Genomic DNA, 72089 nt, shown 5'->3' on the forward strand with positions numbered 1-72089 from the left:
GGTTGAAGCAATAAACTTCACTGAAGTATCTCTGAAGAGAAGCACAAGACTCTTGCTCTTGCACTTCTTGAAGAAAGTAATCTTAAACTGATGCCTTTTTCTCTGGAGAGAATAGCACATGCAGGCTAAAAGAGCAAATGCCTCAGTGTTATTATACTTTAGGAAATACCTTTAGCCAATCCAGCTGAGTCTGTTTGGCTAAATGCTGCTGCAAGGGGGGAAGCACACTCAGGAATGGATTTTAAGCACACCCCCTTATCCAACACCTTTGCTGGATGTAACCCAGTTACTGCTTTGGCCAAAGCATTCACACTGTGATTAGAAAGATCTCTGCTTTGGATGTTTCACCTCCGTGCCTGATACATCCAGCCTAGAAAAGGGTAGAAAAGAGGCTGAAGCCACTGCTAAAGTACAGGAGATCCAACCTCCCAGAGAGCTCAGGCTGACACAAGCCCATCACTACACTACATAAGGACAGGCCAGATGCTGTACTAACAACTTTTGAGAGGATTTTCACCTGCACTTAAATAGCCACAAAAGCAAAATTTAACACTTAGGTAACAAAACACAGCAGGCTCCACAATCATCAGAACTCTTGACTTTGAAATTTCTGGCCTTTGGAGCTATCACAGAATCACAGAGCATGCTGAGTTGGAAGGATCAGCAAGACCAGCTCCAGACCCTGATCAGCAGCATCCCCGAGAGTCACACCATGTGCCCGAGAGCATTGTCCAAACACTTCCTGAACTCTGTCAGGCTTGGTGCTCTGGCCACCTCCTAGGGACCCTGTTCCAGTGCCCAGCCACACTCTGGGTGAAGAACCTTTCTCTGATATCCAACCTAAACCTCCCCTGGCACAACTTCAGGCCATTCCCTTGGGTTCTGTCACGGGTCACTACAGAGTGATGAGTGCTGCCCCTCCTCTTCCCCTCACTAGAAGTTGTAACTGCAGTGAGGTCTCCCTGCAGTCTCCTCTTCTCCAGGCTGAACAGACCAAGTGATCTTGGCCACTCCTCACTAGGCTTCCCCTCAAGGCCCTTCATCTTGGCTGCCCTCCTTTGAATGCTCCCTAATATGCAGCAACTAAAAAACTCAACTCTTTGAAATTATGCTACAGTAACAGTCCCATCTATGCAAGGAATAGTAAAGATTTTCAAACTGAAGATTCACTACACCAGATCCTCCAGGAATGATGACTTTCACTGTTTAAATCTTCTCTGTGCGAGCAAGTCTTCCCTTTTGTTTTAAACTGCAGAATGATTCACTTTATTCATCATTCTGTTCTTTTGTTATGATAAATCCATGTGCCAAAGCCTGCTCTGATTTCTTAACTCAGCAAGAGCTGATAGTATGATTCACCCTCTCCACATCTACCCAGATGACATTCCCACTGTTCCAAATATGCACTATCAAACTGCACGTCAACATCCTGTTGACTGGTCTAGAGTGTGAGCAGATGTGCTTTCCAGTGGGGTTGGAAATTAGACTGGAGAGGAGACAGTGGCTCTAAGACATTCTGCGTGACCTTTGGACATGATGACACTACAGAGTTACAGAGACTCTGCACCACTGTCTACTGAACTCCTGACCTTACACATCTTCCCTCTATGGTGACATTAAATGAACCACAGTCCATGGAAAGCCAAGCACCAGGCTACAGGGAAGATGTAGAGCCTCCTTATATTTCCATTTCACAGAGAGATGGCACATTTTGAGAAGTATTTGCTTTGTAGTGACACTGGAGGTTCCCCTGAGTACAGACACAAATGGAAAAGAGTTTGGCCCAAATAAATTAACAGATTAAGGGGGAACCTTAAACACAAACAGGCAAACTACATCCTTTATCTGTAAATTGTGCAATAAGGTAAAGCAGGGGATATATGTGTTCCAGGGATAACAATATATTCCAAAGGTTCAAGCAGAAGTCAGGGGAGTGGTAAAAATAAAGACAAATGCTTGGGATGCAAAGTAGGAAGGAGAGTTGATCTCCTGTCTCCAGGGTAAACTCTTGTCTTCTGCCTTGCATGAGGGTCAAGAACTAGTTCAGTGTTATGAATGCAGGCAGAAAATTCTTCCTCTGTGTTCCAAGGATTTCACAATCTTGTTGCACTTAAAGTCACAGGTTGCATAGGCACCACATAAAACATGAGTTATACCAGCATCACAGCCCATCCTGGGTAATAAGTCTATATTGATCCCTTTTGCATCACAAAGGTTTCATTCTCCATGACTTTACACTAGATCTGAGATGGTCCACACAGTCTATGGCAAATATTCCTTGCCCTTTCAGCACAAAAATAAATGGGAAACAGAAAGAAAACAAGGTGGGGGGAGAACCCCACACACAAGGTAAGAAATAAATAAACTATTACTCCTTACAGAGATGGACAGGAAGATAACCAGTATAAAACAGTATTTCATGGGATGTCCAGGGCCAAATGTGTTCCTATGAAGAATCCCTCCTTCAGGATTCAGCCTAGTAGTTAAATCTCTCTTTGTGCTTGGCCTGCACAAAGTCTTCAAAATTTGGGATTCCTCCCAACCTCACCCAGCTCAGCAGCTTGGCATGTTTAAGACAGCCTGAAGCCAGCAAAGGAGAGGAGGAAGCCACACCACCTCTCCTGCCAGCTGGCCAGGCGACCATGGCATGCAGCCCTGTGTACGCTGAGCCCCTGGTTCATCTGAATGTGCCCATCAGTGCTGCCACAAGGCCCATCTTGAACTCACAGCCAGGCACAACTGCTGCCACATCCTCTCCTCAAATGGCCAGGTGATGGATGAAAGCACCTTCTCTGGAGCTTGCAGGCTGTGCAGGGTGGGCAGTGAAGGACATTATTGATAGCTTTCCACTCAGCCCCTTTCAATCTTGCCATTGCCTTTACAGGATGAGATCACAGATTTTGCATTATGTTTTGCCATGAAAAACCATCAGAGAGAGGGATTTCTAGTGTGCTGTCCTGTTGTTGCAAAGCATAACTTCCTGGAGAGAGCCTCCTTCCTTTGCTTTATTTATTTATTTTTCTCCGAGTGCAGCCTAAACCCTCCCTTCCTGTTGGGAACAACAGCTGCAGCAGGCAGCATCAGCTTGCCAAGCCTGAATGGCTGTGGAATATCATTTATCTTGGAGCAAGATAGCATCAAAGAGAACAACTATGTGGGCCTGACCATGCATTCACTACATAGCTGTGCTTAGGAGGAGTAGGATAAATTGCAGTATCAGAGGCAAAAGAGGTCCCACTTCTGAAAAAAAGGGAATTTTCATTTCCTTACACAGAAAAAGATTCTTTCAAAGGCTGGAGTTGCAAAAGTATTCACCAGGGCAGGAAAGCAATACGTCTTCTGTAGGTTAATGGGAACACCATGGCCTCGAGATCAAGTAATTGGCTGATGAAAACCACAGAGCTGACACAGATTTCCTAACATACCTGTGTTATCCCACAGACCTGGTGAATCCTGTATGAATGCCACAATCCTTAGATAAAAATTACTTTCAGATACCTTTCTGTTATCTTCTCCTTTTAACCCTTTTGGGGAGCTTTTGGTTTTTTGCCAGAAGCAACTGTTATTTAAAGATTAGGAGAGAGTTCAGTCAAATTGAAAATTAGTGATTATTCACACATTTTCCCCACCAGCACTCTACTCCTATCTTTTGCTCTGGGTTCCTTTGTTGCCTCCTGCCCCACGTGATCAGTTGGCTGAGAGCACTGAGATGCTTTTTGTTCAGTGCCCAGTCTCAAGGCTCCCCTGGAAGCATGCTGGGCTGAATGGTGCTTCCCTTGACAACACCACATATTTCCCATAAATGATGAGTGGAAAAGGTCAGGCAGGTCTCTTTAATGGTCTGTTTGAGAGCAAACAGCCTTGGGAAATGGCTCTCTGATTTCTGGGAACACCAGTCTATTCAATAAAGAAAGACAGAAGTCCCAAGAAAAGTGAAGGTAACACGTTAAAGGGGACTTTCCCATGTGAGTTTGCATCTGCCAGAATCCTCCTACATAACTTGGGTATAACTCTTCCAGTGATTTTGGTGGGGGGAGAGCAGCTGTAATAAGAACACAGACAGATGCAGGAAGCATTGCACAAATGCAGAGGGGTTGGGCACCAGGATCTAACAGTGCATGCTGTCTTGAGTATTTGGCCACAAAAGTCCTCAGACAGTCCAGACCACTGGCTGTAACATAAGGCCATCAGTACCACCGTCCTTCACATCACCTGCAGCAGCTAGGGAATCTCTTCTCAATAGAAGATCTGACATTCCTTAGAGATCACAGAATCACAGAACCATACAATGGTTTGGATTAGATCATCTAGCTACAACCCTCCTGACTAGACTACGTTGCTGCAAGGCCACCCAACTTGTCCTTGAGCATGATGATGAAAGATTTAAATGTAAAAACTTCACATGACAACAATTCTCATGCTTCAGATCAGAAAGACCCTATTTTACCTGTGCACATTGTGTTTCTTACACAGAAGAAGCAGTAATCAAAAACATACCCATCAGTATTTTCATAGAGAATCTATCAAGTGTAAATGAATGTCACGCTGTGGAGCTGAAGCCAGTGCAGCAACGTCAGGAGTTTTTCCTATTATTTCCCTGTCTTTGTTTTGTGCCTTGCTTTGCTCTATCACTAAATGTTCCAGAGATCTCTACCACGAGCCCAGAGTGTGGAAATGCTGACTGAAGTCATTTACTGCATCCATGTTCACAAACAAGCTGTTAGTTGCTGTTGGCATGTAAATAAGTCACTGTTCTTTCCATCCTATAGCTGTTAAATAAACATTGTGAGCTAAGTTCATGGCACTGATTTCTTGCAGGAGGTCACTGAGATGATTTCACAGAAATATCCTGTGACAATTTTGCAAAACAGGATGGTCCCAGCCTGAATTTCATTACTTTGTTTTTTTCCACTACCATCCCAATGGTGACTGTGTTTCTGCTGTCACAGGCAGGCTGTTAATTCATCCTGACTCCATAACAGACACCAGGAAAGTGGAAAATTTGTCCACTCTCCTTAGTGTTTAAGGCATATGCATTAAAAATTTGCTTGTATTCTGGTATAACCTAGAAGTCCTAGTCCATGTCAGCTTCAGACAGGCTGTGTGTGCATACATACAGTGACTACATGCCACTGACTGCAGCACAGCACGAAGACAGCCAAACAGATAGCTTTAAATGGCAGCTATATAAACAAGGCAGCTGGCACCCTAGTCCAGGCTGAAAAACTCACAGTGGAGTATGCAAATTACCCTCTGCAGCCCAATAAATACATCTTATTTACAAATAACACCTGCCTGTACATTAAAATTAAAATACCAAGACTAGGGAGAAAGCAGGCATCTCATCTTTATTCTCCCAATGGCAAACTGGAGCAGAGATTAAGTATTTTGCCAAAGGTGCCATAGGAAGCCTGTGTCAGAGCCATGACTGGAGTTACTTGTGCTTCAGCCTGTGCTGCAGCCACAGGCTCCTCCTTGTTTTGAGCACAGTATAGATTCATGGTACATGCTGACATAACTACTTTGACCCAGTAAATGCCATCCTCAATTTTCACCTGTTAAAAGGACAGAATCAGTCAGACTGTCAGGGTGAAGGGGGACGATGAGCAACAAAATTTGAAAGCCCTACTTTCAATCTTACCAACTAATAGTAGACATTTTAGGAAAAGGAGTCAGCAGCAAGTTTTGCACTTAAAAGAAATAACATCGACAGCAGTGGATAGGGGTTTGGGAAGTGGATTTAATAGGTGTGTCTAGATTTGGCTAAGAATGAAAAGAGCGTTTTCTTTCCACTGGTTGCTGGCTAATAAAAGCAGAGGGGTGGAATGCATCCAACTTGCAAAACTTGAATACAGTTACTGCTATCTGCAAATGGGTGCCCCTCCCCGCTCATGTGAGCTACACAGGCAAAAGAGAATGACACATGTGCTGTTTCCTTTTCCAGTTGTAGAGGGGTCAGGAGCCAGGCAAGGAGAGCCCGAACAAGAGGAGCATTTTCCTGGGTTCTTCCAGCTGTTCTGTTCAATCCCGCCGTCAGTTCTGAGCAGGGAAGAGAGACTGTCAACACAAATAAGGCATTTTTCAGAGGCGTAAATTATGAGTTCCCCAAACAATGCGACATCTCAACCACGTGAGTACCCTTACCCCCCCCCCCCCCCCCTTACAATAAGAGTGGATTTATCAGCTCCTCGCTTAAGGAACAGATTGTCTAATGCATTTCGTATGGGGGGAAAGAAAAATAAGGAGTGCCTGAGACTAATCCTGAAGGAAAAAAGTTGTGAAGAAGCTGTTTTCTTTCTTAATTCTTTGTGTTCGTGTGTGCGCGTGTGTGAGGGAAGAACTGAAAGAGGCTCTGCAAACTCTGGCTCCAGGATAGGACCAAGCAAAGTTAGCAACGTTTCCGCCTAAACCCCAGCTTAGAAAAGTTTCATTTGAACGTTTTTCCGTCCCCCCGCCATCAGGAGTGAAGCTATAGAGCATTTTGAAAGCGTGCTGACGCTTTTCTAAGACAGTAATAGTGCTGCCCAGCCTGCGTTTAGAGACTCGAGCTGTCCGTGTGTAACATGAGACTCCAGCCACAAACTGACAGTCTATATTTAAAGCCACAGTGTGTTTCTGGTCCTGGAAATTTAGAAACACAGGCTTAAGGACGAGCAAATTGGTTTTTCAGCGAGAGAAGGTACAGGAGGGCAAGTCTTCTGTTTGCGTAACTCTGCATGTTTCAGTAAATTTTAAAAGAGAGAGTTTGGCCCGAGCAGTCAAGTGAGCGCAGAGGCTCAGCTGCACTATGGTAGTGTTCACTCTGGGACAGTCTGAAAAAGAAAGGTGAAGGAAGGGGTGGATTATGATTTCATAAGCTGTGAAAAACTCTTGAGTTTTTGGTGCTGCAATATATATTTTTTTTTCTTATGGCTTTAGTATGATCTTTCTTGTTTTAATTCAAGAAAGTACGTTTGTTTTATTTTTAATAAATAAACTGCCTGTAGCAGTATTGTTTATCATACCATGGCATCAATAATGAAGGCAGAAAGTACAGACAGCACTGCTGGGAGCAGCCTGCAATTCAGGGTTTGATCCAGATACTGCTTTAAGGATATTTGTTCTGTATGGCTGTAGATACTGACAATGTTTCCCAAGCTTTGAATGAGGCAGGCTGATCCAGCAGAAAAGACACAGCAAGCGGAATCTCCGGAATCCAAACCAGCAATTTCTAGTTACCCTTTAGTCCTTTTTGCAGATTCTACCCAACAAGAAAGATTAGATGTTACCTTCATATTTTTTTTTACATCATTCTGCAGTTTAGAACATTACAGCTTGTTTTCTATTGCAGCTTGTTTTCTGTTATAGCCAGGAAAGATACAGGCAGGCTAATTCAACATCCTGAGAGCTTGGGTTTGGCACAGCTTGTGAAAATTACTGCTATTGGTGCTCTCCAAGCATGTCCAGGAGGGTGGTCATGACTCACTGAGGTTCTTCTTGTGTATTGTGAAATATCAACAAGGGTCCAGACTCAATCTTGTATGTTTAGTGACAGGCTTGGCCAAGTGACACATCCAGGATGAGCTCTATGGTTCTGAGTACAATACAAACAGCCTCTCTGGCAGACCCAGGTTGTCAGACCCCACAGAAAGCCCTAGGGGGAAACTGGATGAAGAGTTAGTGCCCCATGGGGCCTTTTGTCTGCTCATAATGGAAATAGACAGATGCATCAGGTTCTCCTGGGTTTTCTTCCAAAATGTGGACAGGAATTCTGAGCTTGAACTATTTTAAGATCATATGATTCTCTCCATGAAAATAAATTGCTTACAACCCAACTAGGAGTATTCTGGCTGGAAAATAGTAATAATATATTGTCTTTGGTTGGGTGTTCTGGTTTTGTTTTGTTGTATTGGTTTGGTTTTTTTAATTAGATGAATAAAATTTATAGATTAGGAACAAAAGTTAAAGGGAAGTCTGATAATACCATATTTCTGTATAATGCACATTTGGTGCATTGATAATGGTTGAAGCTTTGAGGGAAGGTCTTTGGGAAAAGGGTCTAATTTCCTAGTAAAATTTCTACTAATTTTGCAAGAAACAAGACAAGAGACAATTGAAAGTTGAGTGTATTGACAGGCACTGCGCAGCATGGACAGCAGATGTTTGCCAGAGAAGCAGAATAATTGGGAAAACAAATTTGCTTCATAGCCACAGTGAAAATCTTTGAGATGGGTGTGAAAATGCATAAAACAACCATCAAAAACTTTTTGATATATATTCTGAACATATGAATTCTTTGCTGAATACCTGCAAGTGAGACCACAGAGCAGCTGCCAACTGATGTAAACTGAACAGTGTTAAGTTACCTAATTGCTCATGTTCTTTGCTTATCTCCTTGTGTTTACCCATGGCTGATAAGGAATTTTATTCATTCTATAAATGCAGTATGACCCTGTCAATCCAGGGGGGAGCACGCACTGTTTCAGATTTTAAATATTCAGCTCTGTGGAGTCTGTAAATGTATTCTACTCCTAAATGGGGGTGCCCCACCATCTCACCTTGGGCACTTCCCATGCCCTGCTCAGATATCCCCCAGATATCTGAGTGGGCTCTCTGTGCACATAACAGAGGTGAGGGAGTCAGTAACTCTGTGATGCATTTGCTTCCTGCTCACATGTACAAGCAGTAGCTGCCTGACTTAACTATGAAACCTGAGGAACTCCACAGGTTTTGCCGTCTCAATTCAGCTGGCAGCTTTTGCCCTCTTCCTGTTAGACTGCTGTGACCCTATTTTGAGGCAGTGGGACAGCTCAAATGACGTGAAGGATTAGGACAATAAACGTCACCAAGTCAAAGGTTCAGCCTGGGGAGGCAGTGATCTGTGCAAAGCCATCTTCATGGGTCAGAGGTGTTCCCCCCTTTGGAGAAGGTGTTCTGCAATTTACAGGGTTTCATCTGTCCCCAGCAGGCTGGGAACATTTATCTCAGCTCTCTTATACTCCAAATGCCAGCTGTCAAAGGAGTTAGTGGTTAAGGAGAACAGTTTGTGGAGGCTTTTCTTCCTCATCACCATCAACAGATAAGGTCCTCTTCCTAGGGGGGATAGGGAAGCAGTGTGTTGTGTGCAACATAGAAGAATTGGCCTGAAAGGAAACCAAGAACTGGTTGGAACCAAGGACCAAGGCTGGTCCTCAGGCCATGCTCCACCTGCAGAGGGAGGAACAGGTTGAGGAAGAGGGTGATGCAGAGCCTCCTTGAGCTGTATGCACTCCCTCTGCATTGCCAGCTGTCCTCCAGCAGTAACCCAGGCACTGCCCTGCTCAGGGGAGCAGAGTCTGGTGCTGCCTCTGTTTTACAAGCAGGAGGTCTTGGCTCCATCAGCCCAAACTTCTCCACCTGCCCCAATGACAACCAGAGATTCTGGCAAAATGGGTCACGTATGTATCTGTCCCCTCAGAGAGGCTGAGACCTTGCAGAGGTGGCTTCAGATAAAGGCAGAGTGACTCCTGGCTGTGAACGGGGAATGTGGTTCTGAGAACAGCCTTGCCACATCTTCAGCTCATAATGAGATATATTTTGGTGCTGCAAACTGATTATTTTGTATGTTCCTGGAGCAATACCAATTGCCTTTCACACAGGGTTTGTGAAAAGCCTTGAATGAACCCTTCAGGTTTTTAATTGTGTTATTCACACCTTGGCAATATATGTGATTTCATTGCCCTTAATCAACAGAAGTGCTTGCCTGTGACAGTAAGTGATAAACAAAAACAGGGGCTATTGATTATGAAAATCTGGTCTTCACTGGTAAACCTGTGAGCATTTATACAGAAGGAAACCTACAGATTATAATAACCTCTCATTTTTAGCACAGAAATCTCAAAACATATCCTACAAGCATTGATGTAAATTGAATGTCTCTGCTTGTATGTTTGTTTCCCACCACTGTGCATATGAATTGGAAAATTTGGCTTTATACCCCAGGGCTCTCCTGACACCCTCATTGTCTGACATATTTATGTGAAAGTCTGGGAATTGAAAGGCTCAGAATGCACCTAAAATTTCAGTAATTAACAGCAGAAATGTTGGCAAACCACTGAGCTGGAGAGAATAGGGAGGATGTCGACCCAAATAGGAGTCTGCTGGTTTAAAATACAAAATGTCATCATTGCTGGGCATCATTAAAAAAAAAAATACACAGTAGATGTTAAAGTAGATGTTAAAGATTCAGGTTGTGGCTAGTGGTGTGCTTAAGCCTGTTAATATTATAGAATTATGCAGTGTCTGCATCTCATTGCTGATACTGCTGCACCTTTCTTTCTAGGCTCTTGTGTAATATACCCTGTATGCATAGCTGTTCAAATGACTGAGTGCAATCAGCAAAGTCTTTTGTAAAACAGGCTTTCAGAACTGCATTGTCTAATGAAAGTCTGTTTGTGTGAGTGCTCTGTGCAGTGCCTGCCTCTATTGTTGGGGAGGGATCAGTATTCCTATAGCGCAGAGAAATTCAAGCCAACAGAGGGATCTGATTGTGCTAGGTGCTGTACAGTCACCTCTCCTTCAAAAGGTTGGTAAAGAGGAGAGATTACAGGTGGGAGAGAAATGACTGCTCTCCATGGACACTGCTGGTGAGGCAGCTTTTAGCTGGGAAAAGCTGGGGAGGTAGGAGTTGGTTTGATTCCAGCAGAATCACTGGTGCAACAGCTCTTTGCTTCCCACTAATTCGGTAATGCATGCTCAGGAAAAAAAAATTTAGCTCAGAAGTTATTTAGCAACTGGCCTCCTTGTTTCCCACAGAAGATCAGAAAACTTTTGAAAACAGCATTTGACATGAGTAGGAAGTTTGTTTACAATTTTTTGTTTCACATACAAGTTGTGATAGAAAATGCATGAAAAACCCAGATGCCACAGTGACAAGAATATGGAAACACCTTAGGAGGGCAAGTACTCGGGACACAGACAATTGTGTTTTACTTCCTTAATTTTCTAACTCAGATGAATTTGACACCATTACCCCAGTAATGAGTAGATGAAAAATTCACCAGCTGCTAAGCATTCTGAAAAACTACTTGGAGAATGGAGAAAAGTGTCACTTGGAGAAATCAGGCTTTGTTTGCCAACAATTTATGAACACAAACGGAGGAAAGGCCTCTCTTCTCTGGATAATTTGCTTGTAACTGATAACTGCATCTAGTACCAACACTGCAATGCTATAACAACAGACATGCAGCTCATAATTTCATGCTGAAATAAGATCTGGACTCCTCTGTTTCTTGAAGAGTCAGCACAATCTAATTCACACCAGATTCCTATCTCTGCTATGTTAGCATGGAAATCAAATGCACTGCCTGTGCTGAACTGATCCCTTACTGCAGATGTACCTTGCACGTGTAGTTTCACCAATGAGACAGCTGGCTAAGTGATTTTCCTCTTAATTAATCATCTCATATGCAAAGGACACCAGTTTCTCATATCTTCTTCTCTTCTGACATATGTTTCACCACAGGGTTCTTCTTGATGAAGCAGAAAACTCCACTAAAAATCTCAATGGGTTAAACTTGTTCTGCTGCATTAGAGTTTTAAAGTGATTTTTCTTTCCTTTCCTCTGCCTCTCTTTTTCATCTTAAGAGGGAAAAAAGAATTCAGTTATTTCATGAGGGTCTCTACCTCTTTTTTCTCCAGATAAGCCCTGAAACTGAGTTAAGCTTTTTATCAGTAAGTTGCAGGGGGGCGTTTGAACACACCCTGAGACAGTTCTTTGTTACTGTGAGTGATAAATATTACTATTTTACTGGGGACTACATGTTTAAAATACCTAGTTTTATGAGCCAATCCACATCATACAGGACATGTGTGACTAGTTCACAGCCATACAGAATCAGACATCAAATCATTACATATGTGTAGGTGTTTACACTTTTGAGCGGAGACTCTTTCAGTAACACCAAACCTAGAAAATGAGTTTGAATTCTGTCTGTTCACACATATATACACACCCAGAGAGTGTGTTTATACAATAGACCTTGTATCTGTATGCATCCATATACAAAGAATGTATATATACCCACCATCCTTTCCACTACTTATATGGCTCTATTTGTTCAGGTTTATATTCCTCTTCTAGCTCATCTGTGCTGAGAGAATTTGGTAGTTGCATCTTAAGGACAGTTTTCTAGAAATGCTGATCATATTAGTATATTCATACCAAAATTAAAGTTATTTTTTAAAAAACTTACCCTCCTTCGGAAACAAAATACTTTTTCAAGAATCAATTCAATCGTATTACATAATTCTGTGACACCCCCCACCTCAAATGGTTGAGAAGAGTTTAATTTATCCTGGAAGAGATTTTACAGAATTGTTATTCCAGATAACTCTTTTTTTGTAGGCAAACTTCTCTGTGGTTCATCTCATTTTCTTTGAAAAGTGTTCTTACTAAAACAAAAGTAAGAGGCTTCTTGTCTGCTAATTGGATGTTTCAAAAATTTCAGTCACTTAAGGGATGAAAAAGCAGGTCTTCATGGCTGACTTTAGATAAACCAAATCATCCTTAGGTGAGACAAATAGACCACAAATCACTTAACCACAAGTGATTAAAGAGTTACCTGTCTGAATGAGTAGAGGGAAAAAATATTTCTAGTGGATGGTGAAGAGTTACCATAAAATGTAGTCATCCAAGAGTTCAGGAAGCTTGTGTATATTTTCAAAAATTCTGATGTTTAAAATGACATGCTGGATTTTTATATTTTATTTCTGTCTTCTAGAGTATATTGTTGAATTCTGCTTTCAAGATTTTAATAGCATGTATTAGGGCAAGAAGTTTACCAATTTATTATGAAACAGTCTAGTCTTTTATTTCCTGAACTAAAACCAGCACCCATGAGCTAGCTGAGGTTGCTTTTCTAGCTGTCAATGGTTTGTGCAAGTGTAATGAGCACACTCCCAGTCCCATCCAACAAAGCAAACAGGAAATTAAATCCTTGATGTACCTGTGGCCTCTCTCACACCTGCTCTCTCATGTTGTCTAGTTCAGATATCCTCTGCACCTCCTAATCCTACCTGTCTGTCCCTTTCTTAGCCCACAAGTAAATGGTCATCTCTGAACATAGGAGAGACACAGAGGTCCCAGCTGTTAAATGCCATTTCCTCCCTTCTCTCAAGGACCTTCCACAGTCCTGCCAGTGAAAAGGAAGAAAGCATAGATCAGGAAAACATAGGTCTTTCCCTGTCACCATCTGGGCTGAGGCTTTGTTTCCTTTGGGAGTTGCCCTCTCTTCCACTCTCCCTCTTCTCTATTGATTTCTCTTTTCTCTCCCATCTTCACAGCTTGCTATGAAACAACACCTCCCCTCTCCAGATCTTTCCTGTCATCACATAGCAATTTTTTATTTACAACTGGGACGCGCTTTTTACATTCTGAACCGCATGATTGGGAGAGATTATTATTGTCTGTTTCTCCTGAATTTCCATAATTACATCAAAGGCCTTTGATTTTTGGACTCTATTACATAAAAATCCAGTTTTCTCCACACTGAACTCATAGGGACCTTTTTTGGTTTAAAGAAGCTGTGCTTCCAGTTACTGATGGCAATTAAGCCCTCAGTGGAAAGAGGGGCTCTACACAAAATTAGGCTGTATCTCTCTCTACAGAAAACCCTGCATAATGTGTTGAGTACCCCAGGAAACAAATCTGCAGTTGGGAACCAAGTTCCAGCTTCCCCTTTGCTTTGGGAAAAAGGGGTTTTCACTCTTTTGCAAAAACAGTGTGCTCTGAACACTGTCACTTTTCCTGTTACTCAACCTATCCCTGCTCCAGTTATGTTAAGAAGAGTGGAGAGAACAACTACTGCAAACATCACCAAAGCCAGGAAGAACACCACCAGGTCAGGGAGAAGAGGGCCAGGCTGGCTGGGACTTTGAGCAACATGGTCTAGTGGAAGATGAAGCTGACCATGGGGGTGTGGTTAGAAACAGATGCTCTTTAAAGCCCCTTCCAATTCAACCCATTCCATGATATTATGATTCAAAGGCTGCTTGCTAGGTCCTTCTCATGAAGACTGTGTCCACCTAGTGTGAAGAAATTAATTTTTTTGAAACCTTGCTGATTGTCTTTGGCACTTTACCATCTCCTGCTAAGAGCTGTCTACTCATCATACTTACAGCTCAAGCAATAGGCAGTGAGTGGACCCACAAACATCCTTTAAAAAGTGAAAATACCCTTCTATCTTACCATAACTGGATGGATCTGGTTCTTCACAACACCTCATCCCACACCCTGACCCAAGCACCCAGATCTGATTTGTACTTGCTGTGCAGGGGACAATTTGAAATTACTACAAATCCAAGCCATTACCACATGGTGGCTTGGCATGGTGAGAGATGGAAAAGCTGGTGTTGTACAGCCTCCAAAAGAAGCTGGTTTTTTTCTTACCATTGGTTATCTCTCTTTCCTCTGTCTCCAGCTCTCCCATTAATGACTTCTTCCTACTCATGATTAATAGCAAGCTTTCCACTCACATCCTTTCCATTTCCTCCTGACAAAATAGTCTTCTTCATTGCAACAGCGTATTCTTTTTTCTTTGTTTAGTATGCAAATTTCTCAGGGCAGAATGATCTCTCCCTCCATCTCCTTTCTAAACAAGAATCACCAAATAATTATTTGACACTTTGGTGCTCATGTGGCGCTGACCACAGCTGTCTTCCCAAGTTACCTCATCAAGCTGCTGATTCTGGATAGAGATTTCAGCCTCCTGAAGCATGAAGATAAAATGCAAAATACAACCTTAGGTATGACATCAACTGGTAATGCATATCAAGCTGGAAGGACTTTAGGGGTTTCTCCTTGAAAATATTTTTCCCCTAAACACATTTATTTGTATTCTCTGAGATAGTCTCTAGACTGTGGAGATCAAAGAGAGCTGGAAATCCAGCAGGGTTTTAAAGTGTATTAAAGGTACTGTGTTTCAAAGCCACATGGCTGAACATTTAAGCACCATGGAAGAAATGAAGTAGCAGGTGGTAATACCTGTAAACATGATTGTTCTAATCTTAGTACTTTTCAATTTGTCAAAGCCTAACTGTGTGACAAAGAGCCAAAATAAAGAATGCTGTGTGCACATGCAGACACACACGAGAGCATAAAACCCAAGGACACCAGCCAGCTTTGGGTTTTCCCTTTCAGCCACCTTTCTGATCTTGTAAGTCATTTACAGTAACAAGAATGTGTATTTACCAGGCTTATGTGGAACCTGGCAATTCTAAGTATGGAGTGCTTCTTGAGAGATTTGAATTCAGAAATGTAATTCCCTGCTGCACTTCTTTTTTGCTGAGGTAAAAAATATAAAACGCCATCCACCATAGAATAGTAGCATATTGTAAATGTCTGCATATTGTGAATATATATAGAGAGACACAGTCTATAATGTTCCTCACTTAGCATCTTATACATTATATAAATATTTTCAGGTGCATTCACAGAATCAAAGTGAAACAAAATGAGACTGTTTTTATTACTCCTAAAGAAATGAGAAAATATTAACAAGTGGTGTCCACAAGATCTAACCCCTTTCCTACCGTAAGTTTTTGTGCATGTTTTCTGTTCGGCTCTAGCTGTAAGTTGAAAACTTCATCACTTAAGATCACCTGAGATCCTGGCCTGTAAACAAATAACTATTTCTGTGTCCTTCCCATTTCTGCAGAGTTTCTGAGGAAATGCCTTACTTACTGCAAGCTGCCATTGTAGTGCTGAAATCTGTTGTTGAGACACTTGTATCCCGGAACCTGAGATTGCTCATATTGATTTTATTGGACTTTGTATCCGGATTTGCTGATTTCAGATCCTAATTTTTTAATACTACTCTGCTTCAAATGTCTTGGTTTAGCTCACAGCAGCCTCGTCTACTATCACCACAGATTTTATTGAAGGCAAAGTGATTTATGAATGGTAACTAGAGCTCTTGTAGGAAACACTATTGAAGACTGGGGATAGTGGGGAGCAAATAAAGATAAACTGATCCTGTATGCTCCCAAAGAAAACTTCCCGCAGATTCAAGGTTCTTGCACATTAAGAAAAGATGTCTGTGGCTCCTGAGCTCATTTCCCCTGTGGATTAATGATCCATAAGGGATTCTTCGTACCAAGGAGGAGTAAAACCCCCTCCTGCTTTTGGCAGGCAGGAACATAACTGGGGAGATAAATGCTTTTAAATTTCTCTGAACTTTGCTGTTGCTCCTGGGTAAAGGATTTCCCTTCTGGAATCCATTAAAATCTGTCACTCTCAGACAAAGACTCTTCTTCCTCCTCCCACGATCTGTGTGAGATGCTTAATCTCAGCATCCCAGGGACGTAACCATTTGTGAGCTGGAAACAGAGCATGAGCTGAGCCCTTCTGCTCTTGAGGTACCTCCTCTGGCTTCCTTTGCTTGCAGTGAATGAAACCTTTCATTGCAACAGCCTCTGACTTGTGCCAGAAGGTTCAGGACTGACTGGAGCAACAATGGGTTGGCAGAGAGGTATGAAACTCTTTAAAATGTGGCATTGATTAATAAATAAAGATCAGCTTTAAACACAGGGGAGAAACTGGGATGAGGTACAGCTCCATGACACTGTTTTTAAGAAAAATTGCAGCCTGGACTTTTCCTCCCTAGTCCTCTCCACAAATTGCATTTCCTTTAAGGAAAAGGTCATGCCTTCTTTCCCAGGCTGGAAGCCTTCCCCAGACAGGAAGCGTATCCTGTGTCCTGTTTTCTCCAGAGTCCAGCAGCAGAACAGACAGCAGTGTAACTTCCATGCTGCTGCTCCCACTGTGCTGTTTTTAAGTGATCTGAGTACCAAATCTCTGGCTGAATCTTCCCCCCACCTCAATTGTGGTGCAGCCCCAGGGCTTGGCAGAGCTGGCAGCTGCTGAAGATGCCCAGAGGGAGAAATACAGGCCCCTCCCTTTGGAAGTCTGGATGGCTATTTTTGTCTGATATGAAACTGCAGCAGTCACTGGGGGGAGATGTGGGAGGGGGAAAAGCACATGTTCTGTAATTGAAGATTGTCTCTGTGATTTATTCCCGCAGAGAAGGGTAGATTTTCCTCATTGAACGAGAAAAAGAGACTTGGAAACAGTAACAGGTAGCACATGCCCTTTTCCACCCAAGTGATCTCCTTCACAGGTCACACGTGAGAAGGAGCTGGGAACCAACCCTCCCTAGTCATGCCCTGCTGCCTGCAGCAAAGAGCAAGGTCCAGGACTTGTGGGTGGCCGAGGGACGTTCACCAGGGAAATGCGGATAAATGTGGGTGCTCAGCTTTGCAATTGATTTTGTTTTCCACTACTTGGCACTTCAGGGCACCAGCTTGCTGTCTGTGGACATGAACATCCATATCCCTTAGAGGATAATTTCCTCCCACTCCCCCCTCCACTGAAAATATCCTTGGTGAGAGGAGATGTAGCAAGAAATGCAAACTCTCTCCCTTAACAGGCACAAAGCCATGGCATGTCAGCTGTGGCCGAGGGTTATGTGTCTCCCCAGACTCCCAGGGCCCCACACATCTGTCTTTTCCATTCCCCATCCTTGCTGGGATATTTCCAATCCATCTTCTGGCTAATGGGATTTGGTACCAATTTTCCCTGTCCTTTGTTTCACTGCCATTGCACAATGAAGTGATGCTGTAGCATTACCAGAGCTGTGTCTCCCTTAGCCCTCTCCAGCTGTTGGGCTACACCAGCATTAAGGAAAAGAGACTTCTTTCCCAGGGACAATGCCACCTCTGCCCATCTGCTACAGAATCCATGACAAGTGGTGACCAGTGTGGGTTTGGTCCTGATGGTTCTGGGTTTTCTTGACTAACCAGAACTCAAAACCTTTTTAATCTCTGCCCATGGAAGTACTGGATGGTGCTGATGGGCTGTCTTACCCACTAGAGCCAGTAGCAGATGCTTAATGGAGAGTTAAAGCACAGGCCGACCATCAAGGGATCTGAGGAATGGGAAAGTTTTGAGCCAGAATTAGTAATTCAGAGTTTAAATGGGTGCCTTGGGGTATAAAAGCTTTTGCATTTACCAGAGTTTCTCATATGAAGTACTTTAACCTCCTGCTCACATCCAGACTTGGCGCTTGGCAGGACTAAGCCTTGTCTGCCGCTCTTCTTGAACGAAATCTTTTAACTTGGAGATGAAAGAATTCAACCTTTGAAGCTCAGCATTACTGAATGCACAGCTGGTGGCAGGGAGCAGGGAACTCCTCTGTCCAGTTCTCCCAGGCAACTCCAGTGCCTGCAGGGCTGTGTGACCATGACTTTATCATTTTGTCCCCTCCATCTGTGCAGCAGCTGCCCACCCCAGCAGTGATAAAGGCTTTTGTCTGAAGCCAGCTGTGCAACCCAGCACAGCACAGAGGTGCTGGTAAGCCTAGCCCCTGTCTTGGAATGCAGCTGGGGCAGGGAGCATCTCTGTCACCCCTTCTTCCCTCCTCATTAAGCAGGCCTCCTACTTCTCAGGCAAAAATATCCCATGTAAGGTCTTAAAGAGTTAAAGCCAGACTGCTCTGTATGACCCTTCTTAATAGAGCATGTGCATCTCCTAGGGAGCACTTCTTGCTGCCTGTCTCCTAAAGGGACTCTCAAGAGCAAACAAGCTAGAAGGACAATCCTTAGAGCTCCTGCTTGTGTGTTTAACACTGTGGGTGTAGCAGGGGAAGAGGGAAAGACTACTACATCCTGTGAAAAGAGCCAGGTGGATTTAGAAAGGCAGATATTCAGGTCTTGTGGAAGAAGGAATTAACAGAGAGGCCCTGTAAATCTAGGGCCTGAGGCCTGTTTTGTCCACTCCTTTAAGTTTTCTATTTGATCTATACAGGCAGAACCAAAAAAATGCAAAAAGGAAGTGGGCTTTACTCCTCTCTTGTAACAGATACATACTTGTGTCCAAGACCTGCCATGGCATGAAGTACAGCACAGCTCCCCCTGAAATAAACTGCAGCTCACACATATCTCAGGGTGGAACTTGGCTCTTAAACAAAATTTAATGGGAGTCTGCTCTGGCTGAACTCTACTTATGACTTCATATTTTCCAGGCCTTTGCTGCTGATGTTGGCTTGTTCATTTTTCTTTATTTTTTTCTTTTCATTCTCTGTATAGTAATAGGTGTTTCAGTGGGATAACTTGACCTTATGAGATTGTTCCAAAGCATACTTCTCTGGAGGCAGTGGTAAATAGTTTTGATGTATTATGAAAGTGCTTTGAGAAATTTGCAGGCTGTCTCATGACTGCTTGAGAAGGCAGACATCTGCATCCTGTTAGGCAACATCAAGTGGTGAATTAAACTAGGAAGCTGGAAAGCAGAGAAGGTGTACAGAGGCTATATGTTATGTTCCTGGCTTGATTCTGTCGTGTTTCTCATACTCATAAAATGGAGTTTTCAAAACCTTCACCATCGGCCCAACTGAGCAGGTGGAATGTGTGAGAGAATGGATTTCAAAGGAAGCAGAAGCAGTGAGAGCTCTTGCTAATCCCAGCTTGGGTGTGAAGCACTTGTGTTTCACTTGGTGTGTTGGGAAAGGGCCCTGCTTTGAGCCAGCAGGGCCAGCAGTGGCTGCTGCTGCTGCTTGGCCGCAGAGCCCCGCGGCTGCTGATGCAGCTGTGGAGGAGATCACCTCTGAAGGAAGGATGGCACGGGGTAACAGCTCTGCCCTTGGGTCCCCATCTGACAGCTGAGAGAGGGGCCCGACTGCTTCGTGCATTCCAATATAATCTTACATCGGAAATACCAAGCCCAACTCTTTCCATGGCCTTCTAGAGCTGCTGTAGTTCAAAGGAGTCACTGGACTCTGAATGTCTGGAGTTCTCTGCTCTGCTCAGAGCACTCTAGAAGTCTCCAGCTTTAACCAGCTGATTTTCTCTTTATGCTTTTCTTCTGGGGAACTTGTTTTTCCTGCATATAGACTTTTGATGTCCTACAACCACTCAAAAGAGCATTCCTGCTTTTTGCCCTCTCTGTCTGCACCTAGCAAACCTCTCCCTGTTAATGGCAGTCAGACTACAGATTGGCTTGGATCAATTTGCCAATAAGTAAATAGCCTTCTAAGTAAACAGTAAATATGGATAAATAAAAAAATATTAAATGTGGGAAGGGGCTTTCCTTTTGGTGAGCTGGTTTCCTGCTTGGAAGGAAAATGTTTAGGAGCAAGAATGCCCTTTGCTGCAGGAATGTAGTGGCCAGCTCAAATCACTGTTCGCTGTCAGCTTTCCTCCAGGGATGTTTGATACACTTGGAGCAGCCCAAAGGCTTTACAGTAAGTGAAAAATATGTTGATCAGAGAAGTAGCATAGCAAGCATTTGTTGCTATTGAAAACTACTAGACCATATTTCTTTGCTTAATGACACACATTAATCCTCCATTGAAATTTCCATGGCTCTCCAAACTGAATCTGGCTTTAAAGGTTCAAAATACAGTCCAGACTATAAAAACGTAGCATTCTGACCAAAAAAAGGAGCTGGAAAAAAGTCTCAGCAATGTTCCTTTGTTTTTTCCTTTGCTGTTTTACTGAGGATGTCATCTACAAGCTTTGAAATGGTTTCAAAAACATGGCATTTTTAAAATTGGTGATTACAATATGAATATTATCCAAGTACCCACTGCTACTTCTGTTTTCAGTCCAGGTTTCTAATGAAATGAGTCTTATGTGCTCCTGCTGTCTATCTGTCTGCCTGATCATCTGCTCATCCATCTGCCAGTTCTCATCAGGAACTTTTGGGTCCACTGACCAGTCTCAACCAGATTTGAAAGAGAAACAAGAGTCTTGGAAATTAATTTAATTTTCCATGTTGTATGAAAGTCAACACTGTCTACAGGGAGCCTTTCAACTAAACAGTAAAAAGGACTCCTTATCAGGAGATTAAACTAAATGAAGTTCTTTTCTACTTAAGAGTGTAGCAGCATCAAGTTTTGGCACGATTTGTTTCCTTCCATAAACATGACTCTAACTTAACAGGCAAAATACAGAGGGTAAGACCCCATTTAAGCACCTACAGGAGATATCAGGCCCTTCTGACCAGGGCATGTTGAAAGCTCTGCAAAAAAATGGGTCTCACTATCTCATAGCAAGGTTAGGCCCTCAGCACAAGCTTTGCAAAGGGATAGTTAAGCAGTGCTAAAAATGTTTGGGATTTATTTTCCCTAATTATAGACTCTAGAAATCTAGGCTTCTTTAAGCTATTCTAAGTTTACTTATTGGTTGATGGGAAGGAAATTCCCACACCATACTCCAGGATTCACCACACCTTGTGGAGGCTGAATAGCTCTTCTTGCAAGGAGGCATGTCACAACAGGACAGGACAGAATAGCTCCAGCTGGAAGAGGCACACAGCTATCATCTCGACCAACTGCCTATTAGTCTCCTTCTGTAGCACCTGTAGAGACAGCTGAGATCACACAGACTCCTTTCCAGCAGTCAAGGCTGGTTATTAGCCTCCCACCTACATGGTCCTTGACATTAGCAATGAACTGTTAATGAATTTCACAACAATATAATTCTGTGCTGAAAAACATTCACTAGATGGCTTCAGTGCAGGTCTTTTCATGCTTTGCTCTGTTAATGTGTTCAATATGCTCGTTTCTAAATAATGCCAGACAGTTGTCCAAAAATAATACACAAGTGATCCTTTTTCCTTTTTCCCCCAACAATTATTGCACAATTTGTCTAGAATAGCTCAGATGAATGGTAGATGGTAAAGAAGTTTTGCTAAAATTCCTCAACTCTGTTCAGACAGCTTTAACTGATACAGAAATGCTTTTCAGATAATAATGTGGCCTTTGTCTTTAGAGCAAATACGCAGAAGGAATCTCCATATTCATTGAAGAGACCTTGGGAAATAAGAAATATTGTTGCCCTGAGCTACTAATTGCCTTGCAAGTTTCTAAGGTGTTTTAATATGTTTTATTTTCTTTGTTTAATATGCTCACTATTCAAAGCATTTGGAAGATTGTTTCCACTACAGATATCTCCATTAATAATATTAATCCCATCTGTTCTCCAGGAATGATCTCCATGTCCCTGAAGAACATATGCTAAACAACCTGACATTTCCACATGCAACGCACAGTAGACAGCCTTAGGCAAGCACTGGTGTATGAGCTGGATGGAGCTGAATACAATTCATATCAAATAAGCCAGGGGACAGAGCACAAGAACTCCCATTTCCAAGAATTATCACCTGTTGGGCTGCTTTGCTACAAAATATTGACAGTGGGAATGAGCATAAATGAAGAAACCTGCCCATGTTGGGAAAATTATTATACTTTTTTGAGGATAGGAGCCTGGTACTTCATTCTTTGAACTCTTACAATATTATCAGGCTTTCACCAGTTTCCAGGTGGTTTCTAGGTGACATTATGTGTAGTTTGATCATATCAACTCTAGTTTAAGCACAAGGTCAAGCTTTTTCATCTCAATGAGAAATAGGCATTTATCAGCCTCAATAGAATAATGGCCATGTTTCTATCTCAGCATGTCTGTGTTTATTAAAATCAGTTTTCTGCCAGCAACAGAGTCAGTGGAGCACTCTTGCTTTTGGATCTATGCCCCCTAAATCCCACCCCCAGTATACAGAGGCTCCCTCCCTCAGCAGGTCCCCATGGGGAGGGGGAGCTGCAGAGCTTCTGGATCTCTGTGCCTGATGGCTGGAAAGCTCATGGTTACTGCACTACTGACTGCTGCTAAACAGAGCTTGAAAATGCTGAGTCCTCACTGCCTTTCCTTTAGTGCTGGGCTGCTCTGGTCTTCCTTTTCTCTCCAGTCCACAGAGTTCATGAAAATTGAAGCACTCCTTATCTATGCCTGCTTTTCCTTTAAAAACAGTTGAAGTTGAATAATGGAGTCAAAATTTGTGAAGGATAAAAGGACAGTCAGGCAGATAGCAGGAACAGAGAAAATCAGTGCAAAAATGCTGTTGAATGTATTTGATGAAAATGATTCAAATTCTAGCAAGTAGTTCTGACTGTCTTAGTTAAGGGGACTAATTTTAACTAATGTTTGTCTTCATGCCAAATCCATAAATGCTTAGTGCCATGTCCATCAAAGAGGGTATGTTTCAAATGTAAACCAAAACCTAATCTTTAGAAGTTATTTCAGTCATTAAATCAAGCACAACAACATTCAGAAACAGAGGTCACCTTATCCTCTTAAGAAACAACCAAAAGGCTTAAGAGTCTTTCCTGAGGCTGCTAGACCTGTTAGGTACAAATTAAAAGCTTGCCTTGGTAAATAATTACAAGCAGTTTAGCAGTTAAGTTGTCTTACTGCTTAATTAACCACTTACACAAGGGACTGGGAAGGAATAATCGCCTACTCACAGATCTCTTGGCCTCTGACTGTTCACTAAAAGGTTCTGACTCGAATTTTTATGCTTATGTTTTTAACATTAAAAGTTTAGATCAGTGGGGTATGCTGTTTTCATGAACTGTTTCTTGAGAAGTATAAGATAAATATCAGCTACAGGTGGTGAGATGGGCTTTCACTGTGTCTGTGGTCAACTGCTTGGATTACCTATGGTCATCTGCAGCATTTGCAATGATTAATCAGTTAAGCCAGCAACTCCTGTCTATTCAGCTTTGACCTCAGTGAAGGAGCAAGTGGCTGGCTTGTTCCCATTTTGGTTCAACAAAAAATTAATAGAACTTAAAATTGTTGGCTTTGGAGGAAAGTCAGGCAGAAATTAGGAAGAATCATCAGATCCACTGCATATTTAGTGTTTCTTTCAAAACCCTCTCAATTATAAAGCCTTCAAAAGGAGTACTCTGATCTGATGAAGAGGGAAAAGGTGGGAGGAGAGGCAAAGGCCGGAAAATGTCCTGATCATGGACTGTATATGAGAGATTGATTCATACTCCATTTGTCACTCCTTCCTCAATGAAACAATTCCAGGTCAATTTATCTTCCCCAGGAAGATGTTAGACATGAGTTGGCTGTGACTGCTATAGAGGAAAAATGTAAATGATGGCCTGGTTACATCAACTTATTTCCATGGAAAAGTAAGGAAATTTGGCAGGGATGTAACTATACATATGAAAGAGACAAAACAGGACACAAGTTCCAAATTGCCACGTGCAGCATTTTTTCAATAGATTGGACCTTCCTCCAGGTTCTCACACTTCATGCACCTTTGTATGATAAGAAGGCAACATTTGGTCTTCAGACATTGAGCAACTTTCCCATAGGAGCACAGCAAACACTGGTCACTGCAACATTTATAGTACTTCTAAGGGGGCATTGACCATTTGCCAGATGGACTTAATTGCCATCAGAATTGGTGGCAATTCTCAGGGTTCAACATCCCTGAGCAATGAAGTTAAAGTCTTCAGTAACTTCAAACTGAAAAAAAACCAAAAAACCAGTACATGGTTCAAACTGTTCAAAAGGGGAATTTGAGGGCACTGTCAGTTCTTTTTCAGTTCTTTTGGGGGATAAATGGAAAAGTTAGTTTAAAAAAATCTGTATGTTTTTTAGCTGATATAATCCTTTAAAACATTTTTTTCTCTTTTAAAGTTTGATATGTGTCTTTTTAATTTCAAAATACAGAATATCTGTTCCTTTTAAAATATCCTTTTTATTTTTAACCTAAAATAGTTTCCCAAATTTTATTACTATTTTCTCCTTTTTCCTCTTATCATTAAGGGATATCATACGATTATTTTTGACAAGATGACTTTTAGTGTATCTCTCCATCTCTGCTTTTCCCCAAGACCCAATGGCAATTCAGCTTCACAAAAGGAGAAACTGTGTGAATGAAACCATTACTTCCACAAACATTGTAAAACAGATTTTCTCTTATTTACTTTATAACATTCTAGAATGGTGAAAAACTATTTTGCTAACACTGTATACTAGAATCAAATGAAATTAAAATAATGTGACAATCCTAACCTAATTGAACTAATTTGATAATTGCTTTTTATCCTTTCTGTGTTATAAAGCATCAAAAATCTTGAACAGACCTTTATTTGAATTAAACTGTACTTAGTCTGTTTAGAATTAATGACAAGGTACTTGTTAGCTGGGATAACAAGAGAACTGGGCCCAGAGCATTTTAATTTCGTAGGTATTTTTAATCTGCATGATGTAACTTTCATTTTCAAAACCATCCATTTACTTGTCCAAAAGATCATGTGATTGTTGTTGTTATATGACACCATTATTTTCCTTATAATAATTTAGTATACAAGTGGCAGCCAAATTATTCTGTCTCTTTTCCAGATTGACAGATGAGAAACTGTTCCTTAATTTTGAAAGAGCAGCCTTAATGTTTTTCACAGTCTAATGGGAGATGGTGATGACTTTTTCAGCCGAATATGTCAAATTGATGGGTTCAGGCTAATGACCCTTTGGGACAAGAGATGCCAGCTCTGGCAGGGCACTGCACACTTACTGGCAAATATTAAAATAGGTAATGACTTTTTTTCACTCAGAATGGCCTCAGTGTGATGCATCTGATATTGTAACGGGCCAGAGAGCAGCTTGAGCAATTAACATATTTCTAACATGAAGTTTTCAGAAGTTGGTTCGGCTCATTTTTACAGACACAGCTGCAGTCAACCAGTTCTAACTATAGCTTGTAAATTAAATTGGTGTGCTGAGGTTAATAGATTAATGATTTTCTCATGGATGCAGTGTGTTGGCAAGACACAAATATAAACCAAAGGGCAAGAAGAACATACCACAGTTGCATAAACAATGGAGGTGTTAAGACTTCATTAGTTTTTCTATACTAAGTGTGTGATAAGAAAAGTCCTGCGTCAGTGGAGAAAACAGGGACACATTAGGACCTGCTTTTCCAGTCAAGAGGAACCATGACTGCAGAAGAGCCTACAAAGAACAGAAAGAGCCCCTTGGAAAGGAACAGTTATGATAAGTACATTTTTATATAAAGAATATTAAAAAAATTAAATTGCAGTAGTTGTAGAAAAGGTTTTTAACAACTACAAAAGCTGCCTGGTGGACTCCCTATACTCCTCAGTGCTTTCAGAAGTTTATAATGTTTTATCGAACCCAATCAAATACCTTAGTATCATCTTGAGAGGAGGCAATTAGAACCTCACCTAAATTCTTTACATAAAAAGGCAGTCTTCTTTTTAAGTTACAACTTTTTAAAAACAAGACAATATTATTATGGTCTGTTGCACTAAGTCAATTGATACAAGCCAAAAAAATGGACAAAAATTTATAAGACTCTATATTACTAAGTAAACTGTTTTTCATTTGTCTCATTGCAACCAAAGTTATCTTTCAAATGTATGGAAGAAGCAAAGAACAATCAATACTGAGGTAAAACCCTCCTCTGAATTCCATCTCTATCTGGCCTGAACCGTGAACTGGATTCATGAACTATCATTCAATTTGAACATCTCCCTTGTTTAGTGGACATGCATGGACAGATAGTAGGAATGTTTAAGACAAAACCATTAAACATTTAATAGCCAAATTCTAAAGACACATTTCAGCCTACAGATAGAGACTGCTTACCCACTACTGCCTGCAACAACTCAGTCAGTGTTTGGGGTGGTTCTGCAAAGCACATCCCTGGATACACTGAGGTAAGGGTGGGCTGTTCTTCATCTGAAAAGTCCCATTAACAGCAGATTTTCATAAAGTGATCAGGTGAGCTGATTCAAGGTGAAATCTTCCTGTGTATTTCCTAGTCTGCATGCCTAGGAAAGTCCTGAGAAGGAAATGACTGCCTTAAGGATTTCAGCCCATCATTCGTATGGATTGAATAAATTTCAACCGCTTCTCATGCAATGAACAGGAGTATCAAGAGGGAGAATGGGTTGTGCAAGAAAGCACTTAAAGACCTACTTGAGTGTAATTTAGCAGCCAAGGCTTTGTCTGAGATTGTAACCCAGCAGTCAGCAATGGAGCATCGTGATAAGAGATGCTGGGGTTGTTAAGAATCAAAAGCACAAGCATGTGGCTTGGAAGATCCTGAAAGACAGGAGCAGGAGCAGTGCTGCCTGACTGCTGTCAGTGGCTTTGAAACCTGTGTTGTCAGAGCTGCTTATCACCCACAGATATCTGTGTATTCACTCAGCCTGACAAACTCCCAAATGCAGGATCACCCACAGGTGCATGGGAACCATGACAATGGGAGTTGTAATCTCCAGCTTTTCGTTCTCTACTCAACACTGCCAGCTTCAGTCTGGAACTTTGTCTAAGGAAATTGGAGAGGCCTTGAGAAATTTGGGGTAAGGTTACAGTTACACCATCAAATTGCCCTTGTGGATTGCACAGTAGAGATTTGGCAGTTCACACCAGTAGGTTAGATCTATCCTGTAGGGTCATTCCCATGCATTCCTGTCAAATGTGCCAAATGGGGATCCCCTTGCAGGTATGGTTTTCCTTTCATGCTTTTCCCATCTGTAAATCCATAGCAATCAAACGTGTAGGTGCTTAAATTGTTGACTAAGGTCCTGACTGCAGAACCACCAAGAGTACAAATACTGGATTTTTTTAATGGAAACTAATTTAGCAGGCAAAAATGATGCTTGAAAATTAGAAAGCTTGAAGTTCGCTACAAGTTTATTCCATGTGTCACTGATAGTAGCCACAGAATCACTTCAAAGTATTGTCTCCTGCAAGGAGAAAGATCTAAACTCTGAGCTTTCTATGCTGAATGGGAGAAAGTATTTGGGGGATGAATATGCTCTTTCCCACCACCATATAAGTTGAACAGCTTGTCAGTTGGAATGTCTTAACATGGTTAAGATGTTCTTCTAAAGCAGAAGTCTTGCTCACTGATAAGTCTTGCATCTTTATAAGGACTGCCATTATACTTTATTTTTTCCTTGAAGACTTGTTCTCTGGTGTCACAAAATCATGCCAAAACCTCACTTTCTGTCTACAAAGCACATTAAGTCCTTGGCATTGTAAAGAAGAACTGGAAAGATCTACTTGAATGAAGTTCAGATATAAAGCAAGTGTAAATGTTAAAAAAAAATTGTTTTAAAGCTAGTGTCAGAATTTTGGGGCAGGAAGTGATTTATGGCTTTTAGTGGTTCAGATTTGCGATTTATAGAACAAAAGAAATCACTACAACTGTCAGAAAAGTGTATAATGAGAATAGGAGAGTGTTGAACCTCAAGCAGAGTTTTCACTGCTGAACCTGCCTGCTTCAAACAAGTGTTCCTTAGCCAAAATGGAAGGGGATAGATTAAAACTAGGGGGAGGGGGGGAACTACTAAAATTCATAAAAATCAAGTTTTACTGGAAAGTTGGACCCGAAGGAGGTAGTTTAACAAATTTACCAACAAATTTAGCAGGAGTAAGTCACCACTGGCTATGTTAGCATACAAGTCAGTTGCACTGGTGTGCCATCTGTGAAGCACAAAGCCAGAGATCTGCTTGCAGTATTTAAGTCAGGAATATTTCTGGAACTTTCACAGGCTGCTGCCTTCTCAGCAGGATGTGATTGATGAGAATGAGACAGGTAGCAATTGTCATTCTATTGCAAAAATTCCTTATCTGTAAGTTTATGAGCAAAACTGGAATTTGATGAATGTCAGGTCATGACACAAAAGCATTTCTTTCTCATCATTCTGGCTTTTAGAAACACACTTTCCAGCAACAGACAATTTGATTTGTGTGTTCTGTTCTTGATTTGGTCATCTCATTCTGATGGCCAGAAATTTTATGAAAAACATGTTTCCCCACAATCTTTTGATTTCTGTGTGTCATGGTAACCAGGGGCAGTAAATAACAACAATGTTCAAGCACTTGCAGAACCAGATTGTAGCTGGACAAGGGCCAATATAACAGGGAGAGGAAGTTTTGCAATGACAGTGTAGCAAGAGATAACACAAAAGATGTTCTTGAAACAAAGGGAAACAATCAAAACAGGTGCAACAGCAGCTATTGGAACAGAGACCTCTGAGCACTCTGCATGTGAAGAAGAGCAGAATAAAGACGGTACAAGGCCAAAGCCATTACTGAGCTAAAAGTTCCATCAGGAAGCTGGATGTCTTTTTTGCCTCAGAAAGTGAAGATTCAGTCCTCAGCAGTGCAGTAATGCACTGTATTTCTCACACAGACTGAGTTCAGAGAGGCCATGCTGAGGTTCCTGGCCAAGCATAGATTCCCTTCTGGACAGCAGCCACTGTTTCACTCCTGCTCAGGGAAGATGGTCTCATTCCACCACACATGCCTTGCGTGCTCCTCAGCCATATTTCAGGAAGGATGACACTGCTTGAACCTCAAACAATGCCAATACTTTCACACCTGCCTAGCAATACTGTAATATTGCCGTGAATCACATAGCTATTTTTGGACAAAGTAAAATTTCAGAGACAGTGTAACAGGGATTAAGAGGTGTCTCTGTGCTCTACATCAACATTGCTCCAAAACTGATTTGGGAAGCAGACCTTGACTGTCTGGTCATTGGTGGTAGCTGCAATGTCCTGGCACTCCAACTGATGCAGCCAAAGGCTGGCTGGGAGGACAGCAAGCCTGTTCTGTGGCCAAAAGGAGACACACAAAGGAGCAGTCAAGCCCTGGTTCTTGTAGTAAAATGGGAGCTGTGGTGAGAGGAGCCACATCAGGGTGTCAGCTGAAGGGCACAGCACTGCCAGTTTAGCCCATCAGTGCCACCTGCACCATAGCTCAAGATGAGTCCTGCATTCTGTTGCAAACTTAGAAAGATGGAAATGAAAACTTTTCTGCAAAGTGATGATACTGTAATCCATTCTCAAAAAGCACTGTGATGGCAAGTCCTAGAGACAAGGCACCTGCTTGTTATCTGAATCTGAGAGGCACCTAAGAATGCCAGGTATGAGCAGAGAGTTACTCATAAACCTTTTTATAATTAAGGGGATAATAATTTGATCTGGAATTAATGTTTGGCAGCAGCTGTGTGGCTTGGGAAGCACTTTGGAATTCACACCTTCAAGTGTTTGATTGCTGCAGAGGAGCCTGCTTTTTTGGCATGCAGTATGTATTTGGTGTGTGAAGAAATACAGAGCATTTTGACCTTGAGGCAATTAATCTCTTCTGTGCACATGGATTTTGAATAGACATAGACATAATAAGAGGTTTTAAATTACAGAAGATGTGCTCAATCTTTCCATCAGTATATAGATGGAAGAAAATGTGGGAAGGATCTCTGGGGGAGAGAAAAGCGCACTAACTTTCTAAAAAAAGCCCCTCCCATGTTTGAGAAGAGGTGGATCCTTTGAATCTGAGCTCTTCTCATTTTGTTACAAACTGATGTTAGAGACTGGACATGAGCAAGGAGAAAACTGCTGATAATGTTTTGTCCTTGAATCATATATACAGATATAGCAAAGGGCAACCCAGGTATCAACTATAGTGTCACTCTTGAGTTTACAGAAGGACTTGGAGTTATGTTTTCACCTTTTCCAGAGAACTTTTCTATGTACTTCATTTACCAAAGGGAAATTTTAAATAAAATTTAAAATAAATTATAATGCAGTCATGTTATTTGATTTGTCAGCACTGAATTCAGACTTACTGTGCATGGGAACTGTGTTTTGTACCACACACATGAGAGGCTTGCCGTGATTCCAAATGTAAGTTGAAAAGAAACAAATGCAAAGATTAAAAACAGGACATTGCAGATAAATAAATATTAATTGAAATCAATACACATAGATTAATTAGCACCAAATCAAGATCCAGACCATGCTCTGAACAGCCATAAATGGGAAAATAAATAGACATCAACCTTTTTCCCCCCAAAACTACCTTTCTGAGAGTAATCACAGTACCTAAATGCTCTTAATTTAAGCATTCACTGGAGGATGTTACAGGTAAGTGCTCATAATACACAGTAGGTGTTTCCCTGGGGGCCATGATAGTTTGCATAATGTGCTAGCTATTTCTTTTCCACTGCTGTGGTGGCAGAAAACTGCTACAGTAAGGGTAACTCTAATGGGAATTTTCATAAATGTCTTTTGCTAACAAGTGGTATTGATTAAGTTCCAAGTTTCCCAGGTTAAAATAATACAAAACTGCCAGTACAGTCACTGCTCTTCCATATGATCCAATTTCTTTTTTATAATTAACTTTTTTATGTTCTATTCTATTTATAGATGGAGAAGTGGAGAGCCCCACAGCTGGAGCAGATGTGGCTGTTATTGGAGGTGAGTAGCAGACCGTACTAAGCAGCACCATAAGAATTAAAACAGCAGGTTTGTTGATTTCTTGCATTTTGCAAAACCCCTGCTTTGCTGACAAGACAACAGGAGCGGCACAATTAGAGTTAATTAGGCCAGTGGGAAATCTGCTCCCAGAGGGGCTATTGGCAAGATAACCAGATGAGATAATGAGCACAAACCATGTACTGAGCAGTCCCACTCTCATCCATTCCCCATTTTAGGATGAAATACCAAACAGTCAAAGAGAAAAGTCAGTCTCTGATTTCCCTCAGTATTCACTGGATCAAGCTTGTCCTTTAGCACAGAACTGGTGCAGCACCTTTGATTTGAGCGATGTTAGCTCATACCAGCTGACCCTTTATTGCTGCAGAATTCACCACACTCTATTTCCTGGTGTTCCATTAAAGCTCTCTCATGCATTTAAACTAAATACAGTTGTCAGAATAAATGAGCAAAGCTACGTTCACAGAGTGAACCTGTCTTTTTATTTTTATTGTGTTTGTTCATTTCCATGCTAACACACTAATTTCAGTCATTCACAAGGGGCCATACCAATCATTAGTGCAAATTGGTGAGGTTCTGCTATATTTCCCTCAGGTCCCATCTCCTGTAACTTTAATTTCAGCTTTCTATGAACAAGTAGCAGGTAAATTGATTTGTACTTAGTCCCCTAGGCTTATTAATATTGTGCTACATCTAAAGCCTATTAGAGCCTCTTGTGTCAAGGGATACCACTGAGGTCCTAAAAATTGATGAAGCCCACGCTGCAACCATGATATTATTTTCAACTTGAAGTTCTTTGTATAAGCGATTTCATTTCTGCTAGCAGTAACTTTACCTTCCAGAACCAAGCACCATGAAATCTGGGGGATAATGTTAAGGCATTATATATGCTATATCTTTAAAGACAGAGTTATAATCTTTATTTACCCTGCTAATATTCTGTCTGTTCCTATGATTTTATGCCAGTAGGGTATCCACACTCAGTTTACTGATGCTGATAAACCTAGAGCTTTGGAGATACCCTCTCTTGCCACTTATCTTGACTATAAGATGCAGAAAAGAGGTACTCTCCACCTTCCCCTCATTGTATCTGCAGAGTAGTAGGCATTTCCAGGGAGCAATTCTTCTGACAAAACATAAATTTCACTTCTAGAAGAAATGACCCCACACACACGTTGACAGCAGAGGAAGCCCTAGGAATGTTCTGTTCAAGTTCTTTTTATTGTGTATTTCTTTAATATTTGGCTTATTCCTGGATTCATATGAATATAGAATCAGCTCAGTATCATGTACTCATACAGAATCACAGTAAAAATGTTCGTAAGCACATCCTGGATCCATGCAAAAAATCAGATTAAAAATTTATAAAAGTCACACAAGTTGAATAAACTTCAAAATACTTAATTTTTTCAGAATTTTTAAGTCAATAATTTGATCTGGGAGGAAAGGGATAGAGTTTGTAGGTCTTTTAAGAATGGACTTGTCATGAACTTGTCTCTTTCATGGACTTCTACCTTTCAAAATGGAAAAGGATCATGAATTTACTTTTTTCACTAGATGTGTTTCCATTCACCATTTAGTCCTATGCACATTGAGGTCATCTATAGAAATTTTTGTCCAGTCAACACATAGCTGGAAATTAGTCCAGGAGACAAGAAAGATCTACCCAGAACCCCTTCTTTCTGCCAAGTGCCACTTTCACATTCATTACAATCAAACTTTCTTAATTAGAGCACAGAATGAAATGGCAGCTTGCAAACACAGACCAGTTCCAGAGTCACCCAGCTCCTGCTATTTGTTAAATGTCCCCTATGAAATGCTCAGTGCCCTGAACATTTCCTGAAATTGAGAACACTTGAGAAGGCAGTGTTGGGTTGTCTGCAGCACGCCCACCCCAGGTGTGTTACCAGAAGGATGAAAGAAACCTCTTGAAAGAAACCCCTTCATGTTCTTTTACTTCTCATTTGTAATGAACTTTTAGCTCCAATATGTTCAATCAAATCAAGCCTTAGATTTAAAAGAAAGCTAGTAAGAATTTTTCCAGTATTCCTGCAGTATCTACAGCCCATCTTGTTTGTTGCAGCGTGTTCTGACTGCCCACTGCAACAAGCAAACCCCTTATGGCACATGGGCTTTTCCCTACCCAGCAACTCAGGTCGTGATGTCTGGCTGTGAGACACTACTCGTGTTTGATCACTGGTGATCCATTTAAGTGGTTTCTTCCCCCTAGGTGTGATTGCTGCTGTGGTGTTTGTCCTGATTTGCCTGCTGGTGGTGATGGTGCGCTACATGTACAGGCACAAGGGCACCTACCACACCAACGAGGCCAAGGGAACCGAGTTCGCCGAGAGCGCCGACGCCGCTCTGAAAAACGACCCCGCTCTCCAGGAAGCAGTGGATGAGAGCAAAAAGGAATATTTCATCTGAGAGGCAAGGATTTCCATGGAGACTTCCCCGAGGGAATCAATCAGAAATGTAACATCAACAGAAGTACTAGGAGATGGATAATACGAGGATACAGGCGAGCATCCTAATTGAAAAGTATCTCTCTCCTTTTTTTGTCACTGGGTTGTTTCTTTTCCTCTAGCAGTGAAGAACTAAATGCCAGATACTTGCCTGTTGATTTTATTAGCAACACAGCTGGTCACAGTTGAAATCAATATCAGATAAGAAGAAACAAAATCTCAGTATGAGTGATACACCAAAACCAGATAAAGATAGCAAATGTCAAGCCTTGACATTTGGTGAAAATAGCAGATGCCAAATGAAAACATCCTCTTAGAGTTAATGATGCATCCTATTCTGATATGATGAAGAACTACCTGAAATTGAATTTCAAATGGTAACAGAACAAACATTAAACTAGATAAAGGTGATCTAGCTTGAAAAAAATAAATCTAAAGCCCAGATATCCCCCCATCCCCTTAAATGTGCATTTTTATTTGCACAGGGGGCTTTATGTTGGTTTTTGGGGGGGGATTTACACTGGGATTTCTTTTTTTAATATTTGAATTTTTTACATATATAAAAAACAAAGACACTTCAAAGAAATAAAACTCTTGGAAAACATGGAAAAGGTAAGAGTGAAGGATTTATTACTGACTTTCCCTGCATGGCAGCTTAAGAACTGCGAAATGTTGGAATTTACCATATAGTAGACAATAGTCAGTAGATATACAAATATGATTCCAATTAGTCTGTAGGTTTTCTGCACACATGCATAAATAGATAGATATTAAAAGGTAAAGCATCCTGGTTTGAGCAGGCCCCTTGAAACAATGGAGCTCAGCTACAATTTTTTTTCATGTAAGATATTTTTGCCTGAATATTTATTTATTTATTTTTGCATTAGAATATTCTCTGAGTGCCCCCCGGCAGGATTGTAGGTTTTTGCAGGGAGAGGAATTCAGTTCTGGTGCAAATATGAGCACATCTTTCACAAATGCAACCTTATGACTGTAACTATAAAGAAGTTTGTTCATCTGCATCCCACTGGCTTTATTTCTCACTCTGTATGGCTTCTTTGTATCCTTTGCAGTGTGCTAGACCAGAGAATTACACTGACATCGATGCTTTATTATAAATAAATAAATAACTAGATTATTCATGGTGGGTCACATGAAAACATCTTATTCCTCACCTAAGAATCAACAGTGATGAGTTTCTTTACCCCAGTAAGTTGGCTTCCTAATTGAAGCCCACAATTACCTCCAGAAGTAGGATAATTGTTCTCTGCACCTGCTCATCCACAGCTGTCATGGTGCCCTGGACTACTGAAAGTAGAGGTGGAGAAATGCAAGATAACAAACAAGATACTGATGAGCTCTGCTCAAGTTGAGCTCAGCTCAAATATTTTTTCCTGTGCTTTGATCTATATATGTGTGTACATATATATAAAGTCATCTACAGCTGTGCTTTCAAGACACTGTTGCTGATCACTTGTGCTCACTTCTGGGCACCAAAGCTTGGGAAGCTCCTGGACTCTGGTGTTTGTTATTGGCCTCAAAAATGCTGTAAGAAATCTGATCAAGGTAAGACTGAGGATCCAGCTGAAGAAACAAGATATTTTTGTCTTTCAATCACAGTCTCAGTCTTTGGTCAGTGCTTGAAGAAGATGGACTCTGAATTATTTTTAGAATCCCAATTCCTTTAATTTTCAATCTTAAATCCACATGTGTTAGCATTTTAACCAAAGACTGTGACACTTGTGCCAAATTTATTAAATGCTTAAGATGATTTCTGTAACACACCATTGCAGAACCACATTGTATTCTGTGGCTAGTGCAGTGTAAAATGCACAAAACACAGAGCTGAAATATTTGATATTATGCACCTGCCTCCTTCTTAGACCCATTAATATTTTAATTATTTTTAAAATATTAATCATTTTTAAATCATTTTACTTCTGAAATAGGAACTATTTTATTTCTCTGGGACAAGTGTTAGAAAAAAAATCACTGAGCTTAACTGTAAGACTGAGGTTATAAAACTGAAGACCCCTGATCCTCCAGTTCAATAAAATGTAAATATTTCCTCTGAGAAAACGATAACTGGGGTAACTTGAGCTCTGCTGCATCTCCCACAAAAATGTGGGAACACCAAAGAATTTTCCTCTAGCCCTAGCAGGACCCATAGAGGACTACCAGCCTTTTGTCCCCTTTCATACATTCAGAACATGTAACATTATCATAGCTGTTAAAGAAAATTGACTTTACAGAAAAGTGTGATGGCCATAGGGAATAAATTCCTGCCTCACTCCTCAGTCTCATGACTGGCTTTTGCAAGTTGAGCTTGCAGATTTTAATCAGACACCTGCATCATACCTGTTACACACAGGAACCTGACTTAGTGTTTCTTTTGGTGTGGATGTGAGTTTTTAAATTATGATTTAGACAAAATGCCACGCTGGAATTGCAGAGGCCAGATTTTCTGTTGGTATACCATGAGCTCAGAGGAGCTCAGCCAATTCTTACCAGTTCAGTCAACTTCAGACTTTGTGTCATTGCTTCCCTTAAATCTCAGCTGAATGCAGCTTCTGGTCTCTGACTATATCTCTTCTTTGTAGCTTAATTAACAATCTTTATCCCATTTTCTCTATTTATCTAGACTGACAAACAGTTCAAGCATTCAGGAACAGCTTCCCTGTTGGTAACAAGCCACTTTGAAAAGCTGGGCAGCAGCACTTCTGTCATGAGCTGTGGTTTCAGTGAATTTATTTCTTTACTGTGTCCTTCTGGTTTTCAGGGCCTTGTGTATTTAGAAATTGCTCAAGCTCACTCAACAGAGAGACGAAATGGTTTGTGGAGATTTTCTGTTTCTTTGTTTTCTTCAGGAAAAACTTTGTTTTGTAATGAAGAAATCTCATGATATCAGGTGACTGGCACATTCTAATGGCCTCATCCTGCTGGTTTTTTACTCATACAATAACTCAACTCTCTTGAGTCATTCAATTTAGTTGTAAAAAGAGTGCATTACAAACTTCCTATAACTTTAACAACTAATTAGCAAAACATCCCTCTGCAGGCAGCATGCTGTGCTAAAACAAACGTGTACAGCGCTGAGACATCTCAGTTGGCAGCCGTAGCTTTTCATCACTGATGGCTAAATGATTTTTACAGTTTGCTGCCTGAATAGAATAATTAATGAAACAGATTCTTCTTCCCCCACATGAGAAGTCCCTCTAATGCTGTGGCCTGTTGTCCTGCAGCTCTTTGGTGCCTCATTTTCTCAGCTGTGGCTGCTGTTCTTGCTTTCACTCCCTCAGCTCCCATCTGGATCTCTACTGCCTTCTCTATGGCAAAGGATTAGCCATTTACTTATGCATTTATTTACCTGTTTTTATCTGTGAAGTTGCTCTGCCCCTCTCGGCTAGGTAATAAAAATTCTCAGAAAGGTTTTAGGTTTGGCTTGCCAATCCTACATCAAATTTGAGCAAATGTGACCAAAATGACTTGAGACAGATTTACAGAGTGATCACATATGCCACATTTTTACAGACAACGGGTTTTAAAATAGCACTGTAAGTTCTGTAGTTAAATTTAGTGCTATGAATCTCCAGTGATCATCTCCAATGTTTCTCCCTAAACAAGGCATCATTATGATGATCCCTCAAGCCACTTGATTTTGTCCTCATGCCTTAATGCCCTATGAAAACTTGTTGAATCCCACTTTGCATAGGAAGTCTTAGGTCCACATTTGCAAGTATAAGTCATTTTTAAATGATGTATGGGAAAGCAGTGCACCAAAATGACCAATATTTGCTGAAGCTGGCAGACAGGAAATAAATATGATCCTATTTTTTTAAGATATGTGGAAATAACAAAAATTAAACATAGTATTTCTGGTGACATTAGTGAATGACATGGGTTCATGAAGCTTTCAAACTCTCTCACTGATAAAAATAATCCCTTACAAAGGGAAATTAATCTTCTTTAAACCATTTCTTTTTGTTAGTCTTTGAAAAAAGTTTTCACAGATTCAATATTCTGACATTCTCTCTTAACATCTTGATCTCAATTTCTTCTAACTTTGTGAACATAACTGACAATCCTCCCCTGCATAAAAATGACTGCTTGCCCATCTCAGCCTCTGAAGCATCGTTACAGCTCAGCAGAGTAATTCTGTCTGAAAGAAGTCTGTCCCCATTGTGTTCCTGGCCAGCCAGACCATGGACCTGGTGTGCATTTTTTCTGGGGCTTGGCCTCTGTTGTTCCAGGTTTTCCCCAGGTCCAGTATGCCACTGCACATTAATACACACCTGAGGAGAATTTAGTCAGCCACTTGTCAAGGAAGTGAGACATACAGACATACATATGTGTAAACAAGACATACATGTGGGTAATTTTTTTTTTCTTTTTAGAAAAAAACAAGACCAAATCACTTTGGGATACTATTAAAAATAGGACTATGGGATTTCTCAGAACATCAAGTTTTCTCTTAAATCAAATCTAGGGATCACGGGAGTACATCAGTACATGGAAATAAAAAGGACTATTTTCTTTCAACAAGGAATGCAGACAAAGTGCTGAAACATTTATAGTCCCAGGATAAGCAGAAAAGGACTGCACTTGTTAAAGCCTACAAGAATTCCTCACAGAACAGAGGAAACACTGAGACAAGATGCTGAGAAAATCAGTAAAAAGGTGCAGAGCGAGAGAAGGTAATCTGATGCCAATAGGGATGGAGAGAAGCTTTTCTTCAAAGAAAATAGATATTCCTGCTTGGATAAATCAGTGTATTTGCTCATTGTAACTGCTGACAACAAATTTCTTTGAATTTTATGAGATGTTTTCTTTGAATTAAATTAGATGTTTGGATTCCTTGTGTGTGCAGCTCCAATCAAAAAATTGTGGTACATACACACCAACAGGACACTCCCATTAAATATATTAAAAGCTGTTTATTGCATTTTCTAAAATCTCTCATTCTTCACATAAGAAAGCTTTGTGTGTTTAGAAACTGCAGAAGCCTCCCAGCAGCAGCTCATTCAGGACAGAATACTAAATACTTGAACAAGCAGTGGACCCACATCTGATGTCTGGAAATTTGGGCACATAAAGGAAGATAACAATACCAAAATAAAACATAGATGGTGAGCAAAAATTTCAACCATATTACAAAGAAGTTAGATATTTGCTGTAGTAGAGATCATTCTCTAGTTCAAGACAGTAGTATTGCAAGTGACTGAAAGTAAGGAATCTTTATTCTACATGCCCATTCCCTGTATGGTTGGGACAGAATCCCACTGCATTCAGTGGGACAAGCATTTTATTGATCATATTTAGCCTTCCTGCAAAAAAATTGTATTTCCACATGTGTCAGAAGGAAACACATTAAATTAAAATAAAATCTTTATATGTGCTGATCTTTTAGCACAACTTCTTGCCTTTACACCTTTTCTGTTGTTTCAAACTGTATGTATGATGGAAAGTATCTGATATGTTGTACTAAAGACTATTTGGATTGCAGCTTTGCTATGAAAAAAATGGAAAAAAAGAGCATCCAAAGCTTACTGCTGATTTTATGTTAAAGCTGACTATAATGTCTGTATTTACCAAAGCTATTAATACACTGATGGTGTAAATCTACTATATTTTGAATGGGAAAAAAAAAAAAAGAAGAAATTACTAACTTTATAATTAAAGTTCTAATTTTCAGCATTTGAAAGGCTCTTCTCATATTTTTCTTCTTTTTCAAAACATCATAAACTTTTAGAATTGCCAATTATGTTGCTTTCATGTGAATGTAGATCAAAAAGGAATAGTCAGCTAGAATTTTTCTTCATAGAGCATACAAACCCTAAAAGATATACTGCTGGGGTTTGCATTAAAAAGCCAGAGAAGCTTTTGATAGATCTGAGAAGGAGTCAACCTTCAAATGAGAAATCAAACAATTGTTCTCTCTGCAAAAACATTACCCTGTGGATGTTGGTGTGGACCTTTGCCCTTCTCTGTGATCTAAGGCATGGTATTCTTAAAAATTCTGGGCAGATTATAAACATCTTATGGCTATTTGCTGTTGGCTGACCTCCCTTCCACCCAGCTGGTACCAAATGTGAATGTTTCTGCTTTGTTCTTCATGCTCTCCATATAACTTATCTTTTTTCTTAATACATCCCCAGTTTAAGAGCATTGAGAGGATGTGCCTGGTATAACAAGTATTGCAATGGAATCATTGAATCGTTAAGGCTGAAGAAAACCTGCTGGATCATCAAGTGCAACCATTAACAATCTTGGCACTGCCAAGCCCTTTTTCAAAGATCACTCCTGTCAGTGAGAAAAGCTCTTCAGGTAATTTGTTATTGGGTCAAGATGGTACCTCAAAGTGGTCAAACCTGGAGCGTGCAGAAGGACAGGAGATCACCTCAGTTTTGATATCTGTGGAGAACTGTTCCAGTGGGCCTCTAATGTGCCATAGGATTTGATGTGTAGACTGGAGGCCAGCACCAGCCAAATGGTTCATCAGCAATGCTCTAATGCTGAAGAAAGATAAGCAGAGAGGAAATGCTACTGAAGAAAGACTATAAACCAGGTCCTTCATTATGAGCCAGAACACTGTGGAAACTGGACCTTGACTTGGTACCACATCAAACAGGATCCAGTGTTACTGGAGGTGCTTCCAATTTGGCAGCCCAAATCTGTGATATCTTTTACTGTTACCAGTGGCACTGCATGGCAATTCCATGGAGACTGGCCATGGGATAACTGCCAAGGAATTATCAAAGTGTGTTCACACCAAATGAATTCTTTATGGATGGCCAGTAGTTGACAAGCTTATAGCAGAAACAAAGAGGTGAATAAAAATGAAGATTAGCAAATAAAGGGCAATACATGAAAATAAGAGCTTTCAGAATGAAGTGCCATCACATAGCATGACCTTACACGTACACATGATTTGCTTCATACCTATTCTATCAACCTAAAGCTTCAGCACAAGATATTTTGACTGCACCCAGAAAGACTTTGAAGTAATAAATCTGTTTCCCAGCAAATATTTTGATTAGCATTTCTATTTCAGCTTCAAAAGAAAGGTTTCCCGCCTTAGCAACTAATCTTGCTAGAACTATAGACAGAAATGTTTCTTAATTTCCAACCTTTGCTTAATGACCAGGAACACCTGAATGGTCACTTAGTTTCCAGTACATTGTAAAGAAAGCATTTAATCTCCCTGAGGGATTGCTACCAAATTCACTTGGAAGGACTTCTCAGTGTGACATATGGGTATGTTGATAAAATGCAACTCAGCATCATATTCTTACTTACTGGAAACAATCACCTTTATTCATTCTAACACCTAATGGAGTGATCAATAGCATTTTAATAAAGCCCCCTGTTATTCATATTTAACATAAATAAGATTTTATATTGTATTTCAATTAAATTATACTTCTTGCAATTCCTTACTGTCAGTTTTTTGCTTTCTTCTCCATTCAAAGGTTTTTTTGTTTCACGAATGCATGTGAGACCTTCGGGGCTCTCCATGCCTTTTCTCATGTTCCTGTGATGTTCTGCATAAACGGAGCCTTGTGCTCAGAATTTCTTCCATAGAGCAGGAATATCTCGATTCCCTTCTGTCCTGCAACAGCACAACTTACCTAGCAGAACAGAAGTTGAAGAATCAGAGATTATTACATCTCTCAGTTTTCTGGTAAAGAGATAAAGACCCTTGTTCCGTGAAGGGAGCTCAGGACTCTCTCATTCTTTCTTCATGCATGACATGAGTGATGCTTCTGACACCAGGATGCAAGAAAGCAAAATGAAAAATGGAAGGCACAGCACAGAATCAGGAGCAAGTGCATTCCCCTGAACAGCAAGATGCTGAACACTTGCCAAAAGCCCCCACAGAATTATTTCTCTTTTTCTTCCCATTCAATACCTCTCTCACCTTCTTCCCTGCAAAGAAACATCTGGCAGCTGTGCTTAACTTTAACCAGATCTCTCATCTCTGCAGCTTCACTGGCTGCAATGAAAAATGGATTACAGGCACAAGGATAAGAGCAAATAGTTCAGGATCAGATTACTTCAAACCTCATCAGACCCACCAAGTCAGCTTACTCCTAGCCCTACTCACAGGTGTAAGTCACATGAGCTTTGAAAACCTGTCCTCATTTTTTCATTTTGTTTCAGCCCTCAAGTCCTGTCCTCATCCTCTCCTGCTATAGGATTAGGAATTTTCTTATTAGACTCTGGCTGACCTTTTTATGGGATACAATCTTCAGGGGAGAGAAGAGACTGTTGTTGTATTGATTGTGGTGGGGTTTCTTCCCATACAAAAAAACTTAAAACTTGAAAAAACTTTTGTTAAACTCCTGTTGATCAGGCTTTTTTGGTAAGGAACACAATGGAATAGTTGTGAGTGAAGGTCATATTCCCAAAGATCAGCCTGCCTCCCCAAAGCACAGAGGCATCGAAGATTTAAAAGAAAACAGTACCAGAATATTCTTCTGCCCTGGATCAAACAATATCTTTTCTATAAACCAAATTGTTGACCAAAGTTGAATTGTTTCTGAAAAAAAAAAATCTCAGAACTCCTCATAATTGTCTTTTCTCTGAAATAAATAGTAAATAAATAATCAGTCTCAACAAAAAGCACTTTTAATCAAACATGAGTAAGAGGTCATTATTCACTAAAACAATTTCTTTTCCAGCAGTTCTGTGTTGTACAGTAAAATTTGTGAAGACTGCAAAAGAAACTAATATTTTGCTTCATCTTCCCTCTGCAGGAACATTCATGAAATGTGTTTGTGTCATTTTAGCTAATCAACATTTTTTTTTTTTGTGCAGTGTCTTCGAGGGTCTTGCCCTTTCTCTCTCTATAAATTGTATTTAAGGTGGAGATGGGAAAATATATATAATTATTCACTGTCTAGCTCCAAGTCCAGGCAAAAGTTCCCACCTTCCAAGTGCTCTTTTTCATTTTATTGATATTATTATGGCAAATTAAACTGCTGAGAAAATTCTATACAACTTCCTAAAATGGTATATTTAGCATGTATCTCTCTTGAGTTGGAATTTCCAGCCAAAAAGATGACAGTCTACAATGAATTGGGAAAACAGGAATGAGAGACTCCTTTAGTCCCATGAGGAATGCCTCTGCATGTGCCTTGGTTTGCCCTGGAATATCAATAAAGAGGAGGAGGTTATGGGGGTTTATGATTGTTTCTTTGTTCTTTTTGGAGGTTTTTCCTAACAGCGGTATGAAAAACTGGCTGGCACAAATTCCTGATAGGAGTAAAATAAGATAATCCCTTCAAAGACTCAGAGCCTTCTCCTCCAGCTGCTGGGATGCAGAACATGCACATGTACATTCTTAAGGTCTAATGCTAAAGGCATATAGAGAAAATGAACTTTACTCCACTGTACCCAGTAACACCATTCTGAACATGATCAGGGAGTAATTTTTACCATTATTTTTACCATTTATTTTTATTATCAGGGAATTAATACACACCCCAAGTGTATATGCCCTAATTTGGGATCATTTGAGAGCCAGAAGCTCTGTAACAGAGCAGCTGCATTGTCCCACCTCTGTCACAAGGAGCTCTGATGTGATGTGTGTCTCAGATATCAGTAACCTCCACACCAACATCTGCCACCAACTTGTGAGGGCCAGCAGCTGCTGACAAAATGCTTTCCAGAGGGTCTTAACACCTTTAACTGAAACAGCAAAAATGGACCCTGCATTAACTTTGGCAATAGCTGAAAGAGGCCACAGATGCTGGGCAGAGTCCATAACTTGTAGGAGAAATTGGATCAGATGTGGTAAAACCAGAGGAACCTATGATCTTGAAATGCTGTGTTGGTGGGTGAGCACACAAACACGTGGACCCAGGAATGCAATGAGTTCTGCCCTGGTACCTTGGGAATGGTGAAAAGTGAATTCATACTGCCTAGCCCCTCGCTGTGTAAACACAGCTATATCCCTGTATTCAAGAGCAGCATGGCCACAAAGACAGGCTGAATTAACCCAGCCCCCTTTATCTGTGGCTGTTCAAACTCAGCTACAACAAAATCTAAGAGAAATCTCTTCTGACAGCTGAGTCAGAAAGCAGCAGGAATTGATGGTAGTCACTTGCTGTGAAGATCAAGCTGTGGTTCTCACAAATATTTTATCACCATAGAGCACAGAAAACCTCTCCATGAAATTCTCTGCACCTGCACACTGAGAAGCAAAGTCCAAGCAAAATGTCCCTGAAAAAGCTTTGTTTTCTTATTTGTATCCAGAGGTTTGACTCAGCCCACAACAGCTTGTATAAATTAACACAAGTCCCTTCACTTCAGTATTATTCACTTCAGCTACTTTGACTCAAAAAAAAAAAAAACCAAACACAAACAACAGAACCAAAAACAAGAAAACAAAAAAAAACCTTCATGTAAATTTGTCAAGGACCAATGAACACATTGAAATAGGAAATCTGCATGAAGAGAAGTTATGAAAAGGCTTGAATCCAACACTTAGGACTAAAGTGTACTTTTTGTTAGGCTTCCAGGAAAGATTAATGTTGCAATAGGTAAACTGGAGAATGAAAATGACCTTAAACACAGCAAAAAAACCAGCATCTTTGAAAGCAGAGGGTTCTGATCCTTCCTAAATTATGTTGGCAGAGTCTTAATTTTGCAGAACTGATGGCTTTTGTTTTATCTCCTCACCACAGTTAATCTGACAATGTGCTACTGTAATTATAAGCCAAGACAAACTTGCAGACATTCTAGGGAGACCATCATGAAAAAAAAGGAAGAAATATGCTATTGTGCATTAATGACTTCATGAAACAAAATTTTCATGATTTTGTGATGGAGGACTGAAATGATGGGCAAGAATTATCTTCTTCAAACATCTGGGAGCAAAGCACAGCTGGCTCTCTATTGGAGCTTGGCACTCAGCGTGCTATGAGACATACTTCAGTACATAAGAGAGGCTCTTATAAAGCTGAATCATTTGGGCAATTAACACTCAAAGCAATTTTCACACAAGCTCTTGATACATGAAATTTGAGTTTTCCATAAGTGACAGGCAGGCTGCTGCATGCAGACAGAGACAGCTTTGCTGTAGCACTTCAAGGTTTATGAGGGGGAAAATGCATTCAGAGATGGAAGGTGCTTTAAGCAAGTTTTTCTGCTCATTTGAAAAGGAAGACTTACTGACAATGTTTTACTGTTATGGGCCTGTGCAAAGTTAGTTACCTCACCGGAATATTCAGATCAAGGGAAAAATTTTGAAAGTTTTACATCGCCAGAGTTTAATGTCTTAGGGGACCAAAAAAATAATTTTAATTGATTTTTCACCTCTTGCACAAAATCTTGCATTGGGTGTAAGCTGAAGAGTCTCTCTAAAGAAGGCAATTGTTCGTGTTTTCTATGAAGTGCAACAGTGTAAGTTAGTGGCAAGAAATTGAAACAGATGAAAAAAAAGTCTGGATTTTATAAGTGCAATTACTTTTGATTAAAATTCCTAGCAAGTAATTGATTTAGAAAAAATACATTTCAGAAACCCAACTATATTTAAGTTTCCTATTACTGTTAAAAGACCACATACAATAAATTTTCTGACTCAGAATTCCCAGTGATCTGGAAGCTGACTGATGAATTTATCATGCTTCAAATGGTTAATCCTGTTCATATGGCAGCCAGGAATTGCCACACACAGAAAAGTATGGTAAAATGTGGAGTTAGTCACAGATAAAATTAGAAATGGAAAATAAAATTTGGTCTACCATCAGATATAGCCCAAACACTTTGCAAAGTAAAGATATCACCCTTAAATTTAAAGCATAAAATGAGAGGAAAATCGACATTCTTCTACCACAACAATCTGTGAACCGGAAGTGAAGGTCCAATGTTCACAAAATTAGTTTTGTTTATTTATTAATTATTAGGTTATTCTTTCTTTCTTCTTCTTCTTTTTAATTGCGTGCAGGTCTGAGTAAAACACAATCCAGAAGAATACTCTGAATTTTGCTGCTCCTTTGGTTCTGCAGAGTAGTGATTTCAGGTACTCTTTGAACTGGAATATAGTGATTTAGTAGCACTACAAGGAAGGTTATTTAGAAGACAAAGTTACATAGAGCAGTTGCTGCCCACCATTCTGCTCTTAAACTATCAGCTGGTTTTGATAAAGCTGCTCAATTTCCACAGAGATAACTGAGAACAGAAGCTGTCTGAAGACCCCTAACTTGATTAGAGCTTTTAAGTCAGGGTTGAACCCTATCTTCAGAAGCAGCCTTCCTATCAGTAGCTGCCTCAGAGTAAGCAATAGAGATACACAGCTGGATCCTTTAGACCTGAGAGAAAATTGAACAGAGGTGCATTTGAGAGGTAAACCTCTGCACCTGAGGTATCTCAGGAAGCCTGGATTTACTGACAAGTAGGGTCAATACCAAAGACTTTATTTATGCATTGCTGCTAAGGCTGACAATAGCACTTTGCCATTAAGAGCCTCAAACTCATTTCGCCTAAACTCATATTCCACCAAAGCTATTTTAGGCTTCAATGACCAGAAGCATTTTATCAATGACTCAGAGCTCCCAGCACACCTTTCTTCTTAACACTGACTCAATTGCTGCACACCTGGACTTCATTTCCCAAAATACTGCTATTATCCAAGAGTCACGAATCCTACGAGTCACCTAGGGTTTGCAATCTAGCACAGCAACTGGGTGTAGTTAACTTTCTGTGCTTGCTTCCACTAGGGAGCAAATCCTCTCTCATTTAGCAAATAGTCACAGCTGGGAAAAAGATTTTATAAGGAAGTTTTTCAGTCATCCTTTGATTTGACTAGAGGGGTGCAAAACAGCAGGGTTTTGATTTGGGTTTCAGAATGTGTTTTGTAGCCAAAGATGAAGTATGGAGAAAAGTTTGAAGGAAGAAAAAACAGTAGTGTGGAAATACAGTGATGTTTAGTGAAGAACACCTAAAAACAGCTCTTGGAGAACAGAACACTGAATTAAAAGAGCGAGTCCATATTTCTGTATAATTCTCAATGGCTTTTCTATGGAAGGCTGATTTTCTGGCAGACCAGGATACTTAGAGGAGGAGCAATTTCTTCCACCCTCCTTTTCTCTCTGTGCTCACCTTGTCTGGTGTGGAGTGGACTTTTCAGTCAGACCTCAGCACTGCACCATTTCCCTTGAGGAATGAGCAGCCCACGCACTCGGGTGTGTGCTGGGCAGTGCCTCTCCTGCTCTCTGTGCAACAATATCTTAATTTTGTCCAGCCCTTGTTTCTTTGCTACTAGAGTGGTTGCTTCCCACCAGTGAATACTGAGTCTGCTTCCCTGTGTGGTGAGCTTCTCTTTGAGCTTATTTTGTCTCTAGTGACTCAGGTCAGCAAATCTCTCCCACCTTCCTCCTAGTGACATCTGAGAAAACTTGAGAAGCAGTGAGAGGCTGACTCTGGTAATGTAGGGAATGTGTGTAGCCCTGTAAGGGAGCTGTAATGGGACAGAAGAAAGGTCCTCGTGACCTGGTACCTCATCTCCAAATCTTTACTGATAGCAGGTCTATAAGGGAAGGCTACAAGCACAGAGGAACCTTTCAGTACAATTTCTCTAAAATGTACTCTGAATATTTATGATATAGAGATGTCTCATATCAGAGTAAGGTTGTATTTTCAGATTTTAAGGTTTTTCCCTCCATTATTTTTTAATTCAATAATAATAGGTAATGTTTTGAATTAACAATTCTTTTTTGTGTCTCAGACATGCTGAAGCAATAAGCTACACAATTTTATTTATTTAAAACAGCCGTTTTAAATAAATTTTATTTTCTTTGTTCTGAACCTGTCCCTGAGTTTCTCACCAGATTCCTGATAGTCTTTGCATCAGAACAGATGAGGAAGTTATTTCCATTAACTTCCTTGGTGGTCCTTACATCACTTGAAAGCCCTGTCCACCCTCTGCAAAGCTATTTAAAACAGCAGCAGCAACATGACCTATCTTGTGTGAGGAAAACCACAGCAGCAGTTTCAAAAAATGTTAAATTAGCTGGAAAGTTAAGTTCTTTAGATTTTTTTTGTATTGCTCTCAACTTCTGTTCAATGAGTCTTTTAAAGCTTGACATCCATTCTCTGCATAATACAGTCAGTAAGACACCACCTTTGTGGCAGCAGCTTTATTCAAGAATATAATGCTCTGCAATCCATGGCTTCTGTGCAACAGACAGCATTTTATTCTACATGCTATTATAGACCACTAGAGGGTTTTCAGGACTGTCTTCATGTGTAGTTTTGATAGTAAAAAAAAAAAAAAAAAGGGAATTTGGCTTCCATACTTTGTAGTAAAGCTGTTCTCTTTCCCAGATAATGAACAGAACTCATTGGACTGAACTGAGATAATTTGCAAGGCAAAGCACTGATGGGTACATGAGAAACTTGAGCCCTAAGTTTGTCTTATTTTGGATGGACTTGGTTATGGTATCCAGATAAATTGGTAGCAGGAATCTCTGCTAACACACGACAGTTGCAGGCTGCAGGTGGGGTAAATTCTAGTTATGGAGGCAGCAAATTTCCCACTAGCTGACAGCATGGGAACATTATCAGAATGTTTCACCCATCAGAGTTTCACACATCACTCTCCAGTTTCTTTTCACAATCATAAAGCTGTTCTTTACCAATGTTAAATAGAACTTCTCTTGTGTTTTCATGAAACATGAATCAGCTCTGCATTAGAACCAGGGGATTTCAAGCCTGTAGAAGTCCTAGTCCACCTTCCCATGGGGTATCACATCAGTGAGCTGGGGGTAAATATGGAATTGCTCCTCATCAGTGATTTGATGAATATAGATCAGTAAGGGTAGTTACAGATTTTGCATTTAAAGTTTGGTCCATCTCACAAAGTCCATTTTCATTAAGTGAAATGTAATATTACTGATCTAAAGAAGGGAGGAACAGAACACTAATAACCAGTGTGAACTATATTTATAGTTCATAACAACGAAACAACTCAACATACTTTGCAGGGGTGATATAATGGGTGAACACCTTCCTTGGATGCAACAGCAGACAAGAACTGCAATGATATTTTTCCCTATTTGGCCCTGCTCACCTGATGCTGACACATTTCCTGCATAGTGGAATGACATGTCCAGTTCTGGTGTTGACATTTTAAAGAGGATGTTGAAAAACTACAGGGTGTGTGGGGAGGAGTCACAAACATAGCTCAAGGGATGGAAAGAAATATTTATGGGAAGCGAATTTGATCTTATCTCAAAGAGGTCCTGAGACAACCATGACTGGGGCATTAGCTATCCTCAAGAGAAAATAGAATATATAAAATCACCTTTAATCTTGCAGAGAAAGGCAGAACAGAAAATTTATGGAAATTGAAATTTAACAAATTCATGTTAAGCATGTTTTAATGACCATGATTAACCATTGAACTACACAGAATCAGAGCATAGCAAGTTCTTGATCTCTGTGCCTGTGTCTGTGTTATTCCTTAAAAATAAAAAAACAACAAGGTCTCATCAGCAAAGTTACAGTCTTTCAGCCTAGATGTGGGCTTAAATAGATCACAGTCACACTTTTATGGATTCAGGTCAAGACTAGCTGTCTTACACATTTCTGAAGCAATATGTAAGCCAAACACAGTACAGGCTGTTGGACTCCATCCAGGAATAAAAGTGTGTGATCAACTGGCCAAGCACTTGGTCTTTTCCATCCAAGGGTGATGTTTTGTTACCAGATTTACAAATCTTGACAGCCTTCCCTGTTCACAAAATGTCTCGAATACCCACACTTGCCCAAAGCAAGCCTGATTGCAGAAACCACCTCCACAGAGGGCAAGTACCACAAGAAGTAATACAGCCAGCATCACAGCTGTGCCTCATGAATGAGTGAAGCCAGTAGCTATTGCCTCCTGGAAATAAAAGTGTAGGAGGCCTATCAGCTTCTCAGGTGCAGTTTAACCTGCAGATATTGTTGTTTGTGTTGCTTAACACAAAAACGTGTTACAGTGTTACCGCTCACTCCAGCAGATACAGCTTTGCTAATTATCCCATCATGAGCTACTTTGCAGTGACATAAATTGCCCAGTTAGTGTCATTTTACATTATCTAGCAAAGAGCCTCTGTAGCCTGCACAGGGAGTAGAACTGCTTGAAAAGAAAAGCAGGTCACTTTAAAGACAGATGCTGTAATTTCTCTGCATGTGCTGCAGATGTTATGGTTTGCTTGAATCAGTTCAGTAAAGAAGGAAAAGGGGAATGACAAATAGGGTGATGAAAGAGATGAATTAATGAATAGCCTTATTGTTGAGAATTCACCTAAAGCAGAGGTGTAGAAGCTGATGCAAATACTGTTTGCCTTGGATTCCCCTAGATACAATACTTCACAGATCACCCCTCCAAATTAAATCCATAACCTGGATCCCTTTACCCTACCTGCAAAAGGTCATGTTTCATTGTTGCCAACAGAATGGCTTCTTCTAGAGCCCTGCCTTAGCATCTTCGTTTGTGTAAATCTGAGCTCTACCCCACACCTGAGAAATTCTGCTCTATCTGATCTGGGCTGCTTACTCAGCTTTGGTGCAATGGCAGACTCTATGTAGGAGATTATGCCTGATCAATGGGATTCCCAAATTTCAAGCTGAGATTTCCAGGTTATAAATAGATAAAATCAGGAAGAAACAGTGAAAGATAGGATGGTTTGGGTCATTTGTGCTCATGCATATGTGTGGAATAGCTAGAAATTGTGGACAAATGTCCTACATCCTCACATTCTGTCTAGGTAAGATTTCCAGGCAGTAAACATATCTAAATGGGAAAATATGTTTAAAAGAGTATCATTATTAATCTAAGCATCTGTAAGAAAATATTAGAAGAACTGGAAAGTGTAGACCTATCTCTTGGACAGGGAATCAACTGAGAAAGTTATTAAAACCAAGCTGAGGGAAGGAAAATTTATTCTTAATGCAAATTTGCTGATGGTGAGATATTGTGCTGCATAGTTGAATCACTGAAAGGAGGTGTTGTGGGCCCCATTTCACAGCTGAAGAATGAAGAGCATAATCCCAGTTAGATACTGGGACCTCCTGGTGACGCAGGGGTCTGAAATTTGTTTCATCTTTTTCCAAGTTCCATAGTCATTGTTGCCATCGCAGTTGTTTAGCTGCAGCACATCTTGCTTGTGCTGTGTGTTTGATATGCAAGGAGGAATTATTTACTGGGAGCCACATAGCCAGCTTGCATCCCAGGGACACCATTTGGCTACCTTATGGCAAAAGGCTGGAAGTTCTTCCAGGCAGGTTGTTATACATGAACTTAGGTAGCACAGGTTAGTGAAATGAGGTCTGGGATCTTCCAAGGACACTTCATTCTGAGATTGGCTTCTGCTTGTTCTCAGGTAGATAATTTTCCTTTGACATGTTGAAAGAATAAATGTTTTCCTGGTGTTTCTTTTCCAGTTGAGCAGCCATGTGGGTTGCCACAGGGAGAGTTGACTGACAGCAGGAGAGAGGACAGTCCAGCTCAGAGTGCATCAAAGGGTGGCTCCTCTCCTCCAGGGTGTCATCCACACTCTGGAAACCTGAGACCTTCTGCCCAATGGCAACCACAGGGATTAGTCAGAACATAATAAAGGTGTCTTGACAGGGAGGTGTGGCTTCACTAATTACATGGATTAATGGGAATCTGGATGAACACCTCGTCAAATGTACCCATGGAATGGATGACACTTCCATAGAAGGAAGCACTTCTATGGAACAGGAATAAAATTTCTATAGTGTTGGATGTGAAGATTTTTCCCAAATTTGCACTGAAGTTACAAATACTTTGTGTCATAAATTCTTTAAGCTGAGGAAGCTCCAAAATCACCTTAGCATATTATTTTGTGAGCAGACACCTGTAAAAGGAATGTTGTAAATCTCATCCTTTCCTTGAGATGACACTCAGGCACCTGCATATCTCAAGGCAGAACCAAAGTTTCAAAAAGCTTGTGTGCAGTTGTTCAGGGAATTTTTCATTCATGTCTCAGGCTCTATTTGCTATGCAAATTGAATAGCAGCACGCCCAAAATAACTTACATGTGTGTGCCTATTTGCAAATTGAACTATGTAAGTTAATAGGCAGGAGAAAACTGGGTCCCCACAGCAAAGTACAGAGATCTACAACTTATAAATCAGCAGGACCTCTCTGTGGCTGTCTCATAACTCAGTTGCCCAATAAAATTACCTCCCATCTTAGATACCTCTAGCAAATTTGGTTTTCATCTACCTCTCTTTCTAACACCACCGTTTGCAAGCATGCCACCCCTGCACAGGCTGGCTCCAGAGCCCAAGGTCATCAATAGAAAACCTCTCATTTATTTCAGCAGCTCTTAGAGTAGGCAGGGAATAAATAGGCATATTGCACGCATTGTCCCAAAGAGGCTTTTCTTCCTGCCAAATTAGTCCAGGTACATTTGTGAGGAGTTCAAAAGTGTTTTGATGGAAATTAATATGTGTCCTGAAAAATCAAGAGAGCTGGAGGTGCAGTCCAGGAACTCAGAACGTAGCACGTACTGTGTGGGGTTCTTTCTACAGATTAATTTACAGCACTTCTCAGGGGACTCAGCCTAAGTAGTTGTGACAGAGCAGACAGAATAACCCTTTTATGCACATTACCTTGACTTCTAGCAACACTGCTGTGATGTTCTTCTTAAGTTCTTGGTGTTTTAAGGAGAGATGGAAATTCTATTACCAAAAAGTTTTAGCTTTCAAAAAAAATGCTGCTGTCTTTGAAAGAAAAGCTTTCAGCAAAAATTAGTCTATCTAGAAGAAACTCCTACATTAAAAGCATTCCTTTTTGAAAAAAATAAAAATTTAATTTACCTATTTTGATGTGCCTGACTTAAAGTTTTACTGCCCACTCCATCAAAATTCTATTTGCAGATTGATTTTTAGTAAAATAAGTAAAACTGAACTAACTGATGCTGTTTTGAAATTGCAGTGGTGAATTTTTTTCTCACACCAGTTCACCATCATAGTTGTTTCTATTAATCACGTTTTGCACCTCTCACCTGATTGGTGCACTGAAAACATGACAAGATTATCCTTCCTTCCCACCTCCTGCTGAGCAGCAAGAGCAAGGTTTTGACCACTTGTTAGCAGCTCTTTTGTTCTGCGTCCATGCAGGCTGCTGCATTTTTAAACCCTTTAGCCAAGAACTTCTCTCTCATATATCCTAGATCACTCTTGCCTAGAGCAATGCTTCAATGGATCCCTGCCCTTTTCTTGGATAAAGTGCTCACTGCAGCCCTGGGAGCTCCCATCTAAACATGCACCATGCCTTGGACACAAAGCATTCTAAGCATTTTGCAACCCTAAATTCAGCATTTGCTGGGCTATGAACTCAGCTCAATGGGCAGCACATGCCAAAAGTCCTGGCACACTTCCTGCAAGGTAACACTACAGTAGAAATAAGTGAAGAAGTGGGTATTTCTAGACCTCCTCTGTGTAATTTTTCAGAAGCTTTTGTACAGCATGAGTGCAAACAGGAGGACATGGACTCTGGGGTGGCTTTTGCAGCCACCCCTCCCTACCCAGAATAAATAAATTTCTTTTTATCTCAGTGTGACTTTATGAAAACTGAGACATTAAGAATCAAGTGACTGAAAGGTGATAGAAATAGCATAGGCCATGCATATCAGCATAATCAGATTTTAGACCTGCTGACCTCCCTCCTGCAAGGAAATTAAATACAATTGTCTGATACCTGGTCATTAAGTTTTATTCCAGGATAGCAGGATTGCTTTATTTATTGCACAAAGCACTTATGATCATAGGATCATGGTAAAATACAGATGAACTGCTCTGAAGTAGGCACCTACAGACAACTGGATTTTGGAAAGCCCAGGAGGTCTTACCTCTCTCTCTGAAAACTCTTCCTACTTCTTTTCAATTGGGATTTTGAAAGAAGAATAAAAGGAGTGAGCTTTCAGCCACCCCCAGTCTAAATCAGCATATTCCCTTTTGCTGCTGGGAGCTCATGTTGTGACAGGTCATTGTAAGCTCTGTAAATGCAAAGATTAAAGTAATTGAACCTCTTGAGGGAAAGGCAGAGAGGTTAAAGCTGGAGGGAGCAGCAGGATGCCACAAGGTGGGAGGGGAAGTCTAGAAAGAAACCTTGAGATTTGCTTTTCCCTGCGTGGCAGGGTTTGAGCTGTTCTTGTCTCCGCTAAGAAATCTTGCTCTTTCTCTAAAGGGGTTATTATAATTTGAAGACTAATTGTCCTTCGCTGAAAAAACAGAAAAAACTGGAGGTGTTGAGAGAGGAGGAAGCTCTAACAAAGTGAAACCTGGCAGAGACATATAACAGAGCCCCTCCCCATCCTGTTCAAAACCACAAATCTGAAAAGACTCACCAATTCAATTAGAGAAGAGAGATGCCAGTATCCCATATTACCCAACCTTATCATGTGAATTGCTCTTTTCCAGCTCTTGGTGTTCTCTAAGCATGTAGCTCTCTAAGCTGTTTGTAGCTGAGCATGCACTGAGCTGATCATCACTCCCTGACTTTCAGACTTTTGAGTTTCGCTAACATTCAAAGCAGCGTGGGCTTAGGAAAGGGGAGATTAATTTTGGTTCTTTCATCTGGGATGATTCATAACCAATACAGGAAAAATACTCAATTAAAAGCTCTTTCAGAAGAAAAAAAATGGGTTTGCATAAATATAAAATATAAAACCCACAAAATTTACTTTTGACTGGAACAAAGTTAACCACCCCGTGCTAATTTTGTTCTTTTCCATAAAAAATTGTTTCCATAAAAACTTTGGTGTTTGTGGAGGACAATATCTCTTGTGTGCTTTGCCCCATCTTCTTATGTGGTGTAAGCTGTCATAGCATGGTTTCATCTCCAGTACAGCTCACTCACTGCTAAAAGCAGCAATGTGCTGCATCAGACCTGCAGACCTCGGGCATCATGCTCTGTGTGTGTGCTTGGTCACAGCCTCTGACACTTGGGTGTTAGTTGAGAACACAGCTGCTGTTGTTGTGACACTGCAATTCCTCAGAGTTCTGTCTGACTTCCCTGCAAAATGAAAATAAATTCTCCAGCTGTGGAAGATGTACCAAAATCATTTAGCTGGTAACAAAAAGCAGGTAGATAAAGCAGGAAACTCTGAAGAAAAGATCCTTCTTCATCATTGGCTTTGGCAGAATAAAATCTAGGCAAGGAATTTGCCATAAGGAGCAGATGGAGGATTTCTCAGAAGTAATCCACAAGAGACACCATTAAAAGTGTGTATTTGGTGACTTCATCTGGCCCAGGCCTGACTCCTAACATTATGTGTGACTCACAGCAAGAATAAAAACTGAGAAAATATTCTGAGGCACAGTTAGGGAAGGAAGCTGGGAGTCCTCACACCCTCCTGTTCCAGCTATAGATAAAACACCTGTGTACACTAAAGGAAACAGAGAAGTCCTTTCACTTTAAACACTTTTAGAGCTTTGGTGCAAGCTGTTGATTTTTATGGCCTATCACTTTTGAGGCAATAGAGAAATTATTGTTACCCGTATTGAAAAGTGCATCTGTTTTTGGGATCAAGCACTGTGTGCTGTCCTCATGATAATGTGGGACACAGCTGAAGGTTCAGAGCCTGATGATATCGAGGGGACTTTTCCACTGACTTCCATGGGTACCATATAAGTCCTTTATTCAGCTACTTCATTAAATGTTTCTTTTTTACAGGGTTATTACTGTACAGGTCTGATGTACACAGGATACTGGAAGGCATTTTTACTGCCAACCCTCTGTTTGAACCAATGGGCAGTTTGGAATATTATGGTCCATTATTTTTGACTGAGGCTCTAAACTTCACTGTAAAAATGCTGTCCTTGTAAGTTTGCTATCCTGAGTGTTGCCATAAACACGGGTTCTTGCCAGCTGGGAGACATGTGAGGTAATTTCTGATGATCTGATCAATGTCTGGGTAGTCCCAGGAAGCAGCAGGATGCCTGAGCTGGGATCGCTGCAATTTAGGCAGTGGACTGAACCAGGAATGGGACTGTATAGTCCTTTCAGAGATATATCTTCTCCTTGGCTGTTTATGCTCTGCATGCCAGCAACTCAGGCATGAAAGGATAAACCAGAGCCCAACTCACACATTTTACCTGAGGACTGAGCTTTACATAAATCCTGTTAAAGCTTTTAACGTGCATTATAGGCGAGCAAGCAGGAGATCCCCTCCAGGCTGGTGAACATGGAATTTATTGACCTTGTTTTACCAATGGCATTCTGAGGAAAGCTGTTGGTTTGTGCCAGCAGCAGCACTGGAGAGAGAGATAACAACCTGCACCTCCTGGCAGATTCCCACTAGCTTTGAAGAGCTCAGCTGCATTTCATCTAACAGCTTTATTGATCTAAAGCAAAGAAATAAGGAAAACTTAAGGAAATTATGCTAGGCAGCCCTGCTATAAAGTTTTGGCCCAGGTTTTGACATAGCCATTGATTTAACTGACATGGGTTTTGAAATGGAATTTGAATAAATGATGGAAAAATAATGGGAATGTAAATAGTGATGCTAAATATGAAGATAGCTGCCCAGGAGGTTGGGATCATATTTCTGTGTGTGTCAGCACCCCATCTTGGAATTTCCATTGGCACCATTGTTGACAGGATCCCACCCCTGGCTCCTCTCTTCCAGTCATTTGTGACAGCAAGGTTCAGGGTTTTTGTGACACACTAGAAAAAATATGAAAGCTTTTAGAGACTGAAGCATATCAACATTACAGCTAAGCAGAGCAGTGAAGCTCTATATTGCTTCTGCCTTTTAAATCAAAGAACATTTCACAACTGCCCAGTCTACATGCTTTTGCAGAACTAACTTCTGCAGTGGTACAGTTAATAAACAGCTGTGCTCTTTTATCTACCAATTTGAGAATGACAGGTGTTTAAATGCTGTAAAATATTTCAATAGGCCTTTTTTAATTAAAAAAAATAAAAGGCGCCAAGAGCCTTGTATCTTGCTCTAGCTCCCAGAATAGATTTTTCAAATGTATATTTGTATGTAGATTGTCTCTGTACTTTGATGTGAGAGAGCTGGGGCAGGCAGTGGGATGATCAGGCAACCCAGAGGAGCCATTGTCAGTGATGATTTGCATCCAGCCAGGAGCAGGGAGCTATGGGAGAAGCCCTGCTTCTGCTACGCTGTGGTGAATGGAAAGGCCCCTTCTCTGAAATGTAGGCAGAGCTGAATATTGTCACCCAAGAGATCACCTGGGTCAGACCATTCCTGCTGCAGATAGGGGAAAGAGATGAAGGCATGAAGAATGGCAGTGGGAGGTGCAAGGTGTGCCATTGAGGGGGTGGATTGGTCATACAGGTGTTCCTTCTTCTTCCTCATACGTGGCAACAGCAGCCTGGTGCTCCACAGCTTTGACACAGGGCTTGTCCAAGGGCTGGTGCTGCAGCCCTGCAGACTCAGCAGCCTGCAGCTTTAACCCAGCAGCAGCCCTGCCAAAACGGGCACGGGCCACTAAAGCTTCAGGAGCAGAGCCCTGAGGTGGTGACAGGGAGCAGGCATGATGACTGCAAGTACATGTTCCACTGTGAGACAAATACATGTTTCTCTGTGGGAGGGAGAGAGAGTTTTGTGGTGGTTTGCATTGTGTAAGTGTTCCTGGATTTGCACTGTACTTTTGAAGCAGGGATATTCTGTGCTTGTTATAGAACTTTTTTTTCTCTCCTGCATCTCCAGATAGCTTTCTCCTGCAGCTACCTGTGCCTGTCTCTGTGATCAGGTGAAAAGAGAAGATATATTTAGCAAAATGATTTAAGAGCAGTAGGGAATAAAAATAAATCAATTAAGGTTTAAGTATCTGAAAATCAAAAATCAAAGTCGTATTTGTTCCTAATGATCCCTTCCTTTATCTGTTTTAATTCAGAAAGAGCCTTTTGGGTTGAGAAGGCTATTATCATCAGCAAATGCCAGTCTTTAAAAACAAAAAAACAAACAAAAAAAAAAAAAGGAAAAAAAATGCCTGTTAAGTACTGAATACTAGCAAGTTTAATTGACCAAGATTAAAATGCTTTTAGAGACATATAACTACCCAGAAGGGGGAGGGTGGTGGAGGAGGAATTATAAAAAAAGAAATTTCTGCCTATGAGGTCTGTTTGATGTACTCAAATGTATCATTCAGCTGCTGTGTCTCAATAGTTTAATTCAGACCTCTTTGGGCCCTTTTCCTGGGTCTCTTCCTGTTGGTCCCCAGTCACAGACTTGGGATACATCTTTGGGATTGTTTTACACTCAAACAGAGGGCCTAAAGGAAAAGCTACAAAATATCAGAATGCTTTGGTATTTGGCCCAAAGTTCCCCAGTACAGACATCTGGATGAAATTACAGAGCATTTTCTCCCTCTCAGTGTCATTACAGGCCAGTTGCCTTCTTCCTGTACACAGCAAATGTGATGTACAACCCTCCTGTGGTGGTTCAAGCCAAGGCACTTGTGACATATTTAAAAGGAACTTGAAGTGTATGTGTGGCTGGTTACTGCTGTTCAGTTGAGGGGGGGTAAAATTAATGTGAATTCCTCATTGCTCAGACACATCTCATTGCTCTTCAACAGGAGCTTAAATTTTCACCATAGCTCATGATTTGGATGACTGAGGTAAAACTTTGGACAAGTGTCAGCTTCTGCCCAGCTAGCCTCTCTGGAGCAGATGTATCTGTATCCAAGGAATCCAAAATACTTCTGATTATTCTGATGAAGCAAATAAAAAAAAAAAAAAGAAGAAAATAAGAAAATCCCTGAGGGAAAAAGATCCCTTGACAATTAAGATTTCCTGGTCCCCTATTAAAGGTTCTTTCCCACAGAGTTCTCCTAAACTTCATTTGCAATGCATCTGGCAGACCTGAGATGAGTCTCAATGTCTCATATTATTCAGCTTAAGATTGTGTGAGACTGTGAGTCTTGGTCCAAGTGAAGCCAAATGAGGATAATTCAATGACTTCTTTTAAACATTCTTTTGAAAGTTTGAAACCATACCTTCATGTTCCTTTTCAAATCTTGCCATGAATTATTTGTTCAAGGGAGTTTAGGGAGGAGAAGTAAATTAATTCAAATCTCCATGGCTCCTGCACAGTGCCCTCATTTTTTCACTATCCTTCTTGGCAGGGGATGAAGCACACAGCAGAATTAATAGAGACTGGCAGGAGGGCAGTGCAATGTGTCACTCATCAGTATACACTTCTTTGACTTCAGACCTTTTCCAGCTGGATCTACTCATAAAAACCCTCAGTGCTCCAGCTGGAAATGGCTGGTGACTCCAACTGTGCCGCTGAGACTCTGGAAAACTCCTGCAGACAAATGAACACAGGGGGAGACTGATGGTCCCCTGGTTCTGCACACACTGACCCCAGCACCTGCCTGTAGCCTCCCCCCTCACTGAGCAGCAGCATTAGCTAATGTGTTCTTGATTGCTGCTGCACTTAAACAAATGAACTCATGCAAAGCTGTTAAATGCAGGGCAAACAATTAATTAAACACTTTACTTTTGTGCTGTTTAAAATGGGAAAAATAAACCAAAATATGACTTTCCTGCCCAGCCATTGCCACCCCTCACCCATTTTGTTTTTATCAGCCCAGCACCACTCTTCTAATGACCTGACTTTTCATAGCATGGACTTAATAGCTCAGTAAATGCCACTGTGTGAAAAATAGGTTCAGCCAGTATCTCAATCTCCCTCAACTGCTTAAAAAAAAGTTTTCTTGATTTCAGATGTCTATTTTAGGGAAATATGAATCCTGGACTTAGTGCATGCCAGGAGACAGCTACCCTGTTCAATTCTGTAAGGTTGAAACATTTCTCCAAACAGAGTCCTCCCAGGGAGGGTATTTTCAAGTCTTGAAATTCATTCAGTGTAAGCTTTTATAGTCATTAAACTGTGAGGATCCTTGAGATGATTATTTTCTGGCATTGAAAATTGTTTAACAAGGATGTATTCCACAAGTATATAAACCTACTAGAGAGACTCAAGATACCTCTGTGGAAGAAGCTGGACATAAAGAAAAATCAATCTCACATCTTTGAACAGGTACTAAGTTTAGATCCCTCCCTTCTGCAGATGATAGCATTTTGAGATGGAAGGCATTCAGAAGTAGGAAACTCAGGAGAAAGAAGATGAGGGGACCAAATAATAGAAGTTGACCATGTTGTGAAACCACAATTCCTAATCAAATAAACATCCATTCTCAGGGATTTGCTGGGCAAACACCTCCTCTTCTATACTCTATTTTTAAGAGATACAAAATTCACTTTGAGCACTGTTTCATGGCTAAAACTTTTATCAATTATTTGAGTCAGCTAACAATTTTACTTTGCATATTTTAAGGGGGAAAAAAATCTACGAGTGATCTCAAGCTTATAAAATTTGAAATAAACAAAAAAAAAAAAAAAAGACAAAAACAAATTGAAGTTAATTTTCCTGAAGATGCTCCTTAGTATTTACATAATGGGTTTGTATTTCTAAAAAGAAAATTTTGCAGATCATTGAACCACAGCACAGTGACTAAGTGAGTTTGCTACTAAATCATTCAAAACAAGAGTTATTTAGCTTCTAGAAGAAGCAAACATATTGTTGCATAAGACTCTGAAAGGACTATTACAGTTTTTGTGCATCATTAAAGCAAAACTCCCAAATAATCCCTTAGTACATAGGTTGGAAAACCGTGGCCTGAAATGAAGCTATGAATATTTATTATAGCAGAACTACAGCAAGTGAGAAGCAGCTTTGGCCTAATAGTCTGTAATGCAGCTGGCTGCATAATCTGAATATTACAAAGACAAGAATTTACCAAAGCTAAATAACAGCAATCTGCTGTTCAGCTGAGGCAGCTGGAGCTCTGGGAAGAAACAAACCTCCCCACTGTCCTGGACCAGAGGTGACCATGCTCCATCCAGCCTTTGGCCCCCATATCAAGGCATTCTCAGTCCTCTGCTGTCTCACCCAGGTGTTGGGAGGGGACAGCCCTGCCCCTGCCTCTTTGCTGTCCCTGAGGTCATATTTCAGCTGTGTGCCAGAGAAATTCATGGTTCAGCACAACACTTGAACAGACTGGTCCTGTTCTGGTCCATATACCCAAACTGTGCCATCCCTATGCTCACACTATATTGTTGACAGGAAAAGTGGGCACAGCCCAGACCCAGAGACTGAATTATTGGCATTTTCTGCCCTTTTCTTACCCTTTTCCTCATAATTTCTGAAAGACATTTCTATACTTTGAATTGACTGATATTTTTGACCCCTGCCAAGCACAGGGAGAGCATTTTCATGGAAATCTGCAATGACTAACTTTGATCTAACTTATGTAGATAGCTGGAGTTATTGTTCCTGTTGTGTATTATTTTGCACCTAGCAACACTGAATTTCATTTACCATTTTAATACTCAGCCTCTCCATTTCATCCATCCATAACTATTTATCTGCACCATCAACTGCAGGATGGTAAAATCTAAATAAGTTTTGTGCTAATACAAACTGTCATTTCACTACTCCCTGCTTTTCTCAGATCATTCATTAATACCTTGATTAGCTCCAGCTCCCTGCTATGTTTCACTCTTCCACATTGTGTTGGAATTCCATTTAACTGCAGTCTTTGCAAAGTGATTATTTTAGCAAACAGGTAATAATTTATAAGATTTTTTTTCATCTTATCTCACAATGACTTTATGCTTTACCCAAATATAATTATTTGCATCATTTTTTTTTCACCCCAGTAATTTGGTAATACCATCCCAAAACATCCTAAAAACCTAAGCATATTTAATCCACCTAAGGCACTATTTTCATAAAGGTGAAATACAGTGGGCACACCCCTGGCAGACCTCTCTTTTATTTTTTATTATATATATGTTATATTATTATATATACATTTTTATTTTTACTATTATATATATATATTTTATTTTTACTATTTTTGTTATATATATATATTTTATTATTATATATACTCCTTCTCAGTGAGAACACAATACACTTTCTAAATCCATCTATGACAAATAGACATAAATCCTGTGAAGTCATATTCTGATGAATCCTGGTTCTAAAGGTGGCCCATTTATACCATATTATCACCTGCTTCTCTAAGATTCAAGTCACTAGTTTGTCTTCTGATTAAACCTCTATACACAAGCTGTCCTTCACGGGAAAAAATAGACTGCAGCAACAGTTTTTCAGTCTCATTTTCCCAAGGTGGAGTTTCCTAAACAGTAGGCTTTGAAAGTCACTGGAATATTTTCAAATTCATAAAGCAAAATCTTCTGTCTTCTGTTTTAGGGTGATTATATTTAGGGGTGGATATTTCTGTTTTTTATAAAGATGCACATTTTTGTCCCCTTAAGACACCACAAATTGTCTTGATCTAAATAATATGACCTTCTTGCTAACATTAATTAATCCCTTTACTTAGAAAACATTTTCCCACAGAGTATTTTTCCTTCCCTCTGGCAAAGCAGTCAACCAAAATAAGAGAGAAGAAAAATCTCATCTCTTGCACAAAGGTGTGAGAGTGTCAGACACACACAGGGCCACCCCCCAAGAGAGCCAGGAGCAAATGGACTCTGGAGAAACTGCTTCATTTCTTCTCCAGGTCAGGCTGTCTGTTAGCCATTAAGGATTCTGCAAGCCTGACTGCAACGTGTAACATTGAAGTTAAGATCACTCTAGTCAAGAACACAGATAAAATCAATGGCTTATAGCTGCTCACATTTATCCATTGAAGTGGTCAAATTCTTCATGATATGTGATCCCTTTGAAAGAATTTTCTTGTGATTGATTTCTCTGTATTTTCTACTTTCAAGGCACTGAACAAATCACAGGTTTTTGAAAAGCAATTGCTATTCAAACATAGGGTACTTTCTCCTGGATTTTTGCTGCCTATGTATATACCCACATGCACACAGGCCTGATGATTTGAGCAAAGCACAGGAAGCCTTTATTTAGTTTTCCACTATAATCCATTTAGCCTTTATCACTGAGAAATGTAGGGGGAAAAATGTCAGTTTTGCAGGTAACAAGTCACTGTTGGACATCATCCAAGCTGCACTGTATGACTGTGTAAGCATTACTCCCTGCTGTTCAGTGGGAGTGACAATGTGCCTTCCTCACAGCCCATTGCAGCTCTTCATCAGAGGAAAGCAGTGCACCAGCAGCATGGTGAGCTCAGGCAGAGGGACCCCATGTCCCCCAGCTGGCAAAAGAAATATTCATGGAGCCACAGCCTCGAGCAGCCCTGCCACAGAAGCCTAGAGCAATTTAGCTGGGGAGCAGAAAGCTGTTCTACCTAGTAGGGGCAAAAGCTGGTGAAACACTTGCCTGACTTCATCTTTGTGTGCTGAACTGGCCCTGCAAAAGTCCACAGGAGAGCTCCTACCAGGAGGAGGAATGTGAACCTGAAATATGGGTAAGGGTGTGGTAGTCAGGATAGATTGGTGGAACAGCACACTTTACAGGAGAGGTACCTTATTTTCTAAGATGTGAGCTGCCTTTGGCCTTTGGATGTTGATCACAGATTGGCTGATGTGCAGGAATCTGTCAGACCATGATCTCCCTCTCTTGATACCCTAGGTTCTAAACAGATCATCCAAATTATCTAGAGCACCCAAATTATCTAGCACTGTTCTTATGCTTTGGCTAAATTTATGACACTAGTGAGCAACAAGATGCAGAGATGGAAAGAAAAAAAAAAAAAAGGACAAAAGCAGTGCTTTTAAATTTAGCAAAACCTGTTCTACAATCCAGTTTGTCTCAGCAGTTCTCACACCAGGATCCCTGCTGGCAGACAAATGCCTCAATCTCATAGCAAGTTTTGAATGATTTCCATCCCTCCCAAAAATTATATCAACAGCAAACTAACTTTCCAAATGCTTCTCAAGGACATGTTTCTGACTCCAGGGCTGTCCTCTCAGGGGACAGCTTGTTTCACTCACTATATTCTGCCCCTTTTGCCATTGCATGTGTATCCTTATGTGCCAGGCTGATGTGACAGTCCTTCCTCTGGGGAAGAAAGAAGCTGAACCCTCAGAGCTGGATGGGACTGGCTCAGCTCTGGCTCTATGTGGCAAATAACCTTGCCCAGGATTTATTACTGCTGTGAGCCTCTTTCACCAGAAATCCCTTAAGCAGACCCTGACACCAATCCCAGTTTCCCATTCTGAGGTAGAAGGGAGCCCTTTGATTTTATCCTCACAATCTTCATGTAAGTTGTTTGGATTTAAAATATTACACAGGGTAAGTTTCTTAGCCCAAAGCTGCTGTTTGTTTCAGTGACCTTGACAACTTCTCTACATCTGCCATCTGTTCCAGAAATTGCTTTACCTGGAGCCTTTCCTTGGTGTTCTCTTCACCACTTGCAGGAGCACCACTGCTAAACTCATCTGAGACACCTCAGGTGAATGGGGAGCAGTGCACAGCTGCCCACCATTCAGCAGGATCAGAGTCCTGCTGCATCTCACAGAAACAAAGTAAGGGAAAGTGTCACAAAGATTCTCAGACCTTCACTTACAAGTTTAGTATGGACAGCAGAACCATCACAAAGAGGATGGAAAAGGACCTTGAAAAACCCTGTAGTTCATTATGTAAAACAGGTAGAACAGCACAACTGCCATTCCTTTGCTCTTCATCCATCTTGTCTTTCCCTTGCCCTCTCATTTTCCCTGTTCACATCATCATTGCTCTGGAGCTGGCTTCTTTATCCCCTCAAAGCAGCTGGGAATACTCTGACTGCAAGGTGCTGCTACAGGGAATAAAGATGATCATAACAAATAAGAAAGCAGAAAACTACTGCAGATGAAATAAAATGCAACACATGAGTCATTAAATATTGAACTAAACTCAGGCTGCATAGCCAGACTCAATCTGTTTTTACTGATGGTAAATGATGGGCTTATATAATTTTCAGTATCCTGATGGATGAGATGACATCAGTTGTTTAGGCTGAGGAAGACAGAGTGAAAAGGGTTCATTTTACTTTTCTCACTAAAAGGCCAATTCCTCTGCAGTGCTGAGGACCTGAGGCTTCACTTTCTGGTTGGACTCTCAGTTTCTCCAGTGTTAATAAAAGCTGTGGATTTTGGACCAGTTTGGTTTAGGCAGTTTATAAAAGGTCCTCAAATACAAGCTTAAGGATTGATTACCCTTGTCAGTTTTTAATGAAAATTAACAATGTGGGTGGGAATAGATTTTTATAATTACCAGGCCACTGAAATTAAAAAGAGAGAAGATATTCCCCAAAACTCTGAGACACCATTTCCCTCCAGCCAGGGGCACCACCACAGAGTGACTGCAGGGAGGCTTGCTTTGCTGCAAGGGAGAGAAAATAAGAATTAACTTCTGATCTACAAAAGCACTGGAGCTGTTGGAAATCAAGTTATTATTTAATAAGATGCCATGCTTTGAACCACTAAAATTAAGGGCTGGGGGAATCTCTCTGTCACATTGCTCCTTTTGCCACTCAGACCCATACGTGGCAGCCACCTGAGGTTAGAGAGCTGTAATTAAATTAATAAAGCAAGGCCTGGCTACTAAAGAGGGAAACAAAGAGAAGAGTGATTATAAATAATTACTGGATGTACTGGTGTAATTTAATTTTTTTTTTTTTTTTTGCTCTTGAGGCTGGTAATTTTTTTTGCTGCTGTTGTTCTTGATGGGGTCTCCAGTTAGAAATCACCTGCCAAGCCACAATTTTTCATCAAAGGTTGAAAAGAGGTTGAGGTGACAGAAGAAGTCCAGCATCTCTAGAAAATATCGAGAATGTTTTGCTAGATAACTGACAATGTAAAAAATTTTCCTGGTATTTTTTTTTGTTTGGTTTTGTTTTGAGTAAAAAAAAATTACCTTTCCCAAGAAAATTAAGAAGAAATTAGCAAATTTATTATCAGTTTCCTCTGGAACCCCTTTCCTTAATAAAATTGAATTTTTCTAAAAAAGGTTTGCTTCAAGAATTCCTTCCTAGGTGGCAACACGAGGACACTGTTAAAGAAAATGTTGATTGCGATGCTTCAACAACAGCTGCTGCTCAAACCATATGTGATGTGTCTGGCTTCTTGGCAGCTTCCTTCCTGAAACAGGTATTCATCTTTCCAAACACATGAAGACATTATTGTCTGTTGTTAAGCCCAGATTTCAAATCATTGATTCTTGTGAAACTTGTCTGGCCTGAGGTTCAGTCCTTTGCTCCACATTTGATTAAGTTAGAAATACATCTTTGGTTCTCAGCTTGTGCATTCCATGGCTGGAGCAACACGTTTTTCACAGCTTCTCTCCCCACCACCCTCAAGCCAGTGATGTAAGCTGTAGCTCGTTCAAAGGCTTAACAGGGAATCAGTTTTATAACTCACAGTTCACCATTGAGCTCCAGGCAGTGCTCTGCACCTTTTCATATAAACATATCAGGTGGTTTGTGATGAGCACAGACCCAAGTTGAGTCAGTGCAGGCAAATGTGTTTGTAGATGAGCAGCACATTCACAAATCTTTGGGTGGAGCCCAGCTCCCACTGTGGAACTCAGAACTGCTCCAAGCTGAGAGCATTTGAAAGATGTGAGACCTTTAGATGTAGGGATTTGTCTCAGCTTATCAGAAAAGAAAAAAAAGCCACCTGCAAGATTTAGATCTATATCCCCACAGCAGGCTGTTGAATTTGCCCAAAAGTGTTTTGATCTGCAAGTTTTGATCCTGGCTCACTTGCGTTTGGCTTATCAGGTTTGGTCTCCTTCATATTTAGAGCATACTTATCACAGATTGAACTCCCTGGCTCTGCTTTCTAAAGCTGTAGGGTGAATTACAGCCCCTCCTAAGTAAAAAAACCAACCACTAAGTAAGTGTGTTTCTGATTTTACTAAAACTTTCCAAGAAAATGGGTCTTAAAAGGGCAGTGTTCTCCATCTAACAAGATGGTTGCCTGGATGTGGAGCAAAAGGTTAAGTTAATCTGCTAAAAAATTGGGGTTTACTAAACGATTTGAAAAAGGCAGACATCAGCCGTGAGGTCTGTATGTGTTGAATCAGAACCCCAAACATCCCAGGTGAGAGGGGCAGTCATGAAGATGTGGATGTGTTGATCCTCAAGGCAACTCAAGTATTTTTTCCTAGTAAAATAGTGAAGGAAGCAGGCCCGATGGCCCATTGGAGAGGAATCCAGGTTTCCTGGTTCCCAACCTTGGACACCATGTGACGTCATCTGTCAATGGAAGAGCAGAAAACAAAACCAAGCTCAAACTTTTGACTCAGGGATCACTGCAAATTTCTGTTGGGACTGCCTTTCCCAGAAGCTGGTATTTGAAGGAAGACACTCATATTTCACTCTTCTGGTAAAATAGCAGGCAGCAGGTAATTTCTGTCCCTCAGTGTCTCAGTTCTCACACAGCCAGCCACACTGGGAAAAGCAGGAATTGTGGAAGACTGACCTTGAGACTGCCCCTGACGAGTCTTTTATCCAACTACTCCCCATTGCTAGGGTAGTGTGCCCTCTCCATCCATCCATCTCTCCCTGTGTAGCTGAAGTATCACAGCCCTCTGGAAGGAAACAGGAATGCTCCCATCTCCTCAGCACTTTGAGGTTTTGTTAGTGGTAGGGATATTTCTGCCTTTACAATCCCCATGTAAGCTCAAATTCGGGTTACAAAGAAGGGCTTGACTTCGCCTTAATTTAGCACAGAAAAGCAGCGCTGCTCTCTCCAGCAGCTGCCCCAGGACTGTCCCTGCCCGTGGTTCTGAGAATTAAATTCTTTGAGGGTATTACACAGTCGAGTAAACAAAAGGAACAACTGGAGCAGCTCTGCATGAAGAAGCCCTGAGGCTCAGAGAGAACAAAAGGAAGAGGACCCGTTTAAAGTCCTTACATTTAAGAGAATTGCAAATAACCTGTGACTGCTAGTGTCTTGACTGAAACTCATTTTCTGAGCACACTGAAGGGAGCAATTCTGGACCTTTTGGGAATCCAGACTTAAAGTGTTCAGGGACAGTACAGGAACAGACAAAGTTTAGTACCTCACACTCAGCACAGATTCACTAAACCTCGATAGAACAGCAACATCTGTACAGTTGCCGAAGGTGTCCAGCTCCATTTTTGGATAAATCTGCTCCAGAGGAGCACCACAGTCCACTGTGGTTGTGCCTAGTAACATATCACTGGGAGGGCCAAGAAAGATTCTTAGTACCCATTTAACTACTTCTCCATTCATCCCAAATTAAATCAGCAAAGAACTGATCTGAATCAGAAGCCAAATTTAGAAACATTTTGAGAAATTTCCCCACAGGGCCTAGGGGAACTCCCTCTACAAGGCTCAAGCTCATACACACTTCTGTGGGGATGTTCAGAGGCTGCTTCCTCCCATCCTGGCTCCTGCTGAAAACTTTACACCAGGGCCACAGTCTCAGCCTGTGGCCTCTCACAAGCTCTAAACTGTCCTTCTGCTTTTGAAAGGCAATGAGGCATGTTGTGGCTGGTCAGAGCGCTGATGTGCTTTCAAAACTGTGCATTGCACAGATATAAATCGGTGACTTCAAGTGCTCTATGAGAAGTGAAACCAAAGCACTTGCTTGTGCAGGTGCTTCAGGCACTGAGGAGCTGCAGAGTCAGCCCCTGCTCTGACCAGTGAGAGAAAGAAGGCCAGATGGGTCAGGCTGGCCCAGCAGGATGAGCAGGGCCACGGCTGATTCCCAGATATCCCTGTCCTTCCCTTCCACCCTGGATCGGTGCTGCTCACCCCTGCGAATGCAGGCAGCTGTGCTCGTGCCTGGAAGCTGACAGAAAGGCTACCAGTAAAGCTTTGTCATTCCCACCCAGGGAACTGCAGGTGCTTCCAGGGTCACCCTCATTTCTGGAGTGGAGCAGATATTTTTGTTGGCTTTGGTAATTCCCGTGGTCAGAAGAGAGAGAATTGCCACATAGGGGATTCAGTGCAGGCTGGAAAGGGTTTGACTTTGACATACTAATCCTCTGCATTTTTCTTCTTCTTCTTTTCAGGTTAAAGTCTTGGTGGATTTCCTGAGGAAATTTACTTTAATGGGTCAAAAATGCAGCTTTTGCATTTTAAGTGGCATAGTCTGTAGCTGACACTCTTTTAGAGGAAAGAAATCTTGCAAGCTAGGTGGTATGCAGCTCCATCAGTCCCAACACAGATGCAGAGTCAAGCTGTGACCACTGGTTAGAAAATATGCCTCCAGGTTACCCTAAATGTTTTAATCAATCAGGTACTTGAAGGGAAAGGGACATTAGAAGCAAGAGGAGTAAAAATGCATTTAGTGAAGGAGAAGAGATCACAGAAGGTCAGAGAGAAAGAAGTTAGCACCTGTGAAATACATAAAGGCTATCAAACAACAAGGTGAGAAGGAATGTGTCACTAGACAATCCTTTTTTTGAGTTTCCATTGCATTTCTGGTGCTAAGTATCAGTGCTCTTTGATCCTGCCTAAGCAACACCCTGGCCTGGATGGACCTCTGTGGAGAGGAGGACCTGCCTTGTCCCCACTGGGCTGAGCCCATTCCACAGGCCATGCACAGAGGCACAACGCCAAACTGATCTGCACTTCACTCGAAATTTTGCAGTCCTTCCCCGGCTGTTCTATTTCAGCCTTAGGCCATCACACTGCGGGTGAATGGCAGCTTTTCACTCTGCTTGTTCTTCTCTGAAGAAGGTATTTGTTTCAGTACTCACTACATCTGGCTTTCTTGTTTGTGCCTTTGGTTTGAGTAATTGCCTTAATCTGAATTTCAAGGCTGACACCCTGCCTGACCCTTTTCTACTCACTTCGGTATTGCTTATGGCATCCAACCTTCTTATTTTTTGTTTTAATTAAAAACTACAGCAGCTTAACGAGCCACTTCTACATCAAATTTATTTCCAAAAACAATATGCATGCATGCATGTATGTTCACGTGCCACAGGATTTCACTTTTGGCTTCCAGTACTCCCTCTCATGCATATACATTAGAAATGGATTTCTACAAAATAGAAATCTATTTTCCATAGATTTATGGAAATAAATACATAGATTTATGGCAAATAACTCAATTAAAATATTCATGTTTTAGTTGAAAGTGTGTCCCCTAAAACCATTGCAGCAGCTACTGTTTTTCTCACCAGTTCAGCACTATTTTTACCTCAGCTGCTATAACTGAAGCAAACTGTCCTGGCCCTGGGTAGCAGTGATTTGGTATCCAGGTGCACACACACGTGTGCAGATGCAGCAGGTTTAATTGCTGTTTGCTTTGCAATGTAAGCCTCTTTAATTTTCCATTCGTTAAATAAGGAACATGCAGCATTTACGTAATTAATTTGCTCAAATAGTTCAGCAATTGAGTTCACCATCTTTGCGCCTGTTTCAGAGGACATTTCCCAGCTGCTGCAGCCCCGAGTGCTCCCCTGCAGTGCATCACTGCTTCTCCAACATGAGCCCATTGACCTCCTTGAACTTTCTCTCACACCTACCCACCAAGCTGGTTTGCAGTTGAACTCTCTGATCCTCTAATCTCATTACCCCTTGTTCCACGGCTCCCTCGTCCTGCCCTCTCTGTCTCTTTGCTGATCTCTTGGCTGCCTCCTCCTGCATCCATCCATTCTCCCATTTCAGCCTTCCCCTGACCAACCTACCCACTCCAGCACCATCCCACACTGCTCAGGTCGTTCCTGGGCTGTTTAGCCCCTGCTGTGCACCTGTCCTCTCCCTCAGAGATACCATCTTAGGACCACAATGTCAACTGAATATTCAATGCAAGAATTATGAATGTGCTTTCATGCATATATAAGCAAGAGGACAGATGCAATAACAAAACCTGAGGTCAAAGTCTGAAAATATCACTGGAAAAAAAATGTTGCTAGATTGGAGAAATTGATTAAGACCTGCAAAATGTTTTATCCTGATGCAGATTGGGTTACCTAGAAAATAGCAATAAAAGGCAATCAACCCCCTTCCTGCTTGTGAATATCTTATATTTCAATAGTATATGTATCAACATGTTTAACAAGACTTCCAGAACAAATACACAGCTGACCATTTACATGTATCTCAAGTCCTGAGGGAGGTGTGTGTGTGAAATGAGTTACAGGGATGTTGGAAGGACATGAGGATCACCTGGCATACAGGCACATAAAGACTTCTGTCAGTATGTCAGGCTTTCATATCAGATAATGATTACAATACTTAAAAACTCTGCATAAAATGCATAAAAACTCTGTCAAAACAATATTTTGACTTGCTGGTTGCAAACAAAGGATATTTTTAACTGCAGCTGGTTTGAATTTCCTGTATATTTATAAAAATAAAATGTTCTTTTCATGCTTGAAGTAATTCTTTTTTCTGTCAGCTGGTTGGGTTTTTTTCCTTATGGAATCAAATTAATCACGAATGTTCCCTGGCTGACAACACAAATAGTCTTTATGTTTCATAATGCAATCAGAAATTTTCCTGGGATGTATTTGTTGGTTTTTTTGGGTGTTTTTTTCCTAAAAGCATCCATTTGTTACCCTTAAGAAAGCAGTATCATACAATACAATTTCCACTGTGTAATTGGAGCTCCAGGCTTCACTCTGTTTGTCAGTGAAGCCCAGAACTGCCCCGACCATGGATACAGCACAGAGCCACCCCACCAGGGCAAGACCACAGTTCATATGTCATAAACCCATCAATGCAAGAAATTTATTGTTGATAGGAAGAACAAAATCCAGCAAAACCCACCTCATGCATGTTCATCACCTGAGTTGATTTGCTGCAGGAAGTACCCAGTTGCTCTGGTGCAGTAAATTAAAAGTGAGACGTATGAGTTATCACCATTTAAATTCAGCATGGATCACTTGAAAAATGAATATATCAAATAAAATGCCCTGGGTCCTGAACTGCTGCCTTGTGAAGCCTGGATGTTCTAGTTCTGCATCATACATCCTTGAACTTTTGTCATATTTTAATTTCAAGCACAGATGTTTGTAGTTCTAGTGACTGATCATTTCTGAACCTTCCTGACAGAAAAAAAAGCATTCTCAATCCTGTGTTTGTACAGTGACACCTGCCAAGGGGTCATCCTTGTATTTTCCATGCTTTTTTGGTAGCTTCTTTACTAACAGAGGTACTGAGTCACTATTGATTAAACAGTTAATGATAAACACAATAAAATTACTTAGCAGTTCCAAGATCTTCCTAGAGGGGAGAGGAAAAAAAAATTTTTAAAAGTTAATTTTAGCCTGGATTTGTTTCCCTACAAAGTTTAGGAATAGCCACACAAATTTAAGTAGTGGAAGGGGTAAAGGAAAAAGCAGACAGCAGTTCTTGTCTCCTCACTGAGAGAGAATAACAAAGCTGGTTTAGCCATGTGCCAATGTTCTGTGGTCACCTTGCACAAGAGTAGTTGCAGCACGGCAGAGGAGACAGAGTTGCAGTTGCTGAACAGCTGTAACAGCCAGGCCAAAACAGCAGAGGCATTTTCTTCAGTGGGATTTTGAAAGCAATAAGTTAAAACATTCCATTATTTATGAGAGCATTAAATATTCAGCCAGGAAG

At 40.8% G+C, this 72089-nt stretch overlaps 1 protein-coding gene across 1 annotated transcript; it reads left to right on the plus strand.

The window, feature by feature from the left end:
* The first annotated feature begins 5895 nt into the window (after positions 1-5895).
* On the plus strand, positions 5896-39286 carry GYPC (glycophorin C (Gerbich blood group)). The gene is made up of 3 exons (XM_059852776.1): positions 5896-6130; positions 31059-31109; positions 33358-39286. The coding sequence occupies exons 1-3, from the start codon at positions 6097-6099 to the stop codon at positions 33552-33554; spliced, it is 282 nt and encodes a 93-aa protein (XP_059708759.1). The 5' UTR covers positions 5896-6096; the 3' UTR covers positions 33555-39286.
* Positions 39287-72089: the final 32803 nt, after the last annotated feature.

Source organism: Haemorhous mexicanus, chromosome 8, assembly GCF_027477595.1.
Source record: "Haemorhous mexicanus isolate bHaeMex1 chromosome 8, bHaeMex1.pri, whole genome shotgun sequence".
In the NCBI taxonomy this organism is placed as follows: Eukaryota; Metazoa; Chordata; class Aves; order Passeriformes; family Fringillidae; genus Haemorhous; species Haemorhous mexicanus.

Excerpts from the sequence above, each read along its gene's own strand:
- GYPC (XM_059852776.1), top strand. The coding sequence starts at position 6,097 with ATGAGTTCCCCAAACAATGCGACATCTCAACCAC. Across the intron at positions 6,131-31,058 it reads CAATGCGACATCTCAACCAC|ATGGAGAAGTGGAGAGCCCC; the intron begins GTGAGTACCCTT and ends TTCTATTTATAG. Across the intron at positions 31,110-33,357 it reads AGATGTGGCTGTTATTGGAG|GTGTGATTGCTGCTGTGGTG; the intron begins GTGAGTAGCAGA and ends TCTTCCCCCTAG.